The sequence below is a fragment of the Siniperca chuatsi genome, linkage group LG9, assembly GCF_020085105.1.
Source record: "Siniperca chuatsi isolate FFG_IHB_CAS linkage group LG9, ASM2008510v1, whole genome shotgun sequence".
Classification (NCBI taxonomy): domain Eukaryota; kingdom Metazoa; phylum Chordata; class Actinopteri; order Centrarchiformes; family Sinipercidae; genus Siniperca; species Siniperca chuatsi.
Window position 1 is genome coordinate 23,837,740 of NC_058050.1, and position 70,414 is coordinate 23,908,153.

General features: G+C 40.5%; 4 protein-coding genes across 5 annotated transcripts in view; 1 reads left to right on the plus strand and 3 right to left on the minus strand.

The window, feature by feature from the left end:
* Positions 1-13,446: 13,446 nt before the first annotated feature.
* On the minus strand, positions 13,447-18,613 carry tent5aa (terminal nucleotidyltransferase 5Aa). The gene is made up of 2 exons (XM_044208569.1): positions 17,369-18,613; positions 13,447-16,941 (listed from the first exon to the last, which is right to left on the minus strand). The coding sequence occupies exons 1-2, from the start codon at positions 17,792-17,794 to the stop codon at positions 16,162-16,164; spliced, it is 1,206 nt and encodes a 401-aa protein (XP_044064504.1). The 5' UTR covers positions 17,795-18,613; the 3' UTR covers positions 13,447-16,161.
* Positions 18,614-26,515: 7,902 nt separating this feature from the next.
* ibtk (inhibitor of Bruton agammaglobulinemia tyrosine kinase) lies at positions 26,516-49,867 on the minus strand. 2 transcript variants are annotated; one of them, XM_044206942.1, is made up of 30 exons: positions 49,704-49,867; positions 48,778-48,879; positions 47,965-48,344; positions 46,332-46,428; positions 45,588-45,712; positions 43,977-44,087; positions 42,319-42,489; positions 41,952-42,069; positions 41,461-41,641; positions 40,424-40,547; positions 39,897-40,074; positions 39,358-39,511; positions 37,835-38,219; positions 37,399-37,649; positions 37,223-37,309; positions 37,048-37,130; positions 36,743-36,780; positions 36,563-36,659; positions 36,330-36,431; positions 35,553-35,670; positions 35,140-35,200; positions 34,515-34,642; positions 34,138-34,250; positions 33,845-33,990; positions 33,370-33,488; positions 33,014-33,112; positions 32,578-32,733; positions 31,725-31,925; positions 29,107-29,239; positions 26,516-28,635 (listed from the first exon to the last, which is right to left on the minus strand). In XM_044206942.1, exons 3-30 carry the CDS (start codon positions 48,286-48,288, stop codon positions 28,510-28,512), a joined length of 4,026 nt encoding a protein of 1,341 aa, XP_044062877.1. In that variant the 5' UTR covers positions 48,289-48,344; positions 48,778-48,879; positions 49,704-49,867; the 3' UTR covers positions 26,516-28,509. The 2 variants fall into 2 exon arrangements, with proteins under 2 accessions (XP_044062877.1, XP_044062876.1); XM_044206941.1 differs by having other exon boundaries at positions 47,965-48,879.
* A 1,869-nt stretch (positions 49,868-51,736) lies between these two features.
* Positions 51,737-60,319, plus strand: tpbgb (trophoblast glycoprotein b). Its single transcript, XM_044206943.1, has one exon. It carries the CDS (start codon positions 52,661-52,663, stop codon positions 53,795-53,797), a length of 1,137 nt encoding a protein of 378 aa, XP_044062878.1. The 5' UTR covers positions 51,737-52,660; the 3' UTR covers positions 53,798-60,319.
* Positions 60,320-66,924: 6,605 nt separating this feature from the next.
* ube3d (ubiquitin protein ligase E3D) overlaps positions 66,925-70,414 on the minus strand; it is a 27,799-nt gene continuing 24,309 nt past the window's right edge. The window contains exon 10 of the mRNA XM_044208625.1: positions 66,925-70,414. This exon is cut by the window's right edge and continues 4,735 nt beyond it. The gene's annotated coding sequence lies outside the window, so the exon portion shown is untranslated.

The following is a 70,414-nucleotide window of genomic DNA, read 5'->3' on the forward strand; positions in this document are numbered from 1 at the left end:
GTGTAATTCCTTCACTGTGGTGGCTGCAAATGTAGAGTGATATTGTGGGTGGTAGTGGTCGCTGTCCTGTAACTGTGCATTTACACCCCCAAAATGCCAAACATTAAGTTGGAAAACTGAAAGATGATTTCATTCTGTCAGGAAACTATGAGAGACATAAAGACGTAGGGGGTAACAAATGTTTAAAAAGACTAATTGACCTCAAGTTCTTACATCTTCAAAAAGTGTGGAGGGAGAAATCAAAAGGTCTGGCTGTAAAATTTGTCAGGTGTTGTCAAAGTTTGAGGGAAACCTAACAATGAAAAACAGTGTAGATAATAAAAATGTTCTTGTTTTACTGTCACTGCCTTGTATTGAATGTATTAAATGTAATTCATTTTATAAGTTGTTTTTGAAGTGTTTGGAATGTCCTTTCTTCACACAAAGCACTGCTGAATTGACAAATTGCATTAAAAGAGAATGAAGCATCACTGTTAATTGATCTGAAAGACATTGTGAAAGTAAAGGTTAATCAGAGTGAAAACATCAAAGCCTCCAGTTACTGAAGTACTTGCATAACTGTTGGCTTAAAACCTTGCATCTCCAAAATATGAGCTTTTCAGTAGCTGAGATAAACAGCAGTCTTTAATGCCTTTTGTTGCCCTGGATCATATCAGTGTTTCATAAGGCTAAGAGGCCAGAGAATTTGCTCGACCCACATCGTGTAATCCCCCAGCTGCAGTGAAACCATGAAAATCACCTAAATTGGTTTTACGAGGTTTTTACACACAATCAGTGATAAGTATTATGCTGTAATTGTGAGCGGTTTTCATCACATAAACACCGAGGCGAATGCATTGATGTTGTTGCACCATCTAGGGAAAATCACCCTAGGGCTCCCTGCTGATGACCTCTCCAGGCCATCCAGTTAAACATCCTCTACACAAATGATGATGTCCAAACTGAGCAGGAGCAATGTTACAGGCTACCCTCCAGAGAGGTTTGGGTCATCCAGACAGGAAAGGAAAGGGAAAATGGTTGTAAAACGGGCTCTGCTCATGACTCATCAAGAGACTTGGCACTCAGCTCGTCCCTCAGCTTGTTCTGACCTGGACTGTTTTGTAGTGCGAACACTTAAATCCAGTCACACGTTAAAAGACATTTGTTGTGTAAATGTCAAAGGTGTGCTTTTAATAAAGTTGAAATTCCAAGTTGGGTTTGTTTGTGTGACAACACAGGGTAATAACATAGGGATATTACATTTAATACAATAATAACACTCTCAAATTATGTTATTTGAAGTACAGTGTTTGACATTCTTATTGCATTTAATGGTGTAAGTGTGGAATTATGGTTGTCTGAAAGTACACGTGAATGTCTTTGCAGGTAGAGAGGAGTTTTACGGGTAATTGTAGTTCTCAGAGGCTTGCAGACAAGCCAAGGCACACCTCCCAAATCCCAAGAACCACCTGTCAGGAGGCAGGTTTGAAACGTAAAAGAAAAAACATGTAAATGTGTACTCTAATTCCATACAAGTATGAAAGAAACAACCAAAAGAACGTCTCCAAACGACCACGTGCAAGTTCGTTTCCATGCAGCTCCAAGAAGCATGTTCGAACCTTAATAAAGCATTCTCTCTTTTTCTTTACCTGAGTTAAAGGAAATTGTTCATGACAGTGTCATAAGAGTATTTCACAGTACGGTGTTGTCCCTCATTCGTCCAGGAGTGTTCCATCGTAGCAAAGTATTTCACAGTGTAATAACTCTTTGTTATATAACGTCTGGCATGTTTATTACAGGCTGTGTTCCCTTTGCTAATGTCAAATTGTCATGTTGTCAGAGGTTTCTAAACAAGAGTCAAGTTTGCATTGGGAATGACATTTAAGACACTTTATTATGACATCATAAATACTGATGAAGTTCAATTCATGTCAGTTCTTGGCCACATCGGTGGTGTGGCAGTAAGGATGGCAAGGTCTGTCCAAACTGAAATAGCTCAACAGCAATTGGATGGAAGAGCTGGTGTTTATGAAGAAGGCCAAAAACTACAAAAAACTATAAATAAAATCCCATAATTGAATTAAAAGTCTAATTCGATTATGAGTCTGCTGGAGTTTGGTTTTATGTATGTTGGACATGAAACAGGTGCATACAAACTAATTTCAGGAGACGTGTTGATTTCTGGACCAGTGATGCTCTATTGGTGCTATTTGCTGGTGGATATGTCAGCACTGGGCTTACTGGCCTTTTTTTTTTTTTTTTTTTTTTTTTTTTTTTTTATTCTCAGGAAAACCTCCAGCTGGCCCTGTGTGTGGAATTACACCCCAGGATCCAAGCAGGGCAGGCTCACAGAAAAGAAAACAGCTGTCAGACAATGAATTACTGTTCTGTGACCAGACAAGTGCCTTTCTGAGGAGTGGATGAGGAAGCTGGGAGTGCGTCAAGAATCACACGCACTTACTTATACACAATCTCTGAAGTGCACATATACACACATATTGTATGCATACTTGCTCATATCCAGAAGCTCATGAGGTCACACACATAGAGAAGCAACAACTAAGTTACAAGTTGAACCACTTTTCCTATCTGGACTAAGCCTGTAAAACCTGCAACATTTTATACTTTGTGTTAAATACCCAAACAGAATTCCCCACTGTATATAAACATCCACATGTTCAGTGCTATGATCCTTTAGTACGGAAAAAAATCTCAGACTTTCCAAAAATGCTGTTTTTTCTGGTGAAGGCTCTAAAAGGTCTGTACGGCTCACTTTGGCAGCAGTGTGGCTTTGCAATGAAAACAGCGCACATCCTCAGACTGACCTCTGTGAACCGAGCCGGCAGCTCCACACAACTACCCCAGAGCCTGCAGATCTCAATGCTGCCTCAGTCTCACACATGACTGTGAGGGGCTCAACGGTCTCACGGCACAGAGGAGGCTCTTAGAGGAGCTTGGTTGAAGGGCTCAATGTGTAATACACGTAAGTGTATTGGAGTCAAACAGATTGTCGGAATATGGGCCTAAAGATCAGCCAGGTTTGGTTATCATGCAGTTTGAGGGTTACATATTTACTGTAGAACTGCTCAATACAACACTGGCTATCCATTGGAAAATTCCTGAATCCTTGCAAGCCATTATAAATGCAATGCCAAACATACTGTATATCAATTTATATGTTATCAACCTGTTTCAATAGAGACACTGTCTAATGTATCAAACTTTTTTTTAAGTGGCAAGAAGACAGAAACACTGAATTCTTGGCATGTTTTTTTTCATGGTCATAGTTGAATGTATTGGGATATATATTTATTTGCTTTATGTGAGATAAGAAGATGGAAATCAATAGGACATTTTCACAGCAGACATTTTGACTTGTTATAGAAGGAAAAAACACAGGTGTTACTAATAACAGCCGTTCTAATTAAGTGTCCCAGTAAGCCATGACAGCGTGACAACAATACCAGGACCCTGAAACTGAAGAAGTTAAATCCAATTTAGCCATCATAAGTTTTATTATTAACACCTGTACTTTTTCAGCTGTGGCATGTCAAAATGTCTGCCATGAAAGTGCTTAAGTCTCATGTCTGTGTGTGTGAAGTTTGAAGCAAGTCAGATTATGTTTTGGCGTAACGCTAGGCTAAAACAGGGGGAAACAGCTAGCCTGGCTCCATCCATAGTAAAAAAAAAAAAAACTTGCCCACCAACAATTCTAAATCTAGCTAATTAACACCTTGTTTACCCAAGAAATGTAAAAATTACCATTTTGGGGAGAAAAAGAGATGGGAACAGTGACTGTGCACAGAATCCTGAGGTCTTGTTGTAACATGTAAGTTGTCAATCACTTACTTATTTTTGGAATTTTAATTTTTTTAATAGTCGTGCAGTACAAAATGCAAAAATAGAGCAAACACTTGTCACAATGTCTTTTTGGCATGTTTGGATTGTTGAGAGCATGTAGCAGTAGTTTCAGTTTGTCCGGTTTGTTGAATGGAAATCTATTAAACAGAACACTAGGGCCCTCTTAACCTCATTATCACATTTTGTACACCACATCTTCTTGGTGACTGTATATTTAATTTATCTATTGTTTGAGACATATTCTTTTGGATGCTGTCTCAACACTTTTTTGCTAATGATGGCACCTTTGCTAACTGACTACTTTGGCAATATGTGCTGTAGCTAGAGAAGTGAGCGGACAAATAAACTGCTTTTTGTCAAGTTACAATACATAGCTCACTGTAAAACAAATTTTACATTTCTGTTTAGGTACAGGTTACACCAACAAGATACACTGTGTGAATATGTCATCTTTGGAGTTATTGGTAGGTGCATTTTTTCACTTAACAGAGCTAGGCTAGCTGTCTCCAGGCTTTATGCTAAGCTAGTACACGTCCTGACTCCAGCTCCGTACATAATGCACACATGAGAATGATATCAATCTTCTCGTCTCGCTCTTGGAAAAGAAGCCTATTGTACAAAATCTTGATTTCATGTCATGTCTTTTAACATGTGACTTTCTTTCAGGGCCTTAACTAACCAATATTATTAGAAGTATGATTCAAAGATAAAGGACTTTTTTCTTCATAATCAACGAAAGTTTAGTGGTGTTTGTGTGTTCATGACACTCCACCAAACACTTGTATACACATACCTGCATCTTAAGTATAAGGTATGAAGCGTGTGTCTAGCATTTGTGTGTGCCTGTGTGTAAGAATTGCATTTAGCATTAATGATCAAATCAGCGCTCAGTCCAACCTCATCTAGCTGCATTGTGCAGCTTTCAAAAGAAAATCAATCTCTCCTGCCAGAGGGTTCTCTGCATTTTTCCTCGCCTGCAAGACTCTCCTCCTACCAATCAGATTTAATTGGAAAGTAATGAAATTTCTCTTTGAGGAAATTATACAAGTTTACGAGGATCATCTTGATGGGGAGACATAGGATAGCCTTATTTCAGTTTGGTTTTACACAAGGGTAGATTCTGCACCAGTCTGCTCCAATTCAAACGAGAAGTGTCTAGTCCTTTCACAATGCCCTTGTATGAAATTACCTGGCTTTTATATCAGCTCTACCATCTGGGTCCTATTACCTCAGCAACTGATGAGCCAACCTAAAATGGGTTCATTTGTCTCACAGAAGAATACTGCGGTTTATCCAGCAAACATTATGTTTGTTATAAGCACACTCCAAATTGCTTGGATCCCATTCGGCTGTATTTTGCTCCTGTTATAAATGTAAAGCTATTTTGAGACATGCTGTATGTTGATAGTAGAAATGATAATGAAATGAAAGTATTCCAAGTTATACAGTACATCATGATGATCCAGATAAGAAACAGGCTGCGCTGCTTTGGTGACAAGACCAAATCTGAGTAAAGAACTTTTTTCAAAGCCTAAAATAACTTTCAAATCCCCAACATGGTTTGCTAAGGAGAATATGGTTTATTTTATCAGTATTTGGGAATTTGCAGTCGAGTATATAAATAAGCAGTTTTTAGGTGACTATTAGTGGTCTGAAGAATGCATATTCATAAAAAGCAGCTGGTATATTCAAAGCAATGGTTTGCGTCAGGGCCAAGGATGTCATCTGTTTCAGGGAAAGACAGTTACAAAGGGGGGTCGAAGCCACGGTAACAAGCAGGATGAAACAAGACAGCCAGTCAGAAAGACTTTTCTTGGCCTGATGTTAAGTGCCCACAGGAATTATGACAGTATAATGCCAATAAAATGGAATACAATTACAGAAAATAAACATTTCATATCTCAGCTCTGCCATCTTTAAACCTTAGGCTTTGAAGTCCATTTTTAGCCACGCTATAGTGTCAATGTCATATGGAAGGCTATGTCGGGCCACTACTTTGCTACAGACTGAAATATTTAAACAATTGTTGAATGGATTGCCATGACATTTTGTAGAAACATTCATGGTCCCCAGAGGATGAAGCCTACTGACTTTCGTGAGCCCCTGACTTTTCCTCTAGCGCCACCATGAGGTTGATTCGGTCTACAGCAGGGACAGACCTTATGAGGGGCTGTTGCTTTAACCTGAAAAAAGGGCAAACCAATTTTTTCAAACTCATTTTAAGCTTCACACTGCCATCTATCAATTTCATTGTAAAAGACATGTACCTGTATGGGTATCACACAGTTTCAACATGTCACAATGGTCCTTCATTTAATTACTTATTTTAGTTAGTTAATTGCCTACTTCCAACTTTTAAATGGTTGCTTGACATTTCTATCATAATCCTGGACTGCCGTTAGTCTGACTCAGCTCTGCAAAGTTAGCTCCTTAGCTGCCTCCCTCAGCAGACTGCCTATATTAGCCAGCTAGCTAGTTAACATTGGTTCATGTGATAGCATATATTTTATTCACATTCACTCACATTCATTATTTTTATGCATCCCTTTGGTTATACCATTCGTTGTTAATCATTACCACAACTTCAAAAGACTCACCGGACCCCCGGAGCCCTCACACAAGGGCAATTTGATTGCTACAGTCAAAAATAATGTCAGTGTATTTTTTAAACTATTGTTGATTTTTTTTATCATTAAAAGTAAGAAAAACGATCTTTGAGGAAATATCATAAATAGACGTAGACGGATACCGGAACAGCATTCCGTTGAATTAATACAAAACTAGGGGGCACCATCATGAAACCAAAAAATATACTATTTAAATTTCTCCCTTTTGGTTTCAGATTTTTTCTCAAAGGAGAACACATGACAAGTGAATTGCAGAGCAGATATGTATGCTGTAGTAGACAAAAAAATACTATTTAATTTCAGTTTCACTTTCCAAATACCTCTAAAATAATAACATTGTGTTTAGTACTGATTAGCAAATGTTAGCTTGCTGGCTAAACTACGATGATGAACTTAAATATTGCCTGCTAACATTAGCATGTTTGCATTGTCCCTGTAATCATGATAGCATACTGTTGTTAGGATTTAGCTCAAAGCACTGCTGTGCCTAAATACAGCCTCACAGAGCTGCTAGCACGGCTGTAGAATCTTATTCTTAGTCTTGTTTTCACCACTATTCACAGCCAGTTGTCTTTGCACACTCTGGGGATTTCAGACTTTTTAATGAGTGTATACCCTCCATTTAAATAGCTTCGTTACAACTGCGGGTCTTCTTTCTGCAGACAAAGAAAGTCAATCAGCTCCCTGCCAGCAGCATATCTTCTCACACCACAAATCACAACGCAGGATCCCTCCTCATCAGTTTTGTTTTAGCTCAGCAATGACATACTCTATGACTGACATCAAACTGGCAATGTGACACTCCGAATATGATAATCAGAGAAATTACAATCATATGAGGCTGCACACTCATCAGATATCTGAGAATGCTTCATGTTTTACTTTAACAGTTAAAAGCTGTATCCATATCCTTCTCTCTCTTCCTAATTTTTTCACACAAACGCACATACTGCCGGTCATGCACAGATGCACACCCATCCATGCATAACCACTATTTATTGTGCTGAAATGGGTGTAATGTTGTTTACTCTGGCTGTGTAACAGGAGCCATTTTACACTCACAGTGGTTAACATAGACCGCACAACACACGCAGGCAACATATGAGAGACCTATGCAGTAGCAACTGCCTGCTCTCAACAGCTCAGGACCACAACACACACAAAACACACAGGCAACTTTCAATTAAATTTTATTTATATAGCGCCAATTCATAACAGAAGTTATCTCATTGCGCTTTTCCTATAGAGCAGGTCTAGACCGTACTCTTTATAATAGACTGTACTCTTTATAATGTGCTCTGAACATACACTAACACTCTACACAGCCAGCACTCTAAACATAAATGCCTGTTAATACCAAAACATTTTCAAAAAAGAGGAGTAACTTAATGGTTAATGGTTTTATTTGTTAGGCTATAATAACTGTTCTTACACAAAGCAAAAAATAACATCACTCATATTCCTTTTATTTTGTAATGTAAATGACTGAAATCAGATAAACGAAAAGTTATTATACTGAATGTTTTGCTTAAAACATCTCCACCTGTCTAATTCATACTCATTTATAGGGGGCAGCATATCACATATCAGGTCATAACTGCTGCTAGCTGCCGTTAGCTAGTTAGCTCAGTTAGTCGTGCAGCTAACTTAGCGGTGCTATTAGCTGACTGAGCACCAGAACTGGATCCGGGTGAGCGGGCAACAGACTGGGATCAGCAGCCTCACAGTGAACACGGCCAGACCAGGACCAAACACAGCCTCTGAGGCCAACGGAGGCCAGTTTGACGACAGGGAATACAGTACGGGTGTGATTTACAGCGGCTCCAACCAGGACTCCAGGGATGACGAAGACACAGCACATTCAGGCGGGGACAAGAGAGGCATCAAGAGGACCGAGCATCAGAGGCAGCAACAGCGGGTAAAGCCAGAATATTTTTCACATCTAACTCGGTGGATTAAGGATTTATTTTGACCAAACCAGAGTTGGTGATTGTTGGAACTGTTGGTGAGTTTTACTTTGTTACTGTGAGTTTGAATGACGTGTGTTTTACAATGAGTTAACAAGGCAATTAAGCTGGTTTTAGTTCGGTGAAAGAGAGAAATATGACTTTAAGGTGTACAGTTATATTTTTGTACGGTTATATTTTTCAGTTTGATAAGGAAAATAGGTATAAGCATATTTCCTTTCTTGACATTTTGTGAGTTTATTTTGTTTATTTATTAGACTAAAAAGAGCTTGTTTAAAGTTGCGAACTCGCCGCTCGCACACATCTCCAAGCTGGAACTAACCTGAGCTATACTATCAGAATATCATCTCTCGAGGCACAAGTGTCATTAACACAGGACGAGCCAGGGCTAGCTGGTTAGCATGCTAATTTCAGTAGATATCTCTGCAACACAATACATTGACGTCATTGACGTGATGTCAGAACTGTTACTTCTTCACATTATGTTGATAAGGTTAGTTAATTTTTTGAATGTTTTAAACTAAAATTCTGGCCAAATCTTACATATTGCCCCTTTAATGCATTTTTAGAATATGTTATAATATATTAATATAGAGTATATTATCTATGTCTATATTTAAAATATATTTTGTTACATAATACAGTTAGCAGTACATATAGTTGTTGTGCAGTTAAGGTAAAAACAAATAACTTTGTGTTTATGTTTAATATTTACATGTTTAGTGTGTTAATGTTAGATACTGTTTAATACAATATACAATAATATAAAAATATTGTATGGTTTGGTTACAAATAATCTATAATCCAATACAAATAATCCTAAATAATCTATAATATAATAATTCAAATATTTATCAGGCGAAACTTATGCAAACACTCAAATCATGAGTTTGCTGGTGTCATTGCTGTGATAAAATGTTTTAAAACTTATTTCTTATTTCACTACAATACTAACTGCGTCAGACTAGAGTTTCCAACTGATGCTCACAAATTGACTCTGACGTGTGCATCTTCGTTGTAGATCCTTTTAAGAGAACACGACAATCTTACTGTAATCATCTAGTTGAATGATGTCCATGTCATGTAGGAAATTATTTTGTCATTATCTGATCCCTGATCAGTTTCCCAGTCTGTGTCAATCCATTTTGCACACAAACAGGATTTTGTGAGAAAACAACTGCAGCTGAGGTGTGAAACTTTGTAGGTAAGAGGTATGAAAAATGTACTGCATATCGATTTTTACCACACATGGTTTATTAAGATGGACAGAGGACTCTCTCTCTCCCTGTCTGTGTGTCTCTCTCCCTGCCCCAGTTGCTGAGCGAGAGAGGACGCTCATCTGTCCTGAGACTTATGTAAGATAAACCTACTAACCTAAATGACATTAATCTCTGAGAAGAGAGGATCACCTTCCCTCCCTGCACTCCCTCAACTTCTATCCCTCCCTCTACACACACACACACCTCTTTTATGATCCGCTACTCTTTGTATAAACTCCTTATTTTCCTTTTCCACCTCGTTCCTCCCCTGTTACTCCCACCCTACCTATAACCTCATCCAGGGCCCATGAATCACTCGGCTCCGTTCAGTCGTTTCAGCTCTGTATTTCCTCCCTGGTGATACTGTCAGCTGAGGTGTACTCGATAAATCTTCAAACATCAGCAACAATAGCCATCAGCTCCCCATCAGCTCCCCATCGCTCCCCCTGACACCTGCTGTTGACCTCTATGTCAGTGTATCTCTTCCAGTGTCTGGTTTCTTTTGTGTTTCCCTTAAGTGGTTAACTATAGGTCAAGACTAAAACTTTAGTTACTCAGGGGCAGCAGAACAAACTGTAAACACAATACTGACAGATAATCACCTAATAAAGTTGCTATGCTTAACGTGTTAGCAAATATTGCAAATTTACACATCCAGCCTACACAGAGCATTCATCTGGATTTGTGTTTCTGGCCACCTGACTAATGAATGCAAATGTTGCTCCATGTCAGCTGAGGAGTGGTGAGAACAGAGGCCCAGACCGATTCAGATGATGTTTCACCAAGAACAGTAGTGTGCTGTAGGTCTAGCTGTCTGTGACCTGCATGATGAATTTCTCCTTTTTGTTTGTACAAACTCACCCCTCTGGAATTTGTTTACAATCCCGGCTTGATGTGTGTATGGGGAGGGTTTCTGCTCTCATGCTGTCTGCTCAGTGTTATCCCACACTCTTTTAATAAGTGAAAAAAATAGAATGTTGAAATGTTCTTATTACTGGAATTTCAGAGACTAAGCCACATTGTAAATCAAAACAGAACGTTAGCTTGGCCGTGGTCGCCGCTGCTCACCAGCGGACTGGACAGTCAGTTTGGTCAAGCCACCCTCCAAACGGTTCCCCCTTATTCTGTAAAAAGCTTTAAACTGGAAAAAATTCTTCACAGCAATAGAGAGGAAAAAAGGAGAGAAATCCCATGAAGCCGGCCATTCTCCAATCCTTGCAGTGGAAAAGCCATTAGAGAGCAGCTGAGCACTCAGACAAGCAGGAGGGACGAGGAACTGGAGGATGAATGTGTCTAAGCTTTTATTCAAAGGTAAACAGGTAATCATAAAGACATTCACTGGCACACACTATGTGGATTCACTCTGTGGTCAGCTTTAGCTATCACCCTCTGCCAGCTAGCTACTGCGGCAAGAGGCTTTCACAACGCACTCTTTAACTTTAAAATCAAAGCTCCCTTAAATTAAGAGGGCTATTTTGTTTGATGCTACATCTCAAATTAAGGACCTGAGATTGAGACCCTTTGGCGCCGTTGTTACATCAATCTGACTTCTTTAGACCAAACCACAAATGAGAAGGCTTCTTAAGAAGGGATTAAGTAAAGTCATGCTTGAAATAAAGACTGAGACTAGAAGCCCCAGCAGGTATGTTATATTGACAGTAAGCAAATAGGTATTCCTGCTGGCTGCTGGTTGGAGGTCAAGATGATGGGGGTGATTTTGTATACTTTAGCACGGCTTTGATGTTAGATTATAGTTTTTAGACTATATATTGATGATATCTAGCCTCTGGTGATAAGAATTTCATGATCATTGTCTCTCGTGAACTCAAATGCCACCGCTGTACTGGGGTCCTAAATGGACACTTGACAGAAGCATTCTGGCATTTAAACCTGCCACTTGGGGGCAGTACCACAAGCTGTAAACACAACATTGACATAGTATTACCTTATAAAGTTGAAATGGGGAATGTGTCAGCAAACAGTTGCCTATTTCCACATCAAGCAGACACAGAACGACTTCAGCATTCATTTGTGGTTTTGGCCACCCGATGAATGTAAGTCCAATATTCACTATACTTTTAGCTCTGTTTTTGGTCTCTACCAGCTCCTGGGGGAAATAAAAGGAGGTGAGCTAAATTCTCCACTATTCACCAGCTAGTCGCTAACTTTGTCTGCCATTTTGTGCTGAACAGGTAGTGTACAGTGGATTTTCAGAGCTTTTTCACTGAAAACAGCTGCCTTCTGCTGCTGGAAATAAGTTGATGAGAGCGGTGAGACTGAACCAAAGCAGTAAAGTTGTGGGTCCTAAAACCAAAACAGTAAGCTTAAAGAAGCTTAAAACACTGTACTGCTGAGAACTGTAGAATCAGGTGATTTCTTTGTGTGTTCATCACTTCGAGCGACCCTTCCCATTAAACATAGTAATTTGATTTGAGCAACTTACAATGATGGAATAGGGATGAATTCCCTGAAACATAACAGTAAAATCCAACATGGCACATAACATCTTTCTTGATTGCGTTCTAGTTTGCTCAGTGCTGCCTCCGATGGCTGGAAGTTATATTTGCCGCTATGTGGGAGATAAGAGTTGATGAGAAAATGTCCTCATCTAACACAGTGTGAGACAACAAAGAAGCAAATGTATCTTTAAATGCCAGAAATGGGTGCCTCACTCAGGTAGCCATCAAATAGTATGACATTCCTGCATCAGGGCTGAAGTTCAACAAACAACACAGTGGTCATCATGAACTCACCACAAGTGATGGGGGACAAAATCCACAATCCTTGTTCTGTGCAAAAATACACTCCAAAGTTCATCTGAAGATAATATGGGGCTTCAGCAGTCTGCATTAGTCAAAGTTAGTTCCCACTCTTTCAGTGTACGTTTGGGCATGCTTGTATTGTTTTAAGACTTGAAAAGATGTGATCCTAACTTTTAAGTTTAGACAGTTTGAGTTTGGGAATGAAAGGGGCCTATAGAACATTAAAGATGCTATTAGCCTAACCAATAGAACGCGCACAACAAATGCTTGTGTATATGCCTGTATGTGCATTACTGTTCAGCCTCAACCTGTCAATCATTCCTCTAATGGCTCAGATTAATGAGCTGTAAATGCGCTTAAGTGAAAGAGATAATGTCCTTATCATGTCTGCTATATATAGCGAATCTCTTACTCATTCTGTGTTTTCTTCTCCATATCCCTCTGTATCTAGGACAGTTTGTCATGTGACCTATGTGACAGTCAGCTCTGTTGTGGAGAGTTTTATTTCAGCCTGACAACTATGAGACAGTTGGACTCTGCGGGCCTTAGCGCTGATCGTCACTGCATTGCTGTCGGTGTATGGGGGGGATGTTAACAGAGAGAATTTGATGAGCAGGCAAAGATATTCATTCTACAAAAGCGTTGAAGTCTCTTTTTTGGGTGGATGCAAATCCCCTCACATTCATCAACAGCTCTTTCTGGCAGCAGCGGGCCAGTTCTGGACGGGTTTCTGGCTGGGCCTGTTGGGCCCGGCAGGCCATGGCAGGGGATTTGCCTCTCTTAGCAAGTGAGCAGGGAACCCATCTGAAAGCCACTAAATGGCTAACGTCAGTGAAAAGAGACACTCTCACTCTCCTTTGAAAAAAGGTCTCTGGAGTTAATCGACAAATGAGCAATTTCTCATGTTTGGCACTAGGTTTCAGTCTGAACCAAACCAGTGCAGTAAACTTGATTTAGACTCAGGCAGATGAATAACAAGACACATTACAAATCTGGTTTTCAGATATTTTATTGATGAAAACATCTTTAACCTTTTGACCCATTGGACACATAACATAATATAGCAAAAAAAGCTATTGAGAACATATCCTTTGAAGCCCGATCACAGATTCAAAAGCACTGCAACACCCGCAGTGTCTGATACATTTATAAAAATAACAATCATAAAAAATATACATACAAGACAAGGATCTTTTTCTTTCTTTTTCAAAGTGTGATTTGTAAAAGACTGCATGAACAGAAACAGATATTTGAGACAATGCATACAAGACAACGCAGTAACGCACAATCTCTAACTGATAGGCACAATCACTAACTGACAGGCAGACTGGAGCCAGCTAGCTAGCTAGTCAGCTGTTAGGACTTCACTGAGTATAAAATGACAATACATTGCCTGCACGATCCAAAGGATACCATCGACATGGACAGTCACTGAGAAGAAGAAACAACTGAACAGAGCAGTTATGGATTATTAGAATTAGAGACAGAGAATGAGAAAGAAATGCTTTTTTTCTGCGAAAGAATTTCTATTCTCAGCGCAGTACTGAGTTGATGCTGGTCTTCTGAGCCCAACCTACCTTTTTATGCTTAAAATCATCATTTCCTTTTTCTATCCGCCATCAGGAAAGGCTGCAGTATAGTTTGCAAGGAGTAAGTGAGTTTGGCAAAGCTGAAGCATGTAATCATATATATATATATACACACAGTTCTTTAAAATGGTGTGGAATGAAGCATAAAAACCATTAATAAGCATCAATAAAGCAACCTCACAAATGAAGCATAGGTTGCAACTTAAAGTCTCCTGAAGATGGTGTGAATGCATGCAATTTCCTTCAGTTTCCACTCTTTTGAACAACAATCAGATGATTAAAACAGAGAGCAAATGCTGATAACAGAATGTTTTGGTGTCCCTGAAAAAAGGGGAAAGCTGCAACACTGTCCATTAGGTTGTAATCTGACCTTAACAGAGACAGTTTGTACAGTAAACCATGGTAGCCCTAGAGAGATAAACCCCATCACCAGCTGCACCCATCTCTCCAGACCGACTCACTCTCCCTTCTGCCTTTTAAACCACCACATTTTCCTTCCTCTCCCTTTTTCTCCATTTACTGTCTCTTTCCCTGTCTTCTATATGAACACAGCATCTTCGTCTACGTCAAGAAATGGCCTCATTAAACTTTAGGGCTACCAGCGGGGCCACCAAAATGTTTGGCACAACATTTTCTAAACCTTGAACAGAGCTTCTGCAGACGCAACAACAGCTACGTTCAAGCTCTTCAGCAGCAGCTGAGGAATTCCCTGCCAGGGTGCTACAGCAAATACTGTCTCATCATCTGAGGTGAGGTGTCTCTGCAAATATCCTTCTACTGTAGGTGGAAGCATGGGGAACACACATCAGCTCTCTGTCGGGCCCTCTCTCTGAATGCACTCTTTCCTCTCTCTGACTCTTATCTACTTCTTGTGAACTCATTTTTCTATTTTTTTTTCTCAGTTGAGAAAAAGAGAAGCACCACTGCACAAAATATACAGGAAACTGTGTGTGAGTGAAAGTTTTTTTTGTTGCTGATGATCTGAAAATGCTTGTCATCCTTTCTCATTGCATAAATGCAACACTTAATTTGGGACATGGCAACACAGCACGTTTGATTTATCACTCAGAGAATAGGAAAATTTGGAGTTTCCAAATATCCACGCGAAAAATGTGTCAATCTTGCTACAACCCGTGAATCGCATGTTTGACTGCTACTTTACTGCAAGATCCACGGTAACGCACGGTGCTCTTTTTCATCCAAAGGAGCACAAACACAGACTGTGCATGATTTCACATATACATTCACAAGCCTCTGGGGTGCTATTGTCTTGCGTGCCAGAGTGGGGCTAATTCACAAAAATAATATGGCCTGCTCATTCTTTTCTCTGCCCGCTGAGCGGCAATAGGCACTTAAAAACACACATACAGTATGTTCACATATACAAATAGACATAGCTTCATATTTTGTTTATTTTTCCCCACCAAAATTGGGTTTTAATGTTAGAAACAATCAAAAAAATCTTTGGTTTGTAAACAACCATAATTATATCCAAATGCAATGCAAAGCGGAGATGCCAGTTTGTTATCCAAACTAGTTTAACAGCATCTCCCCTCAGTTCAGCTGACATAAAGCAGCGTCTAGGGTGCTCGTTTTGGAGCCCTGCACACACCTCTGATTTCACCTAGAGTGAGTGAGCGTGTGTGTGTGTGTGTGTGTGTGTGTGTGTGTGTGTGTGTGTGTGTGGAGTAGCTGTCAACTTCAGGGCACTGATGCAGCTATTTGGTCTGCTGTTGGAACACGCTGGCTAATCAGTTCTTGACAGATTCAGTCAGTCTTGTGCAGTTTTGACAGTTCTGCTGCTTGCGTTTGAGGCCATCACACATTTGCATTTAGCCTTTATTTCCAAGCTTCCCATATTAGTCTTTTCCAAACCTGGTTGGCCTGGGCAGGATCAGGTGAGGTTGGCATTTCAAGAAATGTGGGATTCACACTGAAATACGTACTTGAAGTGAAAGCCAACTGTTCATACTCAACTGTATGAGCAAAAACACAAGCATAACAAAAGAAGACTCCTTCTGCTGTCAAACACTGGGCAGGTTTGAGGCGGCGACTATGCCGCTCACTCCTGTTTAAACAAATCAGACTCTCCCCCTCCACCTTTCCTCAGGGCTGACTCAGTTACAGGGCAGCCAGGTGGAGTATGCAGGCTGCTGGCAAGCAAACACCGGCTGTACCTGTGCTATGTAGTAGTTACTGAAGTTGCCATCTGTCACATAAGGAGCAGGTTGGTAGTAACAAGTAACATTAGCCACGTTGGGGATGATGTTCTGCTCGGCCAGAACACGCACCGCCAGCATGGCTATGAGCCCTAAGGTCTGCCGCCTCTCGTGTCCCATCAGGCACACCGTGCTCTCGTTGACCACTCCGTGGAGGGTCATCAGGTAGTCATACTTGCGGTCCTCCAGGCCCACAAAGTGGTTTTGAAGGTAGGACTCCAGCTTGCGCTGCTGCTCACCGATGTCAGGGAAGTCAATAAAGAAGCGTGAGCACATGTAGCGCTGCAGGGACTTCATCTCTGACTCGGAAGCGGCCCGGAAACCCCTCACCAGCAGGTGACAGTACTTCAGCAGACCCCCGCCTCGGATCTCCTCCGGGTTCCGGGTGCAGATGATCTTGTGACGAAGGTGGTCCAGGGCCTCGCTGAAGTCCCCGTACACACTCTCGCCCATGATGGTGGGGTGGAAGGTCTCGGCCATTGGGTTCTCTGAGCACTCGTAGAACAGCAGCAGGGAGTCCAGTTTGATCTGAAAGGAGTCCACGCTGAACTCGAACTGCCGCCGAAGAGAATCCACAAACTTCAGCTCCACATTCTTCCCCCGGTTGTTGGAGAGGGAGATGAGGCTCCAGCGGTCTGAGTCATTACACACCTTCACCATCTTCTGCACATAGGCTTCCTATGTGTGTGTGGGAGAGAGAAAGAGCATTTAAATGTTTAAATGTTGAGTAGATAGCCTTTAAGGTGCAATCATTAATTCAGCAGAGCTATATATATGCACATTTAGGCCTAATCTTGCATTGTGCAAATATGTTTAATATTAATAACAATTTTCTATAACTATATGGTATAGCTGCATGTCTTTGTGTTATAAATCTTGTGTTATTAATGCTATTGACATCACAGAATGTGCATGGATATGGGATGAGTGTGGCCGAGCTCAGGATCTCTTCCAAATTGGTTTAACTCAATCACTAAACTAACTGAGCTGCGAGTAATGGTCGTTAAGCCGTATTGGCACAAATGCAATTAAATCTTATCACAAATCTAAAAGTAAACAACAGAAGCAGGAAAACAACTGCACAAAGTTGTCAGGGTGAGTGTACCTTTAACGTTAACGGGGTTATTTTCTCTTTATTCACACAGTCGGGTAAAAAATCCAGGAGACAGTCCAAAACTATGTCCTTCACAGTCTGGAAATCACTTTCACCTTTCATATCTGCGCAAAATATGAGGTCAAGGTCCTTAAAGCCCAGTCCGCTATCCTCGTGCAGAATGTGACTGGCTGCAGAGCCGTTTAACCGAACGTCCCGGACGTGGATCTGCTTCTCCTCCATCCGACTCCGCACCACTTTAACGATCTCCCGCGGCTGCATCTCCAGAGTGGGGAAGTTTCCCCGGCCGTGGATCGGGATGGTCTCCGTCAGGATGGCGTCCAGCCGCTGCACTTGCTCCCAGTTGAGGACGCTAACGTTGCTGCCTTCCGTGTCAGACATGTGGCTGGTGGTGGAGCTACTGTCGTCCTCTGACATGGTGAAGGGTGAAAAGTCCTCGACGATTTAAATACAATGAAAATTTATTTATTTATTTTTTTCAAAATAGGAATAAATCAGTGGTCGCGTCTTTACGCACAATTTCGATATAGTAGGGCGACTATAACTTCATCCGCATCAGGTTTCTGTATTTGAAGTCGTCCGAATTGACATATAAAAATTAAATTAAAAAAAATATTAAAAACCAAAGGCAAATAGTGATAGCTGCGGCGGTGCGTTACGGTTTGCACAATAACCCTTTCGGTTGGAGATCCAGTGGCGCAGCAGTCGAGCTGGTGGTTGTGTTGAGGAAGAAGTGCAGCCAGTCAACAGAAAAGTCGTGTAGAAAACGAGCCCTAACTTTCTCTTCTCTTTCTCTGCCCTTTTAAAACATTTGCCCCGGTGCTGCTGTCAGTGCGTCCGAGCGCTGCGCATCACAGTCTTTGAAGGTCGCTGATGATCCAGAAGGGGGTTTGCTTTTCCGGCTATGACTCCATCGCCCAAAGGCACGCCTATGATTTTATGAATTTGCATGAATAAGCTGCCCCTCAAGTCGCACTTTGGCACAGTCTTCCCTCCGACGATCAACCCCTCAGAGGAATCTTGTGGACTTTTACGCACAGCTCCTACATACTTTTAATTTCTCCTCCTGCGGCCAACAAATAAACCCGTTAATGCAATTTGAAAGCGCTCAGAAAATCCAGCTTGGTTTCCCCAACTCTTTTTAGTTCGACATATTTTTCCCACTTGTGGAGGAGTTAACCGTTACCTGCCCACTTAACATGCCGCGTCCTTCTGCGAGTCGGGTCTGTAGTCTGAAGATGTCAGCTGTACTTCACCCCGCCCCCCCTCTGACAGACTGCTGCTCACTGAAAACCCTGCTCAATATGATCACACTGTAAAACTCGACTTTATGAACCAGCTCCACCAGCTAATGATATTTTTATGTTTTTAATCAGAAGACCTTGAAGTGCTGAACAAAGTGAACACAATATTACTCCATGAAATCATTTCTGCTCAAAATTATAACTGATGCGCCTGAACTCATTCAGAAATGACAAGATATTTAAGGTCAGGTATGATCATCCTTCTATAGCCAAATATAACATTTAGAAAAGAGAAATAAATAAAGAACACTGAATATAAAAGTATTTTCTTCACTGTGTAAGATTCAACTGGTGCCGATCTGCATATAAATCTCACTTGATGCTGCCATGTCGCCCTCTGTAGGCTGGTTTAAGTTTTGATAGAAAGTAATACAGTGCCTTCCCTACTTGGACTATTTCCTTTCGAGTACTGTACATTAAACTTGTACCAATTCAAATAGCCGTCAAGGAAATCTGTTACTCCCAGACCACTAACACCTTCAGGTCAGGGTCTCCTGTTAAGAATGTCAAATCAGAAGTCATTTCCAAGCACCAGACAGTCCCTGGTCCAAGCAGCATGCAAGGGGGTCAGGGGTCAGGTGAAAGCAAAGGGGTCAGGGCGTGGCAGCTGTCCCGTACACTCCATTAGGCAGCGTAAAGCCCTGCGTCACTACAGCCACCCAGATCTGTAAACCCTGATTATCTCGTTTACTCGATTGCACTTGTCTTAACTCCGAGGCCCACACAGGAGCTCTGCCTCTGCAGAGAGTCGCTCCCTCTGAAGTTCACAATCGACAAGCTTTTACAGTGAATACAGAAGTAAAATGAGTTCCTAAATCATGACAATTTACAAATTAAGAGCTCTGACAAAAAAGAGGAGGGTTTTTTTGTACATAGTGTAATAGTTTTGAAGAATGGACCTTCAGTTCATTTTTTAAATATAACTTTGGTTTTGTTTTCATACTTTGCTTTGGCGCGTGTCAGACAGGTTGATCGCAGGTTTTTGAAATTGAATCGCACATCTGGAAATGTACATGGAACTATTAGTCAGTTACGATGGACAGAGAGCAGTCTCGTCAATGTGTTTCCCAGGTGTGGAGAGGTGGTTGCATGGATTGGACAGGGTCTCTCCGCCATGCACGGTGCAAAGCTAAATCAAAGCCGCTGTCAGAGACCAGCAGCAGGTATATGCATACAGTGTCCAAAAAAAAAAGAAGCCCTGCTGAGTTGTTTTGTGTAAATACTACTTGGCACCTCATCACTCATGGTGAAATGGATGATTCATTGGTTGGTGGTTATTGAAAGACATGAATGAGATTATGTTGTCAGAAAATTAAATAGAAGAAAGAATTCAAAAACAATGCACACTTCTCCCCCCTGGTGATGTTGATGTCTTTCCCTGCCTTCCCATGGGATTCCCATGGCATTTATTTAGTCATAACCTTCAGCAATTGAAATTATGGAAAGTAAAAACATATTTCCAAAACAGAGCAGTCTTTCCTCACTCTGGCGGCTCTAATGTATGTGGGAGAGACTTCTTCTTCTTCTATTCCTCAAAAAGCAAATCTTTTACAATCACAGTGCTTGTCTCTGGGGTCTATGAAACATTTTCTGGATAGTTCAGCCCAATAAAAAGAAAAAGAGAAAAAAGAGAGACCTGATTTGCTTTTCAGTGCCGTTTATCTGACTGCATGAGTTGGATTTATCTTCCATAAAGTGTAACATCCCCACCGCCTTTCAGCTTTTTTCTTCAGGTCAGGACGGTCTGCTGGGATGGACCACCAAACCTTCTCTTGTAGCTGTGGTTACTTAACATTATCCGGTATCTAATATCAACAGCTGATGTTTTACTTTTGTTTTCTCTTAACATAATGGCGAGTTTCTCTCAATTCAACAGCCGATGTTAGTAGCTACTAAATGTTTGATACTGATCGGTCTCGTCCATGAGAGTTTTATTTGCATATCATTTGTAGCTGTACAATTATTTTTCAAAGGCCGTGTGGAGCCCGTGTTCAATATTTAAAAAAAAAAAAGATAGAGGAAGAGAGAGAGAGAGAGAGAGAGAGAGAGAGAGAGAGAGAGAGGCCTATATTAGATAGAAATTATCCTGGCCATTCAAATGAATGCAAAAACCACACAGCATTTGGTAATGACGTCATTAAATATACTTAGTTTCTCTCAGAACCCCCAACTCCCTGACTTCCAGCGTCCCTGGTGACGGTCCAAATGATATTTCCTCCTTTATAAGAATAATATTTTGCAGGAAACACTCAATTCCTGCAACATTGTGACAAATTAAATATGGCATTGACCTCAGCCTAAAAGAAATAATACTATTGATTTCAGCCATCTGAAACCCATGGGCCTATTGGTGGTATTGGTAATTCATATGGATTGCATTATGTAATGGACCTGCGATAAGAAAAGCCTGTTAAAAACATCATTACTGGTGCATTTTGATGCGCTACCTATTTTCCAATTATAGCAATTTTTAAGAAAAGAATTGTGTGGAATTTTGTTTCTGCCTCTTTACACTATCAGCCAGGACAGATGTTCAGGTTCAGGTTCCAAAATTCTTAGAATTTCTGTCTCATTAGGAGCAATCATCTTTCTATTAACCTCACATCCAGCAGAGGAGGAGAGAACAGAGTTCTTATGAGTTGTTATTTTGTGCCAAAATGCGAAAATGGGCCAATGATGAGTGATAAAACAATGCATGCAGGGTGCTAAAAAGCTCTGTTGGTAAATTTGCAGTCTGTTGGGATGACAGTAAGGGATTTAAATGCAGTGTCAAACAATCTACATTTCAATTTTTAAACTGTCAACAGAAGTGGAAATCCTTTTTTCTGCTGCTAGTGAGACCTAGAGAAGTAAAGAAGATGGAATAACTGGGTGTCAAATTCGATCTGAAACACTTGACCTCAGAAAGCATGCAGCGTGACGATGGTGTTACATATGGGCAGTTTCTACGCTAATGTTGCTTGAGAAAATGTGAGCGGTGACATAACTAGAAAACAAAGATCCAGTCATTGTCATCCCCTCTGTGTCTCCTAACTCCTCCCCCAGCCTCACCCTCCTTTCACAGAGATAACTGGATTTCCAGGAGGGTCACATTAGTTTGTCGGAGAGATATTCCCGCTGCTGACGGCAAAGTTAGTTTTGGTTGTGGATCAGAGGCACGAGGACAGAAATGGGATTTCCAGTCCTTTTCAGTCAAACTGCTTCTGACCTCCAGTGACAAAAAGCTGGAGAATCGCTCTGCCGTTAAGGAAAAGTAGCATGGGGTTATACAGGGTCTGTGGAGAGAAGAAGAAGCAGCACCAATCACCTCAGTACAGAGAATCCCTTTATTTCAGCTCTTTTTGATCCCAAAGGGATGGTGTGTGGTGAGTTTGGTTTCAAATTGTCCTGACAGATTAATGCTGAAGGTTACATAGGAGGTCCTGTTTCACAGGGAGAGAGAGAGAGGCCCATCTCGCCTAATCTGCCTTATTTTAGGGTCTTTGTGATCTCACAGTCTGCAGGTCCAGGGACAGTAAAGGAACTGAATGCTGCTGCTAAAGCACTTGAGAGACTAATAGATGCTACAGACATGCTGTGATCTTGGTACTGTATGTGCTGTCTCTGGCTAACTTGCATTCAGTGGATTCACCCACCTGGATGACCAAACCATGCTGAAGGCATACTGGAAAACATCCACATCAAACAGCCACACCTTTAACTCAAGGTTTTCTAATCTGTGTCATTGTAACCGCATGCTTAATTTCACCCTGATCTTTTACAGTAACAACATGTTAGCAGCCATTCGAGACGGAGGGATGAAGCAAAAGACAGGAGGATCAGTAGTGCCTTAAAACAAACGTACTGTATATCACTTCTCTTTATTCAGTGGAGGAATACACGTTTGCCTGCTTTCTCGCAGAAACTGAGATGAAAAGATGTACCACTCCTCTTGGTGTACGTGTAGGTGTACAGCATACACGTAGCTGCAGCCAGCAGCCGGTTAGTTTAACTTAGCATAAAGACTGGAAACACAAGAAACTGTTGGCTTGGCTCTGTCCAAAGGTAACAAAAAATTTTGGAGGATTTTGTGCGGGACTATTTCTTGGCCAGGCGCAGTAACGTCCTGAAGTCGTGTCGTCACCAGAAGGTTGCTAGCAACAGCCCCAAATCCACGTAAAACCTCAAACTGTTGTTTTTGTATGGATTAAACAAACTAGATATAACGTGTTAATTAGTGAGCTTTAGAGGTGCTGGTAGGCAGACTTTGTTACCTTTGGACATTTCCCCCATTTCCCATCTTTATGCTAAGCTAAGATAGCTGACCACTGGCTGTAGCTTCATATTTACTGTGAAGGCACAAGAGTGGTATTGAAGTTCTCATCTAGCAATGAAAGTGAGCGTATTTTCCAAAATGTTGAACTGTTTAAAAAGACTAGTAATAAAGAGGAAGAAGGGAAAAGAGAAGAATATAAGGGAAGTAAAGTCAGAAAGAGGAACAAACGAAGCCAGTCAGAATGGGACCATGGTTTGGTTATATTCATACCAAAGTCAGTGTACAGGCCTGGCGCTGCATGCCTGACGAAAATAAATGTTCCATGAATCCCAAACAACCATGTGTGCAAATATATTTTGCATGAAATATCAGCTAAAATGGGGAGGGGTGTGTGTACAAAAGTGCTAAAGTTTTAGAAACAAAATAGCGCAGACAATAGAAAAGTGAGAGTTAAAATCATAATGGTGGAAGCATCAAAAATCTTTGCAAACACGAACTGGAAATCACTCACATTTGCAACGACTGTCATCACATCCACTGGTTTGGCACATGCTTTGTGACAAAGCTTTGTGACGCTCTTTGCCAGGAGACACGTGGCTCTGAGGCTGTCAAACTGACAGCAAGAGGAAGCCAAGAGGACGTGAGCTGAATGACAGCCAAGACAGCGAGAAGGCCGGCACGTTCTTGCCACACTCACAGAGTAAAATTATTTCTGAGGCCCTAATGATCTTTGTAAAGCTGCCAGCAGAGTGACGACCATGGAGAGGTCAGGTAATCCAGGGCTAACCGGCTCCATGTCCATTAAATAGGATCGAAAGGGCTAGTCGAACCTTTACCCCTCTCCGACTGAGGCTATGAAGAGAAACAATGCGGCCGGAAGACTCTCTGAGCCAGGTCAGAATTCAAGCCAAAGAAGACTATGAATAACTCTTAAGGTATTATGGAGGACCGGCCACGCAGGCTTCTAAATGACCTGCTGTTCAAACTCTGCACTGCCACTTCTGTATCTTTTAAACGTCAGTTAAAAATGCATCTTAAATAAAGTCATATTTTTAAAAACATTATTTTATTTTACTATATATTAGTAGTAATAGAAGTGGCTGATGCAAATTTATATAATTTCAATATTGTCATATTTCCCTACAGTTGTATTACATATGTCTACATACAGTATAGTACCTTTGAATTTAGTGGGAAAAACCACTTGTCCAGTATCAACAGTTCCAATTGCAAAACAAAATCTTCTGCCATTAAATTTGACATTGACAATTTAATTTCATAGTACATCACAGTATGTCCGATTCCTATGCAGGTAAAATGTACATGATAATGACCAATGATATTTGAACATTTTGGTAGATGCTGGATGTTATTTTCTCCCTATGAAAAGCTTTAATATACTCCAGTATAACTCTTCAAAACTAATGAGTATGTATACTTTATTTATGCTTGTACAAATAAACTATATGCTTGCTAGTTCACAGTTGTGGAACATGATGAACCACACACATCTACTCAGAAAAGGCTAATCACTCAGAAACTGAATAACTTTTCAAAAAAATAACCTTGGAGATTTAGTTTATGTTATTTCAGTTGCTCTAAATATTTCCATTCTGTTGTTCCAGGCATACTGGTCTGATATACTTAGCGTAAAAGAAATTGGAAAACTACTTAAGAGTCACTTACAATATTAGACCTTAACAATGACATTGACAAGCAGACTGATAAGTGATTGCATCAGGTTGGATAAATGGGGGTTTGACCTTGCTCATTTTGCTTAAGCTTGCACTATCCAGTCAGAGCAGGTTGGGAGTGTAGGAGGTATTCCGTGGAGTGTCTAGCGTCCCCTTTTCTCCATAAACAAATTAATCCTGAAGTTATCCTCACCGTCTGGAGGCCGGCTATGACTTTTCCATCTGCCTGGCAGGAAGGCTCGATGGCCATGGCCTATCCTCCACCATCCCTCCGCAGGAAGAGTGCACCTTCCTCAAATATACTCCACTGCTCTGTCACGCCCTTCTCTGCAAAACTATGTGCTCTACTGCAGTGATTACTAACCAGAGGTACCCCAGGGGTAGTTCTGCAGTTGCCAGGAGGGGGTACGTGGAAAGAATGAAGTAGCTCAACTAATTTTGATTAAATAAAACAAATCCACATACTGAGTCAGCTATAAGTCCTGAACAAGACGTGTTGCAATATAGTGTGTGTGAAGACTAGCAAGCAGAGAAGTTAGAATAGCAAGCTAAAAGGCTAAAGAGTGTACAAAGTTTAAAGTCATTGATAAATGGTTAAAAAACATAGCTGAAAGTATTGGATAAATGGTTATAGCAAAATAGAAAAATGGTTTAAATAGTTAGCTAAAAGTAAAGGATAAATGCTAAAAACAGATAGCTAAAAGTAACTGTTAATGGATAAATGGTTAAAAATACATAGCTACAAATAATGGATAAATGGTATGGAAAAAAAGTAAAAGTAAAAGTATACTAAAAGTAACTTGACCAAACCGACCTTAACATTACAGTTAAAAGACTGTAACAATATCCACTTTTATATCATCAATAGTTAAATAATATCCAGTTCAAAAATCATTTCAAATAAACACATGTGGAACATGACAGGTGGTGTTGACAAAGGGTTATCTGACAGGGCTGTGGGGGAACGTCCATCCGGGAACCTGGTTTCAGAAACCTGGATATGCTAGCTCTGATAGAACTCAGGATACTGTGGCATGTAAACATCTTATCCAAGTTTATGAACCTTCTTTGTTGGTACAGAACATAGTGACTGAGATGGTGAGTAATCAAGACACAACTGCACACAGATGATCAGAAACCTGGATACTGTTAGAATCATGTAAACTGGGATATGAATGACCAGGTGTCTCATGTTCTATCCAGATCAAAACCAGGATAAGGCTCAAAACCGGGACACTAATGCGCATGTAAATGCACTCATAGAGAGAGTGCACATGCTCAAGTTGCTAACATAGGCTGCTACATATGTTTCAAGGTCTAATTTTAAAACATCGCACTCGAATCTGCAAAAACACTTAACACGTTTTTATTCAGAGTACAGACTCTCAGGATGAGCAGTCCACATTGGTTTCCAGGCTTGTGGTAGCTGCCCGGCTCATTGTGGAGTGATGTCAAGCGGCAGACTTTTTCCTCTAAGGCTTTGATTCATGTGTCATCCCTGCACTGACTAATAGAACCTAATCTGTAATTAATATTTCCCCCACGAGCTGTCTCTCCCTGACTTCCGATGTGATGCTCTACCTGTAATTACAGCCAATAAAAGCCCTAAATCGCCACACTCGCTGTTCAGATCAGGGTCATCACAGTTAATCACAGGCTGAGACTTAATAATGGTCCTTTGCTCATGCAGGGCAGCTAAAGTGTCAGGAGACGGGCAGATTAAATGTTATCTTTATTAGATGCAGTGAGAGCCACATTTTTCAGTAAAGGACCAAGTTTCTGCTATTAAAAAAAAGCAAGGAAATAATTGAGAATATGAATTTTTTCTCTCCTTTCATTCCATCCACTGTAATCTAATCTACTGAAAAAGAGACAGGAGACAGGATCCTTGCACAAGTGAGATAGTTTATTACATGCCATTTTCTCTTCAGAATTCAAGCCAAAGAAGACTATGAATAACTCTTAAGGTATTATGGAGGACCGGGCACGCAGGCTTCTAAATGACCTGCTGTTCAAATTCTGTACTGCCACTTTTGTATCTTTTAAGTGTCAGCTAAAAATGCATCTTAAATAAAGTCATATTTTTAAAAACATTATTTTAATTATTAGTTGTAGTAGCAGTAGCAGTAGAAGTGGCTGATGCAAATTTATATCATCTCCCAATATATAGTCATATTTCCCTACTGTTGTATTTACATATGGCTACAAACTGTATAATACCTTTGAATTTAGTGGGAAAACCACTTGTCACTTAACAGTCTGTTAAGTTTCAATAGCAAAACAAAATCTATGCAACTGCTGCCATTAAACTTAATTGACATTGACAATTTAATTTCATAGTGAATCACAGTATGTCCAATTCCTATGCAGGTAAAATGGACATGATAATGACCAATGATATTTGAACATTTTGGTAGATGCTGGATGTTATTTTCTCCATATGAAAACGTTTAACACACTAGTATAACTCTTCAAAACTAATAAGGATGTATACTTTATTTATACTCATACAAATAAACTATATGAATACTTTTTTAAAGGCGGCTTAATGTTGTTAACATCATTTCATCTCTATGGAGCATGTGTGGTGTCATGGAGAAAGAAAAACAAATTTGTGCTCTCAAATTACTAGTTCCTATGCACAAATTATTAATTCAGGAGCACAAATCATTAAATCGCACGAAAAGGTTTTTTTCTCTAAATGACACCTCCCAGGCTCTGTACATTCCAGTCTATTAAAAAAAAAGACAGAAAAAAAAAACAAGGAAATAATTGAGAAAATGAAATTTTTCTCTCTTTTCACTCTGTCCACTGCAATAAAGGAGACAGGATCATTGCACAAGTGATAGTTTATTACCTGCCATTTTCTCTTCACATCCTTCACATGTCTCTCTCTCACACACACACACACACAAAAATGGCATCTGAAGACAAGATCACATGGTCGAGATCTGAGGTACCTACCAAGCTTACATGGAGAAAAGCTGGAAAATAAAACAAGTAAATAATGAAGAGAAAAAAATGATATTTTAGCTGCTGTATCTGTGTGTATGTGGTCATTATTTGATAAAGGCCCACCACCTCTAAAAACACACTAGTGATAACTTCAAAGGCTAGAAAGGCAGTTCCACAAAATCAACTCTACTGAGCATTTACCATTCACTACAATGGCATCAAATAATGTATTTTATTGCTGATTCCAGCAACGTTACCATGTCACTGCAAATCAGCTGAAGCAACCAGGCAAAACAATACAAGTATCAAGAAAAAAAGACCATAAAAAAGAAACTTAACGTACTACGTTGGTAAACAGCTCATTTTACTTCTTAAGTACAGCTGCTGCTCTGCCACAGTTGATAATTGGCACTATTACTTTCTTAATCACATTGAGAGCTTCCACTGATTTAACACACACAAGCCCTCGAGGTGATGCAGTTTGGACCCATTTTGTGGCTTGAACATGTCCATTTCTTTGGCAACTTGAACTTCACATAACTAACAATATTTATTTGGGAAAGTGGTTTACTTTTTGTATTACTGGGTTTGCCAAGCAGAGACATAAGCCCACCAAAAAAAAGAAGAAGAAAAACAAAAAACATGTATCAGTAATCCCAGGCCCAAAACTTCACTCACACTCTCTCACACATACAAACAAAATGTTGAGCAGCAATAAAATAAAACTTAAAGTAACACTGCAGAGACAATTATAGATTTGCATCAGACCCATCCCACAGTGGGTGGATGTGTCTGAGGGGCATCTCAACATGGATCTGATGTTGTTTTGGAGAAGCTGCAGCCGGGACGCTGCCAACAACACAGAGTGACAACTGCAGGGGATGTTCTCACTTTGATGGTATGTAGCGGCTGCGCTGTTAAACATCAGTGTTTGTTCCAGGTTGGGGCTGCCATAGGACCTCTGGAAGACCTCTCCACCACTATCAGCTCATCGGGGTTGTCACGCGCCTTGTAATGGAATAGGAGGTCTTGGATTGCCCGCTCTTCAATCTACAAGGACAGAAAAAGACAAGAAAAGGAGATTGAGCCGGGGATAATGCAGGCAACAAAACCACACTTCATTTGAGGGCAAAAAGAGAAAACGCTGACACTGAAAGCTTAATGATAATGCGAGTGTTTTACATAATGGCAACCAGAAAGCCACAGGGGGAAAAAAGTGTTTTGTGAAGGCGCTGACAGAAGCCTGGCAACGGCTGGAGAAAAGCAGAGAGGGCTGTCAAAAGACAACACTGGAGGCACCTCATGTCTAACCAGCACTGTACAGAATGTGATGTTCATTAGATAAATGTCTGCCAGATAGGGATAGAAAGGAGACGTATGCTGTGGCCATACCACCCTGAAACAACACCATGTTTTCCACTTGGATGCTGCACACACACAAGCTATACATTCAGTCACGGCAGGAGTGTGTACGTGTGGGAGAGTGTGTTAGCACTAACGCGCACAGACTAGACGTGTTACCTGGATGAGTGCCAGCGGCTTCTCTCGGCTGCGGATCAGTGCAGCTTCCTGCTGCTTCTCCTCCTCCACGATGGAGGCAAAGGTCACCAGAGAGGAGAGGGGAGGGCTGCCTACTGCTCCCAGGACCCAGGGCCTGAGGGGAGAGACAGGTGACAGAGACAGAGAGAGAGAGAGGCAGAGAGAGAGAGAGAGAGAGAGACAAAGAGAGAGAGAGACAGAGGCAGAGAGAGGGGGGGTATCAGTGCCTGTGATGTCAGAGTAAAAGCAACAGTAAGTGAACAGTAAGAAAGTGCGTGGACAAAGGCTGAGTCAGCTACTACTGACAAGTTCCTGTGTGCTTTCACAAACCTCTTATATGATTACGTAACATGACTGAAGTTAAACATTACACAAAATATTGTTGGGTAGAAAAGTTGGGTGGGACCACTCATTAACTGGTTTAAATCATATCTGCAGAACAAGAACCTTTTGGTCTTTATTGGAGAGTTCAGGTCTAAAGAATACAAGTCCTCATTCTGGGTTCTGCAGGGTCGCTAACTTTGTCTGTCTGCCGTTTGGTGCTGGGCCCATTTAGCATACAGTGACATTTTAGAGCCTTTTTTTCTTTAAAAAAAAAAAAAAACAGAACAAAAAACAAATATATAAAAAAACCAAAATGATACTATAAGACAGGTGAGAGTCAACCAAAACTGTTCAAAAAAGTTGTGGGCAGGAAAATCAAAATGACCTGAAAGAAGTTATAAAGATTCATAGAGCTGAGGGGAACTGCAGACTTTGGTGATAGACCCCTTTCACATTATCATTAGATCCAATGTTATTCTAAAAATACTGATTATATAACTGCTGACGTGGAAAAACTCATTTGACATGCCTTCATTACCAGTAAGTTAGGTTACTGTAATATTCTGGGTCCTGGTTTACCCCCCCAAAATCTTGTACACTCAATAGAATAGAAAATCTTACTGCTTGTACATCAATCACTAAATGGCTTGAAGCTGCCTTGTGCTATATAAATAAATTTGCCTTTACACACGCTAAAAATATTTCCCTAAAAAACAGATTGCTGAACATCTCTGAATATTTATATTCTTTGACTCTGTAAGTACACAACCTGACTTACATTTTCCTATTCCACAAGGATCCTATTATCTATTCGACACGACATGTAAAATATGACAAGTCACATAGATGACATGAGCTCCCTGCAGTCTGATTTGTGTGCGCTTCACAGTTGCTATGTGAGGGTTGTAGACACACTGCATTAATAGTCTGTTATAAATGTGGCCAAAAACATTCCTAATCCCTCACTATGATAGTTTCTAAAGCCATATGGAAAGTGGAGTCTGTATGCGCATGTTAATTTGGCCAAGAGACACACCTCTGGAAATGTTTATAGAAGACATCAGGAGAGAGAAAAAAAAAAAAGCCTGACATTCAATCAAAACACAAAGCTTATAAAAGGCATCTCTATTAATCCTGACTTGGGATATGGCAACAGCGTCCCAGAAGGCAGACACGAGAATACACAAGGTCGCTGCTGCTTCCTGAGCCTTGAACTCGTCCGTCTCTCTGCTCATCCGAATACCAAGAGGAACCCGAAACCTGCTTCCTGTTCTGTATGATCTGTTGTGACATGAGGGCTGCCCTTATCAATACTGATTAACATCACCGGCTTCACTACAGTGACTCACACAGCTGTTTAATATCTAGAGGTCTGCTCTAAAGCTTGCAGTACGAAGCGTGGGTAAACATACAGCAGAGGAAGTATGATAGCAGATAAGAGATGCACTTGCAAAAAGGACCTAAATGACTGAAATAGAGATGGCCAATTCCACAGTTAATTCAACTAGAAATGCATATTTATGGACTGGAGCTCACACTGCTGTCCGTGTGTTGCTGTGTTTGTCCAGCTGTCTGAAGACGTTGTAAAGGTCAGGGTGACTCAGTGTCTGCGGGCAGGTCAAGCCAGCTGTACTGGGTTATTTCGAGCTGTTCACCTCACTCAGAGCAGAGCATCACATCAATCTGTCTAACTAGCGGAGATCCTGTCAGTCAGCACTTACATTCCACAAGTTGGCCACTCAGACTCACAACTCAATACTTTAAAATTTTTTGCCTTCGCTGGAGAATCAGTCCCCTTCTATTTCTTAATCTCAAAGCCAGTGTATGTTTATGTCAGATCTGTATTGCTGTTTTAAGTCTCCAAGTGGCCCCACAAAATGTTTCGTTTCAAAGTTTCATATATGTTAATGTGTTAATGTGGTATCCTGTATCTTGTATATATAGTGTGTGTGTGGGCTGCTGACAACGGTTTTATGAAGACACCACAACAGTGCCACCAAGTGGAAAACAGCAGTACAGAACAGAAGTAGTCAACCTTGTTTTGACTGCGATCTTTTGTGTGATCTCCAGTGTGTTATGTATAGATAGATAATTTCTTACTTTGAGAGCATACACACAGCAAAGTGCAGATCAGTATGAGCTTCAATGCAAGTCCGTAAAAATTAAAACATGTCGCACAACACTTGTCCAGTGGACCATGCTTTATTCATGAACATGGTGTACTGGAGAAGAGTTGTGCGATGTGTTTTAATTTGAATGTAGAGATAGATACTCACCCAGTGGGTCTCTCTGGCTCGCTGCTTTCAGCACATTTGAATGTGACCCGCCTGGTTGCAGGAGTAGCAGTGACAGGGGACCCCTGGGAACCTGGGCCCCTCTGGGTCCCTGTTTGTCCCACTCTGATCAAGTGGTTCTCCTCCTCCTCCAGCAGCGCCCGAAATGAGCATGAGGAGGGGGGGGACTGGACTGCTGCTGCCCTGCAGATGGAAACAAATGACATGTACGACACATAAATTCACAATAAAAGTAAAAGATGGTTGCACTTTTGTTGTTTTTATTACTTTTTGGCTCATGTAGAAGGGATCATGTTTTATAACTCTCTAGAGGGAATGTGCAGATTTTTCTACCCACAGTGACAACATGTACCAGGCCATGACTACCTGGTACATGCAAAACTTCGTCACTAATATAAAAATGTACGGACTGAGGAATCCTGGCTGAGATCTGACCACTTCTGGAGGTGCTGTCGCAGATCAGATGACATTGTGATTGCAGTGAGTGCTTTCTGTATAGATTCTGAAACATGCTTTTTATGCCATTTGTGTGTGTGGTGCCAAATAATATTGCCTTTACATTAAGACACATTAAGACTCATGTCATCCAGGCTAAAAATGTATGCAATCATGAAATTATGAGGCTCTCTGGATAAAAACATCCTCCAAATGGTAGGAGAAAAACTCAGTCAGTGTTGTGTTTATTATTCCAAGCGACCCAATCCACAAACACAAAGTCCTTTGATCCATTGTTAATATAAAAATGCTGATTGTTTTGTCATACCAGTGAAAGGCTATAAACCTATCAAGTTTTGAGTAGTGGAGAGCAGTGGTCTTCATATTTGGGCTCACTCACCAGGCCTTCCCACTGCTTTTGGATGGGGTGACTGTGGGGGTTGGTTTGGATGCAGTGGACTCCACACTGGCTTCCTTGTTGGCCATGGCCAACATCTTCCTCTGCTTCTGGGACAGTTTAGCGGGAACAGAGGAGTGTTTAATGCTGGCGCTGACACTGCAGGCAGGAGGAAAAATATGTACTGTTAGCTTAAGTGGAAAACAAAAATAATGTTCACTCATGTGGCAATACAGCTTTCATTCAGACTGGGCAATAGAACAAAATGAAGCATCGCATTATATAAATAGGGCAATAGTACAAATGTAATTCTACGGCAATCAGTCATTAATTGATTGCCATCACAGCCTCCTATCGTCTAGTCTAAGTGGTCACTGTAAATAATTTGAGGAGATGTAAATCATCTCCTCAGTTAGAATAAATATAGCTGATGTCATACCTTCCAGGGCTTTTAGGAGTTGCTCTGAGGGTCTGCAGAGAGTTGGCCTCCATGTCCATGATGGTTCTCAGATCCAAGACTGGGGGTGGACGAGCAGGACTGCAGATTGTAAAAACACAGTCACACATACAGCTAAATTTTCAATACTTATTTATTTACTTATATTTATTTACTAAAGTCAGGGTACTTTGTAACAAATCTCAAACCTGCTTTTGAAAAAAAAAATAAAGTAAAACCACTGATTTCCTCCTTCTGAATGTTCTATCTACAGTATTTTTAGGATGAGAAGGAGAGAAAACAAGATTGTAAGAATGAAAAGGATGTTTTACAATATAGGATCATTAAGTCTATATTACCAGGGAAGGACCTTGGGGATGGTTTGTGGAGCAGAGTTGGGGGGAGTTGGGAAGCAGTCCCTCAGGGAGATCGGGGTGCTGGGTGGAGTCTTTAGCCTCTGACTGAAAGCCTTCTCATCCTGCAGATGATAAATGACAATTTAACCTGTGATCTGTTGTATTATATCCAACACTCCATGCAATGTAGGCACGTTCCTTTAATTATTAACATGATCATACAATGGCCAATGGATAACTTCAGAGGTATAAACACAAGTTAAGTGTTACTTAGCGTAATCTTTTTATGATGCACCAACAGTAGGCAGCACAAACTACTAGCAGAGGAGTACTTGGACTGGTCCTAGATTGTTTCACAGTTATAATTATAAGTACAAGCTGATATCAAACACGTAAAATATCCAAAAAAATATCATCATCTGTTATAAGTTTGCATCGAAATGACTGCATGTGATTGTTGTAATGGTCAGACATTAACCTCAGCTCTGTCATGGAAGACAGGTGACTGCATGTCTCGGGGACTGCCCACCCCCATGTAGCTGCCCTCTGAGTCGGATGTGAGCAGCTCCTGCAGGGACTCTGTAGAGTTAGCCTTGCCTGACTTCCCCAGGCACGGGGAGACCACTGAGAGGAAAAAAAGTGTGAAATTATTACATATTATCTTTGCGGTTTGTCATGACATGTGGATATGTGTTAAGTGTAGCATGTAATGATGGTATTTAATGAAAAACACATTTCAAAACAATATAACCTCCGTGTGTTTAAGTATACCTGCAGCAGGGGGACTTTGAATGATGTCAGAGAGAGTGTAGCCCCCCGAGCTGTCAGAGCGCCGCCTTGGTTTCCTTTTAGCCTTCATCTTGGCCTTCTTTAACAGGATTTCCCTGGGGGGATAATGTGGTACAATCATTAGCACATTTAAGATGTTTAAAGGAGATTGCAAGGACTTGCAGATAGCCTGGTTAGCTCCTGCGTTCCTTAACTTTAGGTCTATACATTAAAGGAGCTCAGTGTTTTTAATTTTTATTTATTTATTTATTTATTTATTTTTTTTACAGAGCATACGAACCTCTGCACAGCAGCCAAATCAGAAGACAAATACAATAAGAGCAACAACATGGAGATACTGAACATTTCTGCTTGTGTACCTGCAGGAGTGATCCAGTTCTGCCTCTGGTTTGGGGCTGAACGCTGAGTCCAAATCCTCCTCCTCATAGACACTGAGGTCTGGAGCACCAGGATATGGAGTGATAACCCTCTTTTGCATGGCTGGGATCTGAAATAAAAATCAAAACAATTGAAAAATCCAGACACAAAACAGACATTACAAGAACCCTACTTGTTGAGTGAAGCATCTCCAGCACTAGACATCTGTCAGAACCTGACAGTACAAATTTGCATCAAGATATGAGAAGCTAGACTGACAGACTGAAAATTCTGCATTCAGTTCAGCCATATACAGTGTGTCACAAGTTGCTGCATTCAGCGACAAGTTATATAAGAAACTAAAACAACAGTACATTAGTTTTCCCCAAGTCACTTCTTTTATTCAAGACAAAACGTGTCTTGTGTCTATTGGAGTGATGGATTTTTGAATTTGATGAGTCTGTCTGTAAACTGTAAGACTAAAATCTGATTCAGAATCAGTTCCTGAAGCTGTTTATCAGCAAGGCTTTTAATTGCCATTAAAAAAAAAATAATAATCAAAAGCCAAAAGAAGTCATGGAAAGGATGATGCAGATTGGGATGTTTCTGGGGGGGGGGGTGACTCACCATCCTCCTGTAGGCTGCAGAAAGCTCCACGAGTACTTCATCACTAAGAATATCCAGTGCTCTGAGGGCAACACAAAAAACCAAGGGGCAGACAGACACACACATACAGATGAGAAGATATTTTTAGTTCTCTACTGCTGGGGAAAGTATTTGTGCGGCTGTATATCAGAATTTATATGTCCACAACTTTACTGAATAGTACATAATCAGGACTAATGTATATTTTTAAAGTTATAATGAACACTTGAATACGAATAAGATTCATTATATCACTGCGTTCAAATTGTTCTACAAAGGACCTTTGTGTAGCTATAAATAAACCATTAAATACAAAAAAAATTAAAATGCTGAAATACTCAGTACACAAAAGATCTTCACAAGCGCACATTGGGTTCCTTATTCTAAATTCTCACTTTGACTCCAGCAGGGCGGCCATGTTGAGCACAATGAACTGGAGACAGGAGAGTTTAAGCTGCTCTGCGTTGTACATAGCAGCAAACTCCAGCAGCTCTGCAGCATTCTTCAGAGTCACTGAGAAGAACAAAGCAAGCAGCTTCATTGATGATTCACAGAAAATCACTTAAAAGAATCAAATGTGTTTACTATTTTCCCTAATTTCTATTTGTAAATTTCTGCTGCATTCACATCATATACAAATTTGTGATCGCAACCCTTAAAATGGAAAAATAAAAAACATAAAACAGTGAAAAACAGCTGCATTCTGAGCCCATCTTGTTGTTTAGTTGATTTTCTGTATTCCTCGTGGATCACTGGTCAACCATAGATGTTGATATTTAAGAGAACATCAGATCAAATATCTCAAGAAACTAAATAACATAAAAAGGGACAGCAGTCTGTGAATAACCTGCAGAACGCAATCACTGTTTAAAACAATCACTTTGTTATGTTGTGCTTACATACCTCATTATTTAGGTAAGTTACAAGAACAACAACACTCATAGAAATGAACAGCCCTCAAGTGCATATTATGTGGAAATCAGGAGCAATTCAAGTTTGCAGAAAACTCCTGTCAGTATCTTGATGAATAAACTCCTGTACATTACCAAATTCTATTTTTTGCTTCTAACCTTAAAATCCATCAAATTGTTATTTTCATATGACATGCAGCATTATTTCAAGATAAAAGAAGCAGGAAAACAAGGGGAAAGAAAATGACAACCACAGCATACAGTTCTCAGTGATGACGACCTCGCACATCTCCTTCAATCGTGTGATTAGCAGCTGATCGGCCACAACCAGTACGTTGCAGACAAACTCCACATTCAGAGCCTCTGTCAAACAAAGAAACAGAACAGTAAGTCCTGTTTATATGTGCCTTTTTACTGTTTGTGCAAATTCAGCAAAACATCATTAAAAATACCAATTCAAAATGTATCAGTCAACATAGAACTTGAGAAGCTACCTTTAATGGTGGGAGACTCATCTGTATAAATATACTCGAGAATGACCTGCAGAATCTCTGAGCTAGTAGGCAGCTCCAGTGCAGTGCAGGATGTGGCCTGAGGGGGCGCAAGACAACATTATTATCAGCAGCAACATGGTTATGTCCACAAAAGCAATATGAAATATAAACCTGGCATACCTCAATCCAGGGGTTTCCAAGCATACTATTGAAGTATTCTGCAGAAAAGTTGGACACAAAAGTAAAAACATTTCACTTCCTGTAACTCCAAAACAGCCAACAGCCTTCACATTTAAAGTTACTTCAATACACAGGAGGATATTATTTAAAAAAGGCCCAATCATATTTTGGATTCCACACCATGAGGCACACATGCTAATATATGACATACACATTCATGCAAAACAACTTGCATTCTCTATCAATGTGAATGAATGAGAATATCTGTGTATTTGCTTCTTTGTTGATGTGCTGATCCATCTTACCTAGTCTTGCACAGAGGACACTTTTGTGACATGGAAACTCTTGCCCATCTTCAGATTTCAGAGTAACATCACAAAGATAGGAGCTGTACAGACACAAAAAGACTTTTTCATGTCAAATTTGTTATTTTCAATCTAATCTCTAGTGTCACCTGTTAATATACACTCATATACGCACCATTTTTTCTGGTATAATTTGGGTTTGTTTCCAGTTTTCTTGTTTATAACATTGATCTTTCCACTTTCATATTTGACTCCATCCAGTCTGTCAAGGAATAAACGAAAGCATGATCAACAAGACATGACACCAAATCTGATTTTGCCTCTGGGTTTGGAGCATACTCGGCCTCTCACCGTGCAGACAGACTTCCCAGGCCCAGCTTTTTTGCAACACCCTGTAAGGTTTTCACAGGGTTGCCCCCCCCCTCGTTGGCCTTGTCACCTTTGCCTCCTTTCCCCTTCTTGCCAGGCTTGGCACACTTGCTCTTGGCCTTGTCACCATCTCCATTGGCTGACGGGGGAAGGGAGCGGTACACCTCGAGGGCTGAACGTCCTCTCAGGCCCAAGTCCTGCAGGCTGCTGATAAGCCTCTCCTGCTCCGAGTCCTGGCCAAGACAGGACGAGACAGTGAAACACGGTCTTCATGAAATAACCACAGCTGACTCAGAGATGAACAGTTCTTCAAGGCTAATGCATATATTTTGTATACACCTATATATTGAAGCTTAGTATATCAGGATTCTGTTGCTGAGAGTTTAAGTGAATAAGCAAGGATTTTTTTCCCCCTCACTTGGTTATTTCCCACCAAGGCCCCTGAGACTCTCGGCCGGGCCCCGTGCACCAGCAGCTCACAGGAGTCTGTGTAGATGAAGTGCAGGGCGTATTCCAGCATGTCCGCTGGGATCTTCTCCAGAATTATTAAAGTGCAGCCCACGGCATCTTCGCTCTTCCTCACTTCTCCATCAAGCTCCTCCTCAACCCCGCAATGCTCAGACATGAACTGCTTCCGGAAGAACTCGGACCTCATGGACAGGATGTACTTGTGGGCCGGGAAGGTGCGATCACCGGCCTGAAGGGTCACATCGTGGATGCTGTCCGTTTCATCCGCATCATCCAGAAGGCTCCGGAAGTTTTGGGAGAAGGAGGATGGAGAAATGATGGGAATCTCATACAAGCTGGATTAAAGACACAAGGTGGACATCATTGTACAATAATCATTCAAATGATCAAAAATGCCCATTTAGAACACATACGTCAAGAAGACAAACACAGAGAGTATCATCTGTGACACCTGATAATTGGACTGGAAGCAATACATCTTTAAAAGGCTAGGTACGTATTTAAATAGAAAAGATAAATGTAAATAGAGAACAGACCTTTTCAATAACAAGATAATGATTATCAGACAACAAATGCATAAAAAAAACAAAAATCGCCATATGTTGTTAAGAGAACAATAGTATAATAAAAAAAAGGGGCACGAAGCTGCCATGCTCTAACATTGGCTCCAATAAAGCAGTATATATTATCAGCAGGGAAGAGGTCTAGAACTAAAGACAATTAGACCCAATTAGATAAGATAAATAGTCCACTATCTTGCGCTGTGCCCACACAATATCCACATCAGAATCAGAAATACTTTATTGATCCCCGAGGGGAAACTCTTTTGTTACAGCAGCTCACTATCACATCAGTGCACACAGTGATAGAAGTACTAAGCAAAAAATATAATACACTATAATACAGGTCATAGTGTATTATATTTTTTGCTTAGTACTTCTATTCTTCTGTGTTCTATTCCACATGAGTAATGCAAAAATATTATTATTAATAATGATTTAATAATCGTAGAGTTGAATGAGAAGGACAATTAATAAGAAACAATCATTGCATTTTTCATCAGAGGATCCATCCTCCATTTAGGATTATTTAGCCTCCTCCATCCACTGATTGAGATAACCTCATACCTACCGTCTGTTCCTTAAAAATCACCTTATGATGATTTCATAGATTTATTTCCTCCAGTTCAATTATCACTTAAGTGTTACTCATTATAGTTTTAACACCCTGTTTACACAGGATGTGTTGAAGCTTCTTTGTTGAGTCGTCTGTCTCACGTCTGCCTGACGGGGCAGATATGCTTACATTTTTATCAATGCAGATGTCAACACTGCCTGCAAAACAGCTTGCACACTTCACATGTGTAACTGGTCCCAAAGCATCTTTTTAGGCTATATTTTCTACAGACTTATGATCATAAGTACACCATTGTGCGCAGCATTTTCTGTGCTTTGATCAAGGGAGGTATCCTACCTTGTTTTGGGGTCAGACTGAAGCACTCCAAAATTTCGGCCTTTAGAGTCCATGGTGATGCTGACTGCTCTGTGGACATACGGGAGTTTCTCCAGGCGGATTCGCTCATACAGTGTCCCAGCATCTGAATGGCCACAAACCTCCACACTGACCTCTATAAGATTACAAGAAGCACGTAAATCAGATTCAAAATTAACAAACTCTTTTAAATCAATTCTGAAAACCTATTTTTAGAAACTTGCTTTAATGTCTTTAAGTCAATCCCTTTTACTTTAATGATGTTTGTCCTCTCTATTCTTATCCTTATACTTGCTGCTGTTTCATCTCTAACAAACTTGAAATGAGTATGTTCAGGTCCAGTTGGTTAATTCTTTTTCAAAAATGGCTATACAAATTTAAAGTTTAGAATCAGACCAAATTAAGCAACAGTCTAATACAAGTCCATTGAAAACTATTTAAATAATTTGGAACATCAACTAACAATTGCAAAACATTGGTTAACTTTATGACTCAATATACCATGTTCCTAAATTCCTCACCTTTCTTTTCCCCATACTTCTTATATTCTCCAGCCCACACGCCACTGAAGCCCTCCCCCTCCTGAGTCACAAACATCATGCTGTTCTTGCTGAGAGCTATGTCCGACATGAAAACCTGACGCCCATACGCCCACCGGCACTGTCTCACCGAGCTGCCGCAGGAACGCCAGCAAAACACCTGACAGAGAGAGAGAAATGGAGGAGGGAGAAAATGTAAGGAACGTTACAATCCACTAAGACAAATCTTAGTCACCATTTTCATCCATAAGATGATTTAGGATTGTGTAACTATGTACGCTGCACCATAGGTTAGATAACAATAGGGAAAGTAAAGCAATGTTAAAAATAACAATGTTATACAGTTTCTCACTGTGCTAACATTTAGAAACTGAGGCAGAAGTGAGATTAAACTACACTTTTATTGTCTCACAATTGATTTAGGCCTTATTATTAAGTAATGCTTGGCACCAGGTGCCTAAATAACAGAGTGAAAACCTTTTTCTCTTAGACTTTCTAAATAATCTTACCCTTCCAGCTTCATCTAATGCCAAAATGGCCACCTTTTCCCCTCCTCCCTCGTTCAGGATCTGTGGAACAACACGGTGGTCCAGACTACCACCGCTGACCAGAACCTTCTTGATGTTCAGCTGCCTGAAAGAGACCAATCAAAATGAATAATTAGAAAAAGAGAATATTAAGTGTCACATTCAAAGCATTAATTAATATAGTATATTAGCAAAATTTGCTTGTTGGAAGACACTTGTTTAATTATCACTGCTGATTTCTTAAACATTTGCATTCAGGTAAATCCAATGTTGTGTTAGTGCTATTTAACAGACAGGCATGCACTGAGCCCCACTACCTTTTCCAACGAACACATATTCGCAGCACTAAACTATGCAAATCAAAGAAAAAGATAGCACAACTGTTTCCAGTTTAGTGGGTGATTTACTATGTGCTGCCATTCAAATTAGGTCTGATTAGAACACTGGGGATGATGCAGAATGCACAGTGCCTCTGTTGTGCTTGAAAAGGCTGCACATATGAATTAGATCTACGAGCATGGAAGAATATAGAGAGTACGACATTTAATTCTTTACACAGATTACATCTTTACAATTGCCTGACAAATAACTGCACCCTTGGACTCAAAAGATGCGGTCTTTTCTTGGTTAGGAATGAATACTGGACTTTAACAAGAGATGTGCCCACTACTTCTTCAATGGAATGCTGGATATTGGAGACAACCTGCTCAATATCAATGTAGTATATGTGCTTTTTATAATTTGGTGTGTGAGGTTCCATTTATTGCTCTGATTACATTTGGAAAATGCTACTATGGAAAAGAAATACACTTAGGTTGTGCTGACTTTGTATGCTGCTTGATGGAAATTAATATGTATGTAGCATTTTAAGATCACAGAGTGTAAGAGTGACTGTTACAAGTCTACTAATGAAATGGAATCTTCATCCTCTTTAGTCTTTTAAGAAAAGAAGATTCAATACAAGGCCAACTGAATCTTTGTATTTTTTGCAGTGTAATAAGTTGTGCTGTCCCATTCACCTTGAAGCCATTTTCTTGCACTGGTAGTCAGCCAACAGGTAGACGTCCCCCTTCTCAGTCACGACTACTGTTGCTCCATCACTAGCTGCTGCCATTGCTATGGTAACATCCTTGTGGTGCAGGGCTGATACCTGCCGGGGGGCTGTCACACACTTCTCTCCGTTAGGATCCAGCAAATAACCTGAAGATCAACACACAATGGAGTACTAAATATACTGTACATTAACATATCAAGTTGCCCATATACAGGGTTAATACTGGCCTTTTACTTTGAAAATACAAATACAAAAATCACATAATAGCCTTTTGTGTCATCCACCTCTGATATGATGGAGGATTTTCCCTACTCACTTCACCTCTCTCCTACACAAGTAGATAAACACTTTGCATACAAATTTACCACAACTGTTCAGTCACATTACGTATCTGAAAAGCAGTACAATTTTCTCTTGTAACACTGGTTTTGCTGACATTTAAATGTTGAAACTTACCCAGCTGCCCTCCATTGAGTCCCATTGTATAGACAGCCTCTCTGGTCCACAGCACAGTGTGGAACCTTCCAGCTGCAACTCCAATCACTGTCCTGCCTTTCAGCGTCTTGGAGAACACCTACATAAGCAGCAATATTACAGGGACATTGAAACTATAGTATACAGAATTGAAGAGTAAGATAATTCTCCACGTACTGGTTGTATAAAATCCTAATCAATCTCAAAAAGAAACTTGCATACTATACAACAGAGAGTACATTGTCATTTCAGTCACCAAAACCACCAAATCTCATTTAGAACACAAACAATGCTCGTTACCACTAAATGTCATTGACCCCTTTCAATTACCCTCCCCACCACCTCCTACCTGTTTAGGGACATGTGCAGAGGCGGGAGGAGGAGCCAGACCTAGCTGGTGAAAGGTGTTGAGGCCAAAAGTGTAAATATAGCCTTCTTCTGTCAGCACCACTGTATGGTCTTTAGCTGCCGCCACCTGGGAGCAGTGGTGGGACATCAGACCCTCCACCATCCGAGGAACCTGTGGAGAGGAGTGAGAAGATAATGAAATAAATTAGAAAAAACAAACTGAGTCTACAGAGATATCAACAGCTCAAGCTCACTGCTCAGTGTTCAATGGCATCTCTTTGGGTTTGACCAATAAAATGCATTGAAGACTGCAGAGTTTCCTCTACATTTACTCGTGACAGCATCCCATGCCTGAATTTTCATTACCATCAACATGGACGCTGTAGTTTATTTTGAATCAACCCCACATACAGAGATGAACTAACACGTTGTTGGTTTTGGTCTTTTCATGAGATTTGTTAACATTATAAATATATATGAAAAATAAATATAAATAACTCCAGACAAATCTTTTAATGCACAAAGCTACTGCTGATACTAACTTAACACCTCCTCCATCTACTTACAATAAATGTATAAATGTATTAACAGCTTACTTAGTGTTGTTTGTAAGGTCTGTATCTAAACATAAACCTACACAAGGAACTGCACATTTTACACTTAAATTCTACTCTGATGTGATGGTTTATATGGTGTATGGTAAAAATGTAAGTGAATCAACTAGATCAACTATTTTGATAATAGTCATTTTTCATGCAATTTTCATGGCTCCAGCTTTACAAATGTGAGGATTTGCTGTTTTTCCTTTTAATTAATTCAATAATTAGAATTTATTTTTACTAATTTTGCCAAAACAAGCATTGTGAAGGTGTCACTTTGGGCTCTGGGCAATCTTGGAACCAATCGGCTATCGTCATAACGATTTAGCCTTTGGGGCCAATGGCCAATATTTCGGGGCTTCCGGTGTAGCCAGCGGATATCCAGATAACAGATATCTGGTAACAGACTTCCTCTTTCGTGCATCGGTCAATGTTTGCAGTCCGATTAGCAATCGTGGAACCCATCGGCTATCGTCTGACGATGGTTTGAATGCAGATAAATTTAAAAAAGCTAATAAAAAGCTAATCTCTAGGTTTCTGAGATTGATAAAAAGATAAATCGTCGTCAGACGATAGCCAATTGGTTCCGAGATTGCATTTCTGCAGTCTTCCACATCTTTTGCTCTCCACACGGACTGTTTACCTGCATGCAACCAACGGACTACAAACGGTAACCAGAACGCTTCCGAAACCAAAATCTTGTCCACCTCAACCAACTACAATAGTAAAATCCTGCTTTTACCTTAATGCATAGGTAATAATAATCTAATGATATAATATACAATAATCAGGGGGGCATTTTTCCGCATTGAGTACTTTTACTTTTAATACTTTAAGTACATTTTCCTGGTTGACCACCTCCTCCACCTCCCTCTAGCTCGGTTGACAACCTCCTCCACCTCCCTCTCCCTCTCCCTCTGTATGGTTTATGAGTTGATATATTAAAAGTTAGAGGTTAGGTTGTACGTTATAATTCTGGGAAATATGGACTCATTTACAATATTTTAAAGTACATGGCAGATCTTGTCACACCAAAATAATGCCCTATAAGAAGTCTCACCAAATAAGTCTGTTCATCTCCATGGCCAAGACGTCCTCCCTGTCCATGTCCACAGGTGAAGACCTGGCCTTTCTGAGACAGGAACACAGAGTGGAACTTACACAGGACCACCTACAGGGAGAGGAGGCGATTAAACATGAACATAATTGTGATTTTTCTGTTACTATATAAATACTATGTATCCTATTCCAGGAAAAAACTGTCTGAAGCCTCAAGTTTGTGCTGATTAAGGCTCTTGTCATTATAATTTTGACCTCATAGCAGAGGCTGCGATGCATCTCTTTCCATGTCCCTTGGCCAAGCCCTCTTGTAGTGATAGTAAAACACTATCCCAATAAAGGCCAGGGCACAAGTGGAAAAGCAAACATCATTACTAATACATTGCGCCCTCTCAAGCTTTCAATAGAGTGCAGGGATGTTTCCCAGTATCACATTGATGTGGACATTCACACACATGCATACACACCAGTGTAGTTCATTTAATTAAAAACATGTCATTGTGGAATTAATATTTAACCTCTGGCACCTGTTGGATTGGGCTAAAAGACAAAGACTATACGCAGTGCCACTGGGTCATTGTATGGTCATGAAATCAGATCCATCTGTCCCCCACTAGGCTTTATGAAATTACTCTGCACGACAAAAAATACCTCAAACATAGGGTTTCTTCTGTAAACATCAATACAATAGTGGCATTAAGCCCAGATTCATCTTTTCTGAACAAATACATGAACTACATATAGATGCCAAATCTTAAGAATAGATTAAAACGACAACATATCTAACACAGTCATTCTGCATTACTTAATCTGCTATAGCTAGCACCTGGTGTGTACACACACCACTGGGGGTAGTTGCACTGGTGCCAGTAGCTATATTAATCACACTAAGAGCATCAACATGACAAATCCATGAAATAGTAGCCAGGTTGGCACAGTCTGGCAGCATGGTTTAACCATGCACAGGCCAGTTCAACAAAGTCACATATTAAGACTATACAGGAAAAGACCAAGCTAATTAGTCCATGCCTGACACACCAACTATGCCCTCTATTTGACTTAGTCAAACAACATTACTGATGGTCCCCCCCCTCTGCCCCCATTACCCCGCCTCCCAAATCCACAGTTAACCAAGAACTATGTCTATGCATGCCTAATCATAATGTACCATTGCTGTACAACCACTTACTTCATTCATTAATCAAAAGTACAATTTAAGGCTCTCAAGCATAACCAATATTTCTACATCTGTGGTTTCACCTAGAGAAAGTATGGGCCAGCCATGTATAGAGGATAAATCTTCTTTGTTACACATGCAGATTTATCCTGAAGAGAAGGGTGTGTAATGCAGGACTCTGGGGAGGGAGTGTTTTGCTGGTTTACCCAAGTGGTGTGCCTTATCTGGAGTACCCATGAGCATTGGCATTTTTTTTTTTTTTTTTTTTTTTTTTTAAATAAACGTAACACATATTGGCACAGAGTTGAAGCATGAGGCCATTACTGGTGTGACAGATGCAAGTGGAGTTTTCAGGGTAGGGAAGCCCTGTGCAGTAGGAAAACACTTTCTTACTCCCTGGAGAGCTGGGACAACAACAGTGTGTTATTAGCCTACCTGCTTGATGTAAACTCCAGTCTTGGCAAACACATCCACAAGCTCAGGGTGCTGTCTGCTCTCCTGATTACCATGGCCGAGACTGAAATTAGTATTGTTTCCCCACGTGTATACTTCAGTTGGGTCTGTAAAGAGGAAGAAAACACTGCCTTCACCTGAAGCTTGATTTAACCACAGGTCCTTTTGGCCATTAAAAGAAGGAAAGGCAAGTTTATTTGTTTATCTTTCAACAACAAGGCAAGTGCGTGACATAAGACATAAAAGGCATTGAGAAAAGAAACACAACATAGCGACATCCTCCATAAGTCTTTCAGAAAGTCATTTTGTATGTAATGTGAAAAGCACAAATCATAATGGCTAGATGACGTGATATAGCACAGGGATAATTAAATCCCATGCATGTACAAGTGTGAAATGTATCATTTAACAGAAAGAGTCATGATGCTAATAAGTCTTGTGAGTCTTGACAAAAACAAAACTACAGAGTTAACAGTTTCATCACAAGTGTCATTTTGATGTAAGACACTGTCAACAAAAAAGTTTCTTTGTAATGTGTTGTACGATGACCCTGATGAAGGCGACAAGCCCAGTCAAATTGGTCTCACAATACAATTGTTCTTTATACTATAAGTGTTGACTGGCGTTTTGACCTCTTTTTCTCTTCTCCATGCACCTTGGAAGTAGGTGAAGTTGTGCCAGAAATCCCTACTCAACATAAGCACAGAAGTCATCAGCTTTTCTTACCGGTGTTTTTGAACACGACATGTGTTGGTCGGTCCTTCATTGTAAGGTCCAGGACAGAGAGACCCTCCTTGTCCTGGGTGGAGAGGAGTGCGCCATGCTGAAACAATGTCAAGGGGAAAAAAGGAAACAAAAAGATATTCAGAGTTAGGTCAAATTCTTGAAAATTGGCAATGAATAATCTTCATTTTTCCTTTTATGGCACCATGGGTTATTTTCCATATTATTGCATTATTTGACTAATTTGGTAAATGGGACCATTTAAATGTGAACACCTTAAACAACTCGACAAAACTGAACAGCACATTTTTTTTGTAGGGATGCACCGATACCGATGTTTAAAATAACATTTTGGGCGATAGCCGATGCTTTTTTGTTGTTGTTTATTTTGTCTTTGTTGTTATTTATTCCCCTTTTGTACCAGAGAAACAAACAAATAGTAGTCGATTAATCGGGCTGATCTTTGGCGTTTTGAGATTACATGCATTCATGAGGCCCATTTAAACAAAAAAAATGTCTGCGGACACATCTGCAGGCAGCCTTGTCAGTGTGGATGCTGTGGAACAATGTTAGCAATCCCCTTGTGTTAATTTCGCCATTCTATGGGCAGACATCAGTCAGTGCGGTGAAACTGTGGGAAACATGCCAATGCTGGATGTAACTTTACCTGAGAGAAAACGGTAAGACTTAAATTCCTAGCTTTCAAAGTTCAATATATTTAAATGGCCACTCTTAATAACATATATAATGTTTACTGTCTGTACAATTAGATTGATTACGGTCTTTTAGTGAGAAAATGTGAATAACGTTAGTAGGGAATTTTAACGGCAGCAAGCCTTTAACCAGCTAAACGAGCTTACATAACATAAACATATTTTCTTCAGTGGCACTCATATAAATGATCATACCAGTGAAAAGTTTGCCAACAGTAGAGTAACATTAATAGCCAGCTAGCAGAACTATTCTCAAGTGGGCAAAGCCAGCAGCACCTGCTGTCAGCTGACGCAGAGGATGAAGACAGGATTGATGAAGCTCTCCTCTTGTCTCAAGTCAACAATCTGCCATCGTAAGTGATTGATTTTGATAGTTATAAGATACCCAACGTTAGTTACAGTCGGTTGCATTTGCTATTGGGCTAGAGATAGCCACAATTCAACAAGTGGGCTTGCAAAACAGGAGTCCGAAAGCTAGCGTTAACATTATCAACTTGCCAACAACGTTTTGGGGAACGAACATTATGGGCTTCTAGCTAACATTTTCTGCACTTGTGTGTGTGTGTGTGTGTGTGCCTCTCTCCCTCTGCGCGCAAGTGTGTTTTTTTTTTTTATTTCTGCGCTTCAGTACACCAAGCTGACTTGGCACAGAGTTTAATGAGAGACAGTGGATTCGGGGGACATAACAGTGAAGTATCTGCTCCATGATATGAGCAATTCAAATTGTAAAAATGTAAGATTCTGCTATAAGCCTGCTATACAACAAATACACAGATAACAGATAAACACCAGCCACTGCCATCAGTGAATGTGATCCTATTTGCCAATAGCAGTCAACGAGGTGAATATCGGCCGATACCAATGTTCGGCCGATATATATCGATGCATCCCTAATTTTTTGGCGATCCATGTTAAATACGTACCTTGACCAGCGATATGAGACAGTGGATGTGTCCGTAGAAAGCACTGCGATGCAGAGCGGTCCAGCCGGATTCCTTATCCTTCACCATCAGGTCAGCACTCTTACCCTCCAGCAGCCACTCCAGTAAGGCCTTCTTTCCCAGTGAGGCTGCCAGGTGCAGGGCTGTGCGACCAAAGGCATCCCGCAAAGTGGCCGCATTGTAGCAATGTGAAGTCAAGAACGCCCGCAGCTGCCCCTCGGAGCCGCCCGTTAGTGCCGCTACCACCTCGCCTGCATGCTGTTGTGAGCGGCATCTGGGGGTGCAGTCCGGTGATGCCAGACTCATCCTGACCTCCGCCAAATCTTCACAGTGAACCGTCCTCCCTTATGTTTTACAAAGTCCTTTTGGCAACCCACCACCCACAATTGCAAATAAACTCAACTCAAAAACAATACAATGTGGGGTAACAAACCCTAAACACTGTCACTAAAATTGCATACTATAACAGAGAAGCTCTCCAAGAAGGAAAAAAAAAATGTGTCAACTAAAGGTCAAGATGGTTTGGAGTGCTAGAATTGTGCTTGTGTTGAAGTTCCACTGCACCCTAGCGACCCCAGAGCCTTTCTGTGACTTGTTTCAGTCCACCATTTCAACCAAGAATTGAACACAAATTAAGGTGCTTGAAGCATACAATGGCATCATGAATTCAATAAATACAAAAGTGCTTGTGCTTTTTATACAAAATTTTACATACTAATATTTGAAAAAATAGTTTTTCCTCTATATACTCTTTCAATAATTTACAAAAGGTAACAATTTCAACAACCCTCTGACCTTCTCATCCAGCAGTCCAACCATCAAACTTGAGGGGAAAGGGCCCCTTTCCCCCCAAAACTCTCACTTTCCTTTTCAAAACTCCATAATTGTAGAGTGCACCTGAGGAAGAAAAATTGAGAGTTATAACTGAAAAACAACGACATTCACACTTTGTGTACTTCCAAACCGCAAAATTCAGTAGTGAGATGAGATCCAAAACTGCAAGTGCAAAGGTCAGAGCAAGTTTGGCTTAATTACAGATTTAAGACGCACAGGTCAGCTGAGTTGTCAGGTTTGCTAGACAGCTATTGGACAACCTGCGCAAATAAGATTTAATCTATTAAATTTAAACTTTGCATATAGTTTTGCGTATGGGTTATGTTTTTGTGAAGAAAGTGCACTAGCATTAACAGGGGAGGTTCTTAATGTTGCCTAAACAGTAGAATTACGTAACAGGCTAAATTAGCCGAATAGCATGAGCTTCTTTTAGTGTTGGCTGCACCCCATTCAACCCCTCATTGGGTTCTGCGTAATAGAACCGGGGTGTTAAAGCCATTACGAACCTAATTCTTTATCAGAATAAGATTAACCGATCATATTTCCCACATATGTGACCAACTTGCTAGCAAGGTGTGCAGTAGCATGAACTAACAGCTAACGTCAAGTTACTTCACCAAAGTATTAGCTCACAGTGCCCGAGCAGGATAACGTTAAACGTCAGGCCACATCATAATTTGCTATGCACTTTCAAATCTGGCAGCTAACTGGACACCTGACATGGGCAAAAGCAGCTATAAAGGTATATGTTTGAAAATGTGTCAAATGTTGTTAGCTAGCGTTAGCTAATTCTACATTGGCAGCTAGCTATCTTACTGACACATCATCGAAAGCTAACGTTAGCGGGCTGTTTTGTTCAGGGAAATTAACGTCATATCATTTCTTACCTTCCGTTAGATAAAGAAAAAAGGGGACATGGAGAAAGCTGCATCAACGACGTACATCCTCTGTGTCATTTCTACAAATGAGAGACGCTAGCGTTTTTTTCACTGGTGCAAATTTTGGCAGGACTGGACGCCTGAAACCCTGCAGGTTAGGTTAAAAAAAAAAAGTCCTCGCGAATGTCGAGACTTCTGATTGGTCCCGGCATGTATATGCCAATATTCTATTGGTTCATTTTTGTGGGCGTTAGTTGCGCTCAGAGTTTGGTGTTGCTGTATCTATGATGTCATAGGAAATGTAATGTTTTTATTTTATAAACATAATTATAATATAACAACACATTAGAAAACAACATGATAAAATAACTTGGACGTTAAACAGATTATATAAAAAGGCTATATACCATTCATCTTAAATGATACAAGAAGATTAATTTACAAGTGTTAAATTCTGCACCTCATGTGAGACTAGACAGTAACATCTGTGTTAATGCTAGTCACTCTTTAATGGATAGACATTTATTATCTCACAAAATTGGCCATTGTTTCCTCTTAGATGCAATTGCGAGAAAAAGAAGCTGAGAAAAGGTTTAATAGTCTATCACACACTCTATCACTCTACCACAGCTATAGTAGTGTGGATATGAAAGGTGGATGTACACACCACAAGAACATCATGTCAGCTACAATAGCTTCATAGTTAAGTTTGGAAGAAGTATCACTTTCAGCCTCGACCCAGGTTTCATGGAATTACTCAGATGATTGTCACACTGACCCAGGCTAAGAATAGGAAGGAGTCAAAGAAGGGTAAAGCTAGTGTTACACTGGGATCTACACCGGGGTTTCCAAATATGACATATTGATGAGCACGCCCTCCTTCACCATTCATGCATGAACACATCCACAGTTTTGCGTCTCAGCAGTTCAATCCTGCAAAATCCAGCAGACAATGCTTTCACTACTAGGTCACCACTCAAGTCATTTCTCAAAAGGAGCGGTGGAAATACAGACCATGTGAAGAGATAAAGGAATGTGACCATTGCATTGTTTTCTGAAATAATATAATGTCATTGAACCCTTGAGAATGTCAAATGTTACACTTTTTTCCCATCATAATTTGGTTGAGAAATTATTTACAGCGGTCAAAAAACTGTTTGGCATAATGCTTTGAGAAAAACTAGAACTTTCAGTTTTGATTAAACAGGATCCCCATTCAATAAACCTTTGTCCCATCCCATGGGCCAAAACCTGAGAAGATTTCAAGTGCAGATATGACAATGGGGAGAATGTGTTCAAAATTTGTATATTTTTACATTAGTGTTACCACTTATAGGTAAAGTAAGTGAAGTGAATTGTTCCTATTTTTGGCGTGGGCCCCCTTAAACCTTTTCCAAGGAACCTTTGAGGTCACTGGACACATAATTAATGACATTCAACCACACATTTTCCATATCACATGTGAAACTGTATATTTCTACATTCATATATTGTTCCTGAAAATGGAAAAAGTTTATTTTATCAAAATGTAGTATTTTAAGGGACTGTTTGCATAAAAGGATGACCACCTTTTGAATTTTTGAGAAATTTGTTTAAGCCTTTACCTCAAATCTGAGCCAGACACCTCCATCCAAATGATTACAAGTCATCTTTTCTTTGCTCTTATTTTGAGTTTGTTGTTTATGTGGTTCTGTATTATGTAGACATACAAGTTGACATGCAAATAAATAAATCTTGACTATGTTTTTTTCCCTGTCTTCATTGGGTATGGTTGGCCCTTATAATCCTCAAGGATCCTAAAAGGGATTGTGGCTTTTCTAAATAAATAGTAGTATATAATGGGTTCAGTAATGTGACATTATCAGTGGATCAAATGATTAATGTTTCCTCTAACACTTTTCTTTTGGCTTCTCGATTCCTTCAGGCTATGCCTGTTTTTCACTGAGACGCTAACTTATCACATGGGTTTTGTGTTGAACTGGATCAGATATCACATCTCATGATAGGCCTACAGTAACAGATCAAACTGATGTTCCCACAGGAATCGCAAACGTTTTAATTTCCCTACATGTCGAGTCATTTCTCTACCAAACAACATTATGTGAAGATATTTCATTGAAGGAACTGCCATCTGAAAATATGTTTGTGATTGGTAATGATTTAGTATGGAAATGCAAAATTATCATCACTTTCGAGTATTTTACTACATTGTATTAAACAGACTGCAGCCTCATCGTAGGACGTCACTGGAGCTCCCTCGGGGACCCCTAGAGGTCCCTGGACCCCAAGCAACCGGGACAGGCCATCTTTAGGAAAACTTGTTGCGATTTTCACAATTAGATGTTTGACAATCAAGTTGAGATCAATATAAAAATCCTGTGTGGCATAATTACGACTGGACATTTTTAATTAAAACTAAACAAACTTGTGAGAGTTTTCTGTTCACCCCCGTTTTGCTGAACAATGGTATGCTCCCGCTTTCCAATGGTCTGCACTGTGCTGCTGTGTTCAGTCTTTCCCTCTAGACTCCTTACGTTCAGGAGGACGGCAGGCTGCATGTACGAACGTAATACACGACACCTTTGGGAGACAGGAAGCATTGTCTGCTTCGTAACCAGTTGCAGTTGAAGAGTAAGTTATTTGCCGATTTTACATTCTGCTTCGGACTTGATTGTTTTGCCGGGACTGCAAGAATAGCGTGTAGATTTTTATATATAAGCCTGAAACGAAGAGGATAGGCTAGAAGTTTGCGAGCTTCGTCCATATCACCTTCATCCTCATGGAAATGTAGACCTGAACAAAGATGGTTTGGGGGTAGTTCTGAGTTGGAACTGGGAGCAGTTTTCGAAAGGATAAAAGGCGGGAAACATAGTTGAAAAACTTTGCCTTGTTCCCCGTGGAAGAGTTGGATTGTTGTAAAGTAATCTTTACGCACGGTCCGCGTCGACAGATTTGTAAAGTCCAAGATGCGCCTGTTGAGCACCTCGTGCGGATATAACCGCGGAGAAATCCGAGGGAGAACACACAAGTCCGGACTGATGCATTTGCTTTTCCTCCTCGCGGTCGTACTGTCCTGTCAGGGCTGTCCGGACAAATGCTTGTGCTTCTCACAAACTGTGAAATGCCAAAACCAGGACTTGGACGCGATTCCGCATTCTTTACCGACCAATACCAAATTCCTGTTCGTCACTGGAAACATTTCCCGTATTAGTGGGGATTCCTTTCCAACCCGCCTGGAGCTGTTAACAGATCTCTATCTCAGTGGGAATGAGATGGAGTCTGTGGATGCAAAGGTATTTGACAACTTGCCAAACCTTGTGCGGCTGGACCTGAGCAACAACAATATCCAGACTTTCAGTGATAGAGCTTTCCCTGATAATAATACGCTGCAGGTCTTGAACCTCAGCAGGTCTTTTCACAATCATTCCTCCGTGGATGTGGTCCTAAATCTCCTACAGAGTGGAAACCTCCTGCAGCTGACAGTCTTGGACCTGTCCAACAATGACCTTGTGATTCTTCCAGACGACATATTCACCAGCTTCTCCAACCTGGTCAACCTCAGCCTGCGGAACAGCTCCATCATCTCCATTCAGAACGGGACCCTGAAGGCGCCACCGCTGCGTGACCTTGACCTGAGGGACAACAGCTTGAGGGATCTGCCCGCCACCACCCTGGCAGAGTTCAGCCTCAAGCCTGGTCTCCGCATCCGGCTGGCGGGGAACCCCTGGCGCTGCGACTGCTTCATCGAGGACATGCTGTCGTGGCTGAAAAACTCCACTCAGGTCGTCGACATGCAGAACCTGACCTGTGCGGACCCCAAGGGCCTGAGACGCCAGCCGCTCCTGCAGGTGGAGCCGTCGCAGCTGAAGTGTTTGGGCAACATGGAGGGCGTGCTGGAGACTTCTTATGTTTTCCTGGGGCTGGTGCTGGCTCTGATCGGTGTCATATTCCTGCTGGTGCTCTACCTGAACAGAAAAGGCATCAAGCGGTGGATTTACAACATCCGGGATGCTTGTAGGGACCACATGGAGGGGTACCATTACAGGTATGAGATAAACTCTGACCCACGTTTGGCCAACCTGAGCATCAATTCGGACGTGTGAGAGAGGACGGGACACTGTCTGGGACCCCGCAGTGAGATATTAAGTGACTTATACTGTTAAGATTTGCATGAAAGTCTTCCTCCCCTTCCCCCTCTTCCCCCATGATGCTATTCAGATTTGACATCTGTCATGGCTCCCGATTAACCCCGCTCACCACCTCCATTCAACGTCTGCCGCATGTCCTATACAAGTACCTGGCAGCTGTGATGTCAGATGCGTTTCTTCCGTGTAACATTGCATGGACAATGAATTATGGTAAAGGGTTTTTTTTTGAGAGTTGCAAAGAGTGATATGTTCTATTTTTACTTTTCCTAAAGGATAAATGGATGGAGTACATTGACTTTAAAGTGAAAGAATACAAAAAAACATACTGGTGGTCATTGCATCCTCATTATGCCTCTGCTGCAGAGAAATGCTATACTGCTTGTTCATGAGTTTGTTCTTTTTAATATGTGAAATTGTGATTATGTATACAGTATGCCTTTTTTTTTTTTTTTGAATGATTATGGTGCACATTGCATAGTTTTTGGATTTAGTAGGTGGATGTAATAGCTCTTTTTTCTGTGAAGATAATCAGCTAAATAAAATGCCTCTGGATTGCTGGCATCTGTCTCGACTAAGGACCTTTTTAATCTCAAGACTGAGGAGTATGATCTCACAGGGTAGACACCCATTCCTGAGGCAGTGCCGCAGCTAGCACATGACGAACACTAAATCTTACTCCAGTTGTCAACGAGTTCAACGATGCGTGAAACGTCGACACTTTTGTCAGCGCTGTTTTCGTTAACAAGTGAGTTGCTGCGGTTGGAAATGAAGTGGAATAGCGGACGTACTGACTGAATTTAACAAGCTTCTATCTGTAGGTCTATAGGTGATGAGAGTAGCCAACTGTTATCTCCTGTCTAATTCACTTCCTGCTGTGAATCTGGTTTAAAAAAAAAAAAAAAAAGTCCTTAGTTCTGCAGTGAATTCCCCAAAATAATGTCTGTGAGCTGCAGCCAGTGGGCAGGTTTCACATCCAACAGCCCCTACCAGTAGACTGAAACACTGAAAGCTTTTCACTATACTCCAGCAGCAAAAACTGGACAAAAAAAATGGTATATGCTGTTTCGTGGCACATGCTAATGAAGGCGAACTGACCACGAGATTCTCATGGGGCACACAGAGATGTTATGGAACTGAGCTCAAGCAGCTTTCTTTTTCATGTAACCCTGTTTTAGGGGAGCTAGCATCCTTGGAAAATCTGTTTTCCATTAGCGTTTCTACCTGACTGTCAATTGCTATTTTTCATGCCGTCCAGTATGGTATGGATTAATAATGAATGTGTCCTTTTGAAGAGTATACCATGCATGTTGCTGTCTAGCAGTCTAAATTAATGAAGATGTTTGTTCTCTTGACTTCCTTGGCCTTTTTGAAGAGCATCTAGATAGATCATGTTGTCCCTCTCCCTCCAGCGCTCACTCCTTCGCACAAACAAACAACGTCTCTAACAACTGGCCTTGCATAGCCTGAAGCTACATGTAATTTGTAGTATTACAGCATGGCTCTTGCACAGATTTCCCCTCACTGTATCTAGCAGCAACATGTTGCGTCGTCATGGCATATCTTTGTATTTCAGTATGAAAAACTTTAACTCGTTTCTGCCATCAGCAGCTGCTGATTGTCTCTGGGTGTGTCTGATTACGCTCGCTTGACACGGGGAAGGGAAGCGCTGTGTAACAATATCTGTCTGGTCTGGTGCTCTGGCTGGTGTTAATGCTCTGTATGTCTCCTGACAAACAGAGCAGCCGCTCAACTGTCTCTGAGGGCTGAGGACGTGTCGTCACACCTTAGTTTCACACTTCCTGCCTGGAAACCTCTTTGTCTAGGAGGTGTTTGTTCACAAACAGCATGGCCAATCATGGAGATAAGCAGGAGTGTGCAGTTGTCTGTAAATTGCAGCACATTTATTATTATTATTATCATTATTATTATTATTTTTTGGATTATTATTATTATTGACTTTAAGGTGTGTTTCTCATGATGATCAGACCTTAATTTCTGGCTCTCTGACATTCTCGTATGATTGGATTGTTTAACCGGCTGAAACCAACCTGCAAAATCACAAAGCCCAAAGGCTGTTAGTTACAAGCACTTGTTTCCTCACTACAGATTTGTAATTATTGCAGGTTCATTTTGAAAATGGATGGCCTCACTTCTCTCTCTCACACACACACACACGAACACAGACAATTCCCCAAAGTGAGGCTTCCTTACCTCTCTGTCCCAGGAGAGCACATACAGGTGCAGGTTGCTCACAACCTAATGTTTCCACAGAGACTGTGAGTGAGTAGTCCTCCTCCTCACACACTCTGCAGATTCATATTAACGAGTGATTTTTGCCCAGCCACGCCTCGAGCTACGCTTGGCAGAGCAAGTGTAATTACAGTGAGGAGAAGGGGAAGGGGAAAAAAAAAAAAAAAAGAAGAGACAAGTGAGACGGTGAATGGTTGAAAAGGAAGAAGAATAAAACAGATGAGTGTGGAGAGTGCTCTGTTCTGTCAGCACGATAACACCTTCTCTGGCTCACTCAGTGGCCCCTTTGTGCTTGTTAACACTAGTCTCCAAACAGCTTTGACGTCTAAATAGCCGGCCATTGACTTATGGTGTCAACTGAGGTCCAGAGAGACAGCAGTGGGTCTCGGGCAGCTCCTTGGACTCTCTCAGCTGTCTGTTATGGCAGGAGCAGGACTGATGTCTGTTCTTGTCAAACATTTTTTTCATTCCACAGCCTTGCGTAGGTGTATTGCATTACCTTCGGACAGGTATGTGAGGTTGATTTCTTTCTTTTTTTTTCATCTTTTATTAAAGCAGATGTTGTTGAATATGTGTCATTCACCATTAGGATAATGGACATGATATACTTAGACTCATTCTTGTGCTGTATAACTGATTAATATTATAACGCTGGTGAGTTGGAGGCCCTAATAATCGAATATGCATGAATGTGCTTTATTATTTTTACTCTGGCTTTAAAGGCTGATCTTACACAATACTCACATGCCCATATTTACAATGAATGGCTGTGAAGTGAAGCCTTCCTTGTGTGACTCCAATGTAAGAAGTGGGGGAACAAAATCCACAGTCTTTAAGTAAAAAAAACAAATGAATTCCAAGGAGGCTTCGGCAGTCAGTCAGAGTTAGACAAATCAGGTGGGTATCTCCCCTGCAGCGCAGCAAGGAAACACTGTACATGGAAACACTAAAATGTACAAAAAACCCTGTAACTCTGGGAGATCCCCACTTGATTCTGGCAACTCACATTTCTGAAGCCTCATTTTAGCTCCAGCCAGATACGAATCACTGCCCATCTTGCAGAGCAAAGCTGCAGCCAATTATGTTACAATCTTTCATGTAATCTATGGCTTTAACTGCACATGGGAGAGTTTTGTTCCCTGTCTTCTCCCTCCCTCCTTCCGGACAATGGGCGTATCAGCCTCGGGAGAAGCACTGGCTGTCTTCAAGAACAAAAGTCTCACCCCTGTCTACCGTTCCAGGAGGGGTATGAAATAGATGTGCTGGTGTTTTAACTATATTCAACTACAGATATGAAGCGAACGCACCAAAGCACATAATTTGACTTTAAACACAGTATATAAAACGCCTACCAGGACACCACTATAACACTGGCTTCAGCTGAACTGGACTGGCTGAACTTGGAATGCATTTTTTTCTCAGAAGGGCTGTGGTGTCTTAATGCAAGGAGCAGGAGGAATGATCACAGCGATCAGTAATTCTTGAAATAATCTGAACCTGTCCTTTTTAATGGTGAGATTTAGTGGTGTAAGCCTTCCAAGCAAAACAGAATATTTGAAATTCTTTTGAAATTCGTCAAATTTAAAAGTACTGAATAATCGCACACTTACAGTTGAAAAACATACTGGCCTTCAAAACCAACCCGATTTATTAGTCAAACCCCGTCCCACCCTCTACCCCTACCCCATAATCCTGCACACACAGACACTGTTCCCCCGCTCACAACCATGTTTGTTGAGCCGCATTTAATATGCCGGTGCACTTTCCTAGTGTTGAGAGACAGACTGGCAGGTTATCAGATTGCCGGAGTGCCGTAATTACATTCACCGCACTGCACTGGTCTGCTGCTCCACAAACACCTGGCAAGTTGCCCCAGCCGCTGACCTTTCCCTTAGAAAAAAACCAGGCTATGTAAATGGCAGTTACACAGGGCACGCTTTGTAGACTGAAATTATAATAAAGATTATTTAACGAAACAACAGAAATTCCCCCCATCTCTCTGATGTGCAACCATTGCTCCTGATCCTTAGGATATAGTGGCTATTCCAGTTGTATCACGGCCGTGGACGGCCTGGACTACTTGTCATCAACCCCTTCAACCACCACCTCTGCAACCTCCCTCCACATGAGATGCCTTGGCTTCTCTGACGTGGATTTATGAGGCCGTGCCTGAGCGTGTTGTGGAGGCCTGCCTCCCGTTGAGCCATGATGGGCTTAATGAACAAGCGCCCCCTACTAAACGAAGACGGATCTGAGCTGACAGCGCTGCAGCCTCTCCGAGCGAGCTTGGCCGTGCAGCATCTGCCACATGTGCTCGAGGGACAGATACGGGGAAATGCAGAGATGGGAGAGGGCAGGAGGTGAACGCAGCATCGTGGCTCAGGCTAAGACATGGCTTTGCTTGCTGAGCTCGTACAAAGACGGAACTCAACGTGACACATGTAAACTGTCAAAATACATACTGAGAATGTGTAGAATTGTAGGTAAGGTTACTAGTTTGTTTTTACAGGATGTTGAGTAACTGCATGAGAGTTGAGGATGTAAAATGTTAATATTATACTGACCTTTCATGGGTGACCTTTACTCTTGGAAGACTTTGGAGAATAGATTTAATCATTTCAAAAGGGGTTTTTTTATGTTACAAGATTTGCATAAGATTTCCCTCTGAAGAAAACTATATGTCCTGATGACCAACATATCTTAATTATGATACCAAAATCTTCCTGTGTTACTGGTCGATCACATGCATCTGTACCATCTGCATAGTCCGAAAATTAGAACATACTGCAGCTCAAAAGCTAAATCACAAAATCAGGCCTTTTGTGGTGGAGATTTGTACAAGAAAAAAAAATGCATAAAATCTAATATGAAACCACCCACCAAACATAACCCTGGTTACATCAGAGTTGTTCAGGTAAAGATATTTAATGTTTCAGTTTTATGTCTCTAGAGGTCATACTGTTTGATACACAGCTCCCACCACCTTTCATGTCTTAAAAGTCAGTCTTCACTCAGCATAGTAAATGTTGTTACCTCTGAGCGCTGCAGCTAACAACCTATCAGGCACACATGGATGATTTTTGTGTTGACTTCTCAGCACTCAATAGCGAAGCTGATCAATGGGCCAGTCTCAAAGGGAGTTGGTGTTTTCCTTCAATACATTTTCTGTAAACTCAAACTTGAAACCCAGCCTGCTTCTCGTCATGTCTGTAACACGAGGGACAAGAGTAGCCTTTCCACTGCATTTTAAAACCACTAGAGACTGATTAATGTGTGGACATGTACGTCTGATGCTGGGCTTAACCATCAAGTTCTCTCTTGTGTTTGCTCTTAAACAGAAAGTGAAACGTTCAGGTGTTTTTACACTAATTTGTTTCTTAAATGAGCTGATATCCTGACGGGCGTGCTGAGATTTCTGGCCTTATTTCTGGTCATATTTGGTTACATATAGCAACACCAAAAACAGGTCTGCTCCCAGCTTTGTCTTTGGCCTCAGTGGTTTATGCATAATATTCATATAAGGTGTGTCTTTGGTCACATTTTCCAATGAATCAGAGTAACCATAAAGTAAAAGACAATAGCGTTGTGCGCTGTTTGTGCAGAGACGAGGTAGAAGAGAAAGGAAGCTAAATTTAAATTATTTGATTAACTGCAACTATCTGGATTCACTGGTCTGGAAACCTGATCAGGACCAGATAACCCAGATAACTGGGTCATAATCAAATCCAGACAGCCCTGAGTGAACAGGTCACACAGTTGCCATTTTGGATCTATATACAATGTCTAAACACAGCTCACTTACCTCTTTTATACTCGATGTGTGAAGCCAGGATGCCTACAGCCCTTCAATCAGCTGCATAACCACTATCTTAGCAATGGGTGTTTTATCAATGCAGTAATTATACAAAGGCTTGTAAATATAAGACTATGTAGGGGAAAGGACAGTGTTTAGCCTACCCATATTTATTTAATTATATATTTTGCTACAATTGCTGTGTTATGTTTATTTATGATAAAAGATACAAGAACACAGCACTTCTGATGTACCGTTATGCATATCTGCTATTTTTTTTAGTTTCTTTTTGTAAGTTTGACATAGTGTATTTAAAAATGCAATTAAATATACTGGCAAATATTTTAATCATTCTTTCTTCTAATGTCTTAACTGAGAAATGTAAAATGGAGTTTATTTCATGTGCACTTGTGTGAAGATTAAAATAGACTTGGCATTGAATTTTCTGTTTCATATCAGATTATTTACCTTTTTGAGGCGTTTTTACCAAACCATCACTTACTTTTTTCCGTCTTTGTAAAACATTCCTAATGTATTGGAATTTCATTCATTCATCATTCATCATTCTATTCTGATTTGCTTAGAACTTCTATCCCTGTGTGCACTGAAGTGATAGTGAGCAGCTGTAACAAAAGAGTTTCCCCTTGGGGATCAATAAAGTATTTCTGATTCCGATTCTGATTCTGATACTTGATTTAAGGTTCAGAAGTCAATCTTGACCTTGGAAATAGTCGAGAAAATCTCACCGCAAGGTCCATTTGGTAATTGTGTTTTGAGCTTTCAGTCACATTAACATGATCAGCTTTTAGGCCAACATGCACGAGAAGTCCTTAGAGAGCTCAGAAATTTCAACATCTGCAATTCCATTACTTGAACTTGGCAAACTCTGTTTGCTGATGAAGATCATGTCACATGATCGAAACCTCCAGAATGGCCATGACTTTGACTGTGTTGATACACAGTTGTATGCTGTTGGTTGAATTCTTTGTATAGTTCAGTCACGCTCTTCTCTTCATCATGTCTCTCTTTAAGAAAGACTCCAGGGGTTAACGCGCTAAAAAAGTTAGCTTAAGTCATAAACAAAGGCATGCCAAGTGGGACACCGGTGTCGTTTTTCTTTTTGTAAATCCAGCCCCTCTCAGCAACAGGCATTTCCACTTTAACATGTTAACATTTCCGTGTAGACCTGCTCCAACCTAAACACCACTTGAGATGTGTGTGTGTGTCTGTACATTTCTTCTCCCTTTTCTAAGCATTTAAGAAGGAGCCACAACCACAAGCAAGAGTTAATCCCCCCCCCCCCATAATGTCCGAATAAACCGTGACAGATTTTTGCCATCTGGTAAAGTTAGAAGGGTTCTTATGTAATCTGAGGTGTGTAGTACTGTACCTCAGAGATAGAGCGAGAGAAATAAAACAGATTTAGAGAAGAGAATCACTGTAGGAAAATACTGTAGCTTCAGGTCTGTACGGAAAATTGTCTTGGTTGCTTTCTGTTCTTTGTGTGCACTTTCTTTCCAATTTTGTAGTGTGAAGTGTAATGAAAAATTGAAGACAACCGGAGTGGAAAGAATTTAATCATATTCTGTAACCCAGTATTGTATTATCACACTGAGTTCTGAGCACTTTTGTTTGCATAGTGTGTGCATTTTCTCAAAGTGCTGTAGAGGAGATGATCAATAACTAATCAACCAGAATGTCAAATATGTTGCAAACTAAAAATGAAAAAGTTTTGCAAAAGAAGTACAGCAGTGTGAGCGGGATTTGCTTGGGGAAGCACTTTAACAATCTTGATGGTATATTTAGTACACCCTGGTAGTCCTCTTGGTGGTTGTTATGCGAGGGCGTATGGTCAGCAGGGAACAATATTAAACGCTTGGTAATATGATGTAGATCAGCGGAGGGTGTCACAGTGAGTAATGACCTCAGCAACACAACAGCAAGGCACCGGGAGCAGAGACAGCCAAGAGGAGCTCGATCATGCCGCCCTGCAATGCTTTTACAAGGTCATGTGGTGCAAAAGCCCTATTTAAAAACATGTAGTTTTTCCTCTCCAAATTAGAATGCTCGGCAGGCCTTGAAGAAATAGTGTAACAAGGTCCACACAGAATATGAAAGGTGCCTGCCATTAATCTGTTGGTACAAGAGGTGTTAAAGTGGTTCAACTCCTCTGGCTACAGCTCTTACAGAGGAAATAGGAATTTGTTATGTTGCCTCAAATGATCAGATTTTTCACAGCTCTTTACACACAGCAGCCAGTTCGGAATACCTGCTCCTCCCTGGTCTTGTATACTTAGTTTAGAAATACAGTTTCTTCTTCTCTTCATGACTACTACAGCTGATTTTACAAATGTATTCTGGATTATGCCATCTAAGGGGAAGGTTCAGGCAGAGCACTATTGAAACCCCACCTTGTCGTGGGGCCCCCAACTGATTAAATGTAGTGTGTATGTATGTATGTATGTATGTAGTACAAAAGTAAAAAATATAACTAAATACATCAATAAATTACACTGTTAAATAATTTAAATGGAGTGTGAAGAGAAATACAAGCTCTTTTACTTTAACCTTCAATCAATTGGTTAGAAAAGAAAAAAGCTTCTTTTTTATAAAAGTAAAATAAATTAAAACGTAATACTCTTACTAGCTCATCTTATTTTTCGGCTCCTTAGATTTACCTAGTCTTTGGACTTGGCAAACATTGAATCATCCAATAACCATTTTCATCACCGTATTTCCAAATTTCTTATGCATACTGCATACTGCTGTGGCATCACTACATAAAATCTTAGCATTTTAGCCAGCAAGCTAACAATAACAAACTTAGCTAGCTAATGCCACTTAGAACTTTCTAATTTAGTTCATTTGACATTATGAGAAAGGAGACATTCAATCACACACATCTACAAAATGTTGACAATAACACAACAGAGTCCAAGACTTGAAGACAAGAGAGACGTGCATTTAAAGATGAAGATAACGTTATGAGGATGTAAGCATGGTGTCCGTGAACTTACAAGTAGTGTTAGCTAGGTAACTTTGTGCGTGTTAGCTTGCCTGCTAAAATATGCATTAACTATGGTTACAAGAGTTAACAGTGATGCTTCAGCAGTATGCCGTGCAATATATGATGTAGTATATGATGATTAACATTACCTGCATTGGTTGGTGTAGTTTTATAAAAGAGAGTTAACCTCAGCTGGTAGCTAACTGAAAAGGCTGACTGAAAGGGCAACCAATCATTGCCCTGGACATGCTTTTTTAACTGTCAAAGAAAAAGTATAAAGTTTTATAATTATTTTTACACTCCATTTTAATTATTTAACTAACAGTATTATTTATCGATGTATTCAGTTATATTTTTGGATTGTCTGATAACCTTTTACAACATTTTGTCTGTTTCAGGGGTCTATACCTTTTTAGCTTTATATCCAAGACCTCAAATGGAGCCCTCTCTCCCGGGAGCCTCAGTGAATGTGAAAATACGTTCACATTTCTCCAGTTACAATCTCGGCCCCCAGTTGTCAAGTACGTCGTTCCGCCCCTTTGCGCTCCATCTTGTCATTTTCTATTCTCTGTATGAAATGAGAGGAGTCTCCATGCCAGCAAAGCAGTCTGGCAGCAGCGCTGGAGAATAATGAAATAGGCTTCAGATACAGGTTCAGACAGCCCCCCGACAGATGAAATGCAATATTCTTAAAGTGCTGTGTAACATGAGCATCATATGTAGATATCAGATAGTACTTGACGATACCTCTATTACCGTCCACAAGCCAACGCTTTGGGCAATTAGGATCTCTCCGGTTACCCCTCTGTACATGAGCCAATCCAAGATGAGAAGGATAAAAACTCAATTAGCTTTTGTAAGGTGCCGCTCACTCTACATACAGGCTCACATATTCCATATTTTCTTTGTAAGATCAAACCCCAGATTAAGACCTTTCTCATTGGTTCACTACTTGGCATTTTGAGTTTAAAATCCACTTTCTCCTGATAAAACCAAATTCTTGCAATTCACTGGAGTATACAAAAAGTGCAGCTCAAGAGGGATTAATCTATCATGCTCTTTCGCAAATCCCTGTAAAAATGTGGGGATAAACATGAACCGAAAATTTGATCTGACAACTGGCCCTGTGGTTTAGGGGTCCATGAGTGGGCAAAAAATAGGTGCCGATTCGGTAACTACAAAGGTATGTGGTGAAGTCGCTGCATTCTTAGTTTTCAGAATGGATGAAGTGAGACAAACTGTGCCATTTCTCCTGATACTTTCTCCCTCTCTTTATCTTTTTCTCAACTTCTATTTTGTCTTCCCTGAGACACCGTTAGTGAAAGACTCATTTATTTCAAATTAATCCTTGTAAATCAAAAATATCTGGATTACAGCCAAAGTAGAAAAAGTTATGAAATGATGGGGTATTGTTACTCCACAAATATCTCTTTGATTTGATGGAGTATGTAGATTAAAGGAATGAGGTGAGCTCTGTGTTAATGTTCCTTTCTGCTCTATTCCAGCCAGGTCTCTTTCAGTTTGGCCATACAGTGTGACCCGCTAGACCCGCAGTCATCTAATAAAGATCTCTTGGCCGTCTCAAAACCCATTTTGTTCTTTGGCCTTTGAATTTGTATGCAATGAAGCTACTGTAAGAGCACGCTTGGTTACTAATGTGTGTTTAACCCCACTTATTTTGAGATCACAATGTACTTTTCTCCCAATCTTGAAACACAAAACTTTGTCCTCTCTTAATCATCAATCATTGCATTTTTCATTCCCACATAGTTAAAAAATGTAATCTTTTAGAAATCATCATGTAATTTTATTATTGTTATTATTATTATTGCTGAAATATCTGCCTGTGTTGTATGTATGTTGTATCTGAGTAAAGTACACTTTAAATGTATTGATCACTGATTTATCCAACAGACTGAATTTCACTTTCATCTGTCTACACATTAGTTGCACTATTAGCTTTACTAGGAATGCCTCTCAAAAAGGCAATCTTTGAAAAATGTGAGCGTGGCAAAAGCAGTCATATGTTATTTTAATATAACAAGATAATAAAATGGTTAACTTGAAATAAGAGGACGAAAAACCTGTGCGCATCGACGGCTTTACACAGAGCTCAAAGATTTTCATATATTCGCTGGCTGAATCCATATGTCAGCTGTTTTATTAGCAGGTGCAGACAGGAAACATGGAGGGTCAGAGAGATGTAACAAAGGTCCCCAGCCAAAACCGTACCAAGGACACATTGTATTATTTTTGCACGTCTCCCCCCCCCCACCCCGAGTTTGGTTTGTCTGCTCTGGGCTACTTTAGAAACATGGTGGTGCAACATGGCGACCTCTGTGGAAGGGGACCCTCTCCCTCTGTAGATAAAAACGGCTTATTCTAAGGTAATGAAAACGCAACGATTCTTATTTTCAGGTGATTATACACTAATGAAAATATACTTAATCAATAAATAAATATTATATTCCATTTCTGCCAATAGCTCCTTCTAAATGTTACACACTGGACCTTTAAGTAAAGGATAGGAATACTTCTCCCATCACTGTCAAGAAGTGACATCATTACAACAATTTGTGACCTATAACAGAAATTCTTTCCCTAATCGTGATCTTAACACAACTCTTTTTGTAATCATCTATAAAACATGACAAAACATTTCTTGATATCTCAACATAAGATCTTCTTAAGGCTTAAGACAATTTGGGTAAAAACTCTAAAGTTACTATATCCATTCGTGATGTCTGAATACATAACCTGACTGAATATATAAAATGTGTTATGTGTATTATGTACATGTATAATAATACAATGATGGCGTTTCAATGCTTGTGCAACCATGTATTTGGTTGCTTTGAAATTGCTTTATGAATAAACTTTCTGAAAATCAAGTGCTGCAGATTGCGAGCAAATTTACCTTCACAGACATCAGGTAAGCTCCAACTTTAATTAGTGAGGGAGAGACTATAGACACACCTCGTGCGTGTGTGTGTGTGTGTGTGTGCATGTGCACAAAGTCAAGCAGACAGCTGCTGTGGAGAAATTAAACGCTTCCTCCTTGTGCCCATTAACAGAGTTTTCAAACATCCTCCCCTCATCAGCAGTGATCCTGAACAAGGCTGGCAGGGTTGCAGGCAGGCCAAGGCCACAGGCAATAATGCTGTGGTACACTGGTGTTACAAAGAGGAGTGTAAAATGTTAATGACAACAGATCGGCTGTGCATGCACACACGCTGTAATCACATCATCGTCCCTATTGGCCAGTTATGTTTCGTGGAATTAAACTCCAAAACAGCTGATTACTTTTCTTCACTCAAAAAATGTTTTTAAAAGTATGCAGATCGGTTAAAAGGAGCCTATGTGAGGTTTGCTGAACAGCAGTGAAACAAGCACAAGTAGAGAAAAATCATAAAATCAGCTTACTAACTCAGTAATGTCAGTTACACGACACAATCTATCTAAAGTTTGCTAACATTAGCCACCATTAGCTACTGGTCAAACCAGACCAAGCACAGCTGTGGCAGCAAAACCCCTAAATGTATTGAATTGAACAAGGGTGTGTTTTAGTGCTTATAAATTCAGCTTTTCACTTGTAAGAGGAAGAATATGTTATTTTTTCTTTCAAAAGTGATATAGTGCCACTAGTTTAGTTTAGGTAAGTAAACCATCTTTGGTTTTTGTTAAGCAACTAAAATGACTTGGTTAAAGGGGTATTCCAACGATTTAGTATTGCACTTCCATAAAGTTCAGGGACGTACGAGAGACAGATTAAAAAAGAATGGTAAAAAATGACGCAACAGGGGACGGGATATCTTGACATTTAGTCCCTAGAAGCTCCCAAAACCTGGGATCCTATAATTCCCATAAGGCAACTCTTTATGGTTAGTGTAAATGCCATTGTCATTCAAACTCCACACTGCCAGTTTGTAAATCAGGCTTTCTTTTATACATTTGTAGTCTCTAAGCCCAGACCGTGCAATGTTGTAATACTTTAGGCTTGCATTGTCCAACAAAACCCACTGCTCAAACATGTACCGCAATATACTTCTTTATTCTTATCACCACACATTTCTCATACCATTTCTCTGTTTGTGCTGGTAGCCGGGATGGACAATAGTCAGACACTAGCAATAGCAGGCAGTACTACAACGAGTGAAAAAGGACATAAAACATTTTAGAACATTCAACAGTACCATAACAACCTTGATGACATCATTTGGGTTACAGAGCCAAAGAGGACATTATACAACTGTTTGAATAGTACTTCCTATAAGTAGTAAATTGAATTTGACATGTTAAATCAGTGGATTGTCCCTTTACTCCTGAGCAAGGTCTTGGTCAAGATTAGATAAGCAAAAATATTACATGTTTGTAAATTAAGGGAAATTTAACCTTGACTTCACTATTTCCATATGAAATTTCTACTTCACATAAGTCTTTGTGGGTGGGGAAACACATTTCTCCAACTTTCTGAGTACGATACTTTTAATCAATGTGATAAAATGATCATTTTACAAAAATGTGCAGAAGCAACAGTATGATACTGCTAAGAGTGACAGTTAAAATTAGTGTGTGGTAATTACAAAGACGTCACTGGTGAAATGTCCCCGCTAACTCCTGCAGATAATAAGATACATGGCAATTAAAGCCGAAAAATAAAGAAGTGCCTGTCTCTCCCTCCCTCTTTCCTCTGCAAAAATTACATTAACGCTGGATATCGTGACCATGATTCATTCGCCACATACAGTACAGCACAGTGCAGCACAGTACAACACATGTAGCCTTCAGCAAATTACAGTGAATCATTTCTTAACTTTGTTACAGAGGCTATTAAAGTCGACACAATGCGTTGACAGATCTGCAGCCAGAAGCATCGTGAGGACTGACTCTGTCATATATGAGAAGCAGTGGTGACAAGTCCAACATTTAGGTTTTAACACATAAATATCAAGCCTTGTTTCCAGACGGTTAGTGAAATTGCACACAAAATAAAGCAAAGACACGCCCCGTGCACAAAATGTGGGATTACTCGAAGGAGGTGAAACTAGAAGAGCTCATTTAGAAATAGCTCAGTGAAAAGTAAGGGTGTTCAAGAAATTCTCTTCTGTGATGGCTGAAAGTTTCTGTATTCAACCATTAATAACGCCTTGCCAAAAAATGTTTCCCTACTTATCCCTAATGGTTTCTTGCTGTTTCATTAGTTTTGAAATATCCATCACTGAAACCTCTCCCACCACCCCAGAACAATTAAGGTGAGTAATACTGAAAGAAGACAAGGAAATGGATGGAAAGAAAAAAGATTATGGTCCTTTTTTCTCTCTGAGCTGTCAGAAGACATTGCAGCAGAAAAGGGAAGGGGCACTTTGACAAGAAAGTAGATGAGATGATGCTCTCAACTTGTCAAAACGTCCTCCCCTCCACCTGTCGCCTCTGTGGGATAGCGAGGGTCTTTGTTCTGACTCAGCGACAAACCCATCTCTGAATAAAGGCTTCTGTCTAATATAACAAGCTGCCTTGGAGACCTGCATGCGGAGGGAACTATAATTTGGGAGCAGCTCCAGGAAATGGGACTCTCGCACCTCAAAACATTAATGCCTCAGAGACTCATAATGTGCACAGTCCTGGAACCATTCAGAAAACTGGACTCGGACTCATCACAATGAATCCCATCTAAAGATAGATTCATGGAAATATATTGGAACAGACAAAAGGCCTCTCTTTGGCAAGAGGCAATGGGTAACACACAAACTGGCATGCACACAGAAACCGTGGAAACCGTCCTTATTGGCCAGTGGGAATATGTCTCTGCCTATTATTCACTTTTGTTCTAGGTTTCCACTTTTCTTGGGTTTATCATGTGAAGGATGTGTTGCTGTAGGGTTCTAGGGTCACAAACAGAAGGCCTCTTTATCCTGTGGGCTACAATCAGCTCCTCCTTTGAAGCTCCTGGAGAAAGAGAGGGGCAGGACAGGAGAGAAATGTGCTGAGCAATTTTGCGCCCTAGTCACTTTTCTCTTGCTGGCTGCAGTTTTTCTTGTGTTCTAGAAATGCTGGAATGATGGACCCTCCAATTTTATCCACAGTATACATTTACATTTGGAGAAATTGTAAATTGTTCATGTATTGTCATTGTTTTTAGCTAGTGTTTCTAGCTCTTTAGATGGCGGTGCTGTTGGTCCACCACTTTGGTCCAGACTGAAATAGCCCGACAACTATTGAATGGATTGCCATTAAACTCCATACAGACATTCATGTCCCCCTGAGGATGAATTGTAATAACTTTGGTGTTCCTGACTTTTCACCTAGTGCTGTCATCTGGTGAAAATTTTAATTTGTCCAGTGCTTACCTGCATAACTAGTGACATTCCCTTCAGTGTCAGCTGCAAGTTGTTTAGTGCTAATTAGCAAATGTTAGCATGCTAACATGCTAAAATAGGATGCTGAATATGAAAACATCATACCTACTAACATTAGCGTGTTAGCATTGCCATTGCTAGCATCTTAGCATGCTGACGTTAGTATTTAACTCGAAGCACCGCTAGGTTTAAGTACAGCCTCACAGAGCTGCTAGCATGGCTGCGAGACTCTCACCATGTGTTGCGACAGAACACAAGGCAAAGGTGGCATGATTGCATACAAAGTCAATGGAAAGATACAAGTGGGTGCAAATTTGCCTGTGACAGTGCGAACGGAGGCAAAGATGATACGGTGTGAGTTGAAAATGTTTCATCTTGAGCTAAGAATTTGCACTTATCCCATGGCTTTATGAATCTTTTTCATAATGTCTGTGAAGGTCCATTAGCTGTTTGGGGCAAATTAACAGAGACTGCGCAAAAAATTTGCTTCACTTTCTGTCTGAACACACCTTTAGTATTGTTTTGATCTGGGCATTTTAAACACAATGCTCAGGTCATTGTAGTTGTTGTAATTCTGAACAACTGGACACAGATTTCTGATGATGTATCTTTGTGAAGATCTAAGTAACCTCTACTTCTACAAGAGAAATATACAGCTTATCTGTATCTTGATATTACCACAAGATATATACTGTTTATATACTTCGCTCTTCATCCGAAGGTCCAAAACGGCAATAGCCACACCACAGCTGCAGTGGATACACCCATGAGGCATGCAGAGGAGACATGAGTCTGGGTAGACTGAACCATTTGTCTTAGCCGTGAGTGCTGACAGATTGCCCTGTCGTTAACATCCCCCTCCCTGTCTCTTCCTGTTCCCAATTCTATCCGTCCCTCATTTAGATCCTCCCTGAAGCAGCAGTACAGCAGTCCATATAGCTGTCATCTCATTCATGGGACACAGCTGAATGTTCTAAATAGTTAGAAGATCTCCATTTTGGAACAAAAGTCTGTAATCTGCCAGTTGTCGTCTATTGCATTGCGTCATCAGCCACTGGCTACCTCATAAAAAGTAATATTTATTTTTTTTCCATTTATTTTATGCCCAGCTTCTACCTGTAAAAAATGTTTTGTTCATTTCGATTCACTGAATGCAAGCCCACACA

Excerpts from the sequence above, each read along its gene's own strand:
- tent5aa (XM_044208569.1), bottom strand. The coding sequence starts at position 17,794 with ATGTCAGAGGACGACAGTAGCTCCACCACCAGCCACATGTCTGACACG. Across the intron at positions 16,942-17,368 it reads TAACCCCGTTAACGTTAAAG|GAAGCCTATGTGCAGAAGAT; the intron begins GTACACTCACCC and ends ACACACACATAG.
- ibtk (XM_044206942.1), bottom strand. The coding sequence starts at position 48,288 with ATGAGTCTGGCATCACCGGACTGCACCCCCAGATGCCGCTCACAACAG. Across the intron at positions 39,512-39,896 it reads GAAGTATGGGGAAAAGAAAG|AGGTCAGTGTGGAGGTTTGT; the intron begins GTGAGGAATTTA and ends GTAATCTTATAG. Across the intron at positions 33,991-34,137 it reads TCAAAGTCCCCCTGCTGCAG|TGGTCTCCCCGTGCCTGGGG; the intron begins GTATACTTAAAC and ends TTTTCCTCTCAG.
- tpbgb (XM_044206943.1), top strand. The coding sequence starts at position 52,661 with ATGCGCCTGTTGAGCACCTCGTGCGGATATAACCGCGGAGAAATCCGA.